Source organism: Polyodon spathula, chromosome 15, assembly GCF_017654505.1.
Source record: "Polyodon spathula isolate WHYD16114869_AA chromosome 15, ASM1765450v1, whole genome shotgun sequence".
NCBI classification, from domain to species: domain Eukaryota; kingdom Metazoa; phylum Chordata; class Actinopteri; order Acipenseriformes; family Polyodontidae; genus Polyodon; species Polyodon spathula.
In genome coordinates this window covers 19,139,154-19,211,242 of record NC_054548.1, presented here as the reverse complement: position 1 = coordinate 19,211,242, position 72,089 = coordinate 19,139,154, and the positions used below count along the sequence as shown (strand labels likewise).

General features: G+C 36.2%; 4 protein-coding genes, 1 long non-coding RNA gene and 1 pseudogene across 7 annotated transcripts in view; 1 reads left to right on the top strand and 5 right to left on the bottom strand.

Moving 5' to 3' along the window:
• Positions 1-418: 418 nt before the first annotated feature.
• Positions 419-6,760, bottom strand: LOC121327494 (annotated as a pseudogene).
• A 6,365-nt stretch (positions 6,761-13,125) lies between these two features.
• Positions 13,126-19,701, bottom strand: LOC121327493 (chromosome alignment-maintaining phosphoprotein 1-like). Its single transcript, XM_041271564.1, has 2 exons — positions 19,556-19,701; positions 13,126-14,872 (listed from the first exon to the last, which is right to left on the bottom strand). The coding sequence occupies exon 2, from the start codon at positions 14,801-14,803 to the stop codon at positions 13,739-13,741; it is 1,065 nt and encodes a 354-aa protein (XP_041127498.1). The 5' UTR covers positions 14,804-14,872; positions 19,556-19,701; the 3' UTR covers positions 13,126-13,738.
• Positions 19,702-29,055: 9,354 nt separating this feature from the next.
• Positions 29,056-32,961, top strand: LOC121327496 (F-box only protein 36-like). The gene is made up of 4 exons (XM_041271565.1): positions 29,056-29,307; positions 30,207-30,315; positions 31,051-31,223; positions 32,659-32,961. The coding sequence occupies exons 1-4, from the start codon at positions 29,209-29,211 to the stop codon at positions 32,836-32,838; spliced, it is 561 nt and encodes a 186-aa protein (XP_041127499.1). The 5' UTR covers positions 29,056-29,208; the 3' UTR covers positions 32,839-32,961.
• Positions 32,962-35,486: 2,525 nt separating this feature from the next.
• LOC121327708 (regulator of nonsense transcripts 3A-like) lies at positions 35,487-45,826 on the bottom strand. Of its 2 annotated transcripts, XM_041271856.1 has the most exons (11): positions 45,691-45,826; positions 44,872-44,978; positions 44,153-44,259; positions 43,618-43,716; positions 42,732-42,842; positions 42,076-42,131; positions 41,490-41,648; positions 41,199-41,344; positions 39,910-40,192; positions 39,044-39,121; positions 35,487-36,000 (listed from the first exon to the last, which is right to left on the bottom strand). In XM_041271856.1, the coding sequence occupies exons 1-11, from the start codon at positions 45,817-45,819 to the stop codon at positions 35,836-35,838; spliced, it is 1,440 nt and encodes a 479-aa protein (XP_041127790.1). In that variant the 5' UTR covers positions 45,820-45,826; the 3' UTR covers positions 35,487-35,835. The 2 variants fall into 2 exon arrangements, with proteins under 2 accessions (XP_041127790.1, XP_041127791.1); XM_041271857.1 differs by lacking the exon at positions 39,044-39,121.
• A 1,462-nt stretch (positions 45,827-47,288) lies between these two features.
• On the bottom strand, positions 47,289-51,226 carry LOC121328076. The gene is made up of 3 exons (XR_005951639.1): positions 50,012-51,226; positions 49,667-49,731; positions 47,289-48,150 (listed from the first exon to the last, which is right to left on the bottom strand). It is a non-coding gene; the product is annotated as an uncharacterized LOC121328076 (long non-coding RNA).
• A 19,942-nt stretch (positions 51,227-71,168) lies between these two features.
• Positions 71,169-72,089, bottom strand: part of LOC121327963 (cell division cycle protein 16 homolog) — a 29,252-nt gene continuing 28,331 nt past the window's right edge. For both annotated transcript variants that reach the window (XM_041272352.1, XM_041272350.1), the window contains exons 17-18: positions 71,984-72,074; positions 71,169-71,680 (exon numbers count right to left, since the gene is read on the bottom strand). In XM_041272352.1, the coding sequence (XP_041128286.1) occupies positions 71,430-71,680; positions 71,984-72,074 (342 nt within the window). In that variant the 3' untranslated portion in view covers positions 71,169-71,429. The remainder of the gene's footprint in view (positions 71,681-71,983; positions 72,075-72,089) is intronic.

The following is a 72,089-nucleotide window of genomic DNA, read 5'->3' as shown; positions in this document are numbered from 1 at the left end:
AAATTTATTTATTTATTTATTTTAATTCACTGTATAGATGCAAATCATATTGTTTAGCTTGATAACTTAAATACTGCCTCCTTAACCTCAAAAATGAAAAAAATTAAACATATAAACATCTCAATTGATCAGATTTTTTGTTTTTTATGCAATAATAGTTAATGTTACTTAATATGAGCCATGTTGCTGTTGAATGTTAGTTTATGAAAGCATATATTTATGTGGAATATTATTTCTCCAATATGTGCATAATTTGAAAATAAGAGTCAAAATAGTTCAAATGTGAATGACACAGATAAATACAATGAGTGAGTCATGTGTAGATCTGTAAGAGTGAGTGATTATATACAGCAAATGTGTGATTAAAAGCAGATTTATTAAAACCATAATGACAAAATATAAGGTTCTTAGTAGAACATGTATATTGAACATTCTACAATAACAGTTCTCATTCTGTATAGGAAAAAAGAGCACTGAACCATACTGCATTGATTTCAGTGCTACAGCTGACAGTACAAATTACAATCTTAATACCAGCAATAAATACAAGATAAAAATAAATGAGTTGCAACAGCACAATAACCCCAAAGGGGCCAGGGTGAGGTGTGAGAAGCTTCAAGGAAGACTATGTAGCTTGCATGTTCTCATTGGTTTGCAATGAGACGTTAAGGCCTCTTGTTTGCTAAAAATCTTGGTATCTCTGAATATATAATCTTGCACTCTTCAAAAATAGGCAAAAGACTTTAATAAACAATGCTCAACAGAAGCTGAGGCCCCCCATATGTTATCCATTTACTACCAATGCAGAATGACTGATTGGGATATTTGTTCTTCATTTTCCGTCCAAAATTGGTTTCTGCGATAACTGACACCAACAGGTATACATGTTAATATACACTGTGAATTTGTATTTTTATAAAATACGTTTCCTAGTTTACTTCATACTACAATGACTGGGAGTATTACAGCTGTCAATTGAAACCCTTCTCCAGCACAGGGAATGTGCAGGTTAACTGCTTAATGGGAAAGTGCAGGATATCCAGGTAAAGGGAAATGCTTCTCCACAATAGGGGATATGCAGATTACTTGAGTAATGCGAAACAGCATGTTAATCGGGTCATGGTAAAGTTCTATCCAGGTAAAAGAAAACATTTCTTCACCGCAAGTAAAGTGCAGGCTCCCCAGATAATGACAAAATGTAAGTTAGACAGGAAATGGGTAACATCTAACATAGGAACAGTTAACCTTAAAGAATTGTTAAGCTTTCTCAGGACGGGAGAAACAATATTTCTTTTATACAGTGCTAATTTTAAACATTTGTAAATATTTGATGAGTGGAAAGTTATCTCTTTATTGATACCAATATAATTAGAAAGCAGGTGTTCTGAGTAGGGAAGACTGAACAACAATAGTCCCACCAATCAAAACCAGTAGAAGTGGTCTAACACTTTTTTTTTCCAGGGAACTTTACGTTTTCCATTCATAAACTGATTAAATTTTGTAGCTATTGTGTTCTTGCTACAGTTCATAATGATAGCATCCTCGTATGTCCATTGCCATTGTAAGGTCATTTTTTTGTTCATATATTGTATTACTGTCCGGCATCTGTTACAAATAATCTGCTAACAAGTATCTCTGCTGAGAAGTTCAGGACCTGTTATGGGTACCGTGGCTAGTTCTGACCGATTGGATGTAGTTCGTTCTTCATGAGGCAGCAGTGCAGTTTTTTCCGAAGTTTGCGTCTAAAATCCTTGGAAGCAAAGTAATACACAAACGGATCAAAGCGGCAACGCAGGCTGTTGATGCCCAGACATAACTTGTAATAAACATACAAACTTTTGCCTCTGGACTGATAAATCATGTGAAGAGTTTGAAGCAAGATGTTGGGTAGGTAACAGACTATGAAACAAAGCACCATAACCACTATCAGGCACATTGTTTGCTTCTTGTGTCTCTGTGTTTGGGGAATCTTTCAGAGTTTTAATGATGGAAGTGTAACAGACAATAATGACAATTAGGGGAATAATTAAAAAGAAAATAAGTGGTACAGCAAAATACAGATATCCTGTTACTTTTGGCTGGAATACATTTTTAGGAAAGATGTCAAAGCATGTGGTGATGTTGAGATCTTTTATGTTAAATGTGAAATCTTTGTACAACACTAGCACATGGGTGATGAGCACGACCAGCCAAATGGAAATGCAGGCAATAACAGCAACTTTCGAAGTTCTCCAGTGCTTCGTTTGCAGCGGTCGTACAATCCCCCAGTAGCGCTCCAAACTGATGTGGTCAAAACTGAACAATACATGTTTCCATAGAATGCGACTATGGATATCCTGCACATGATGTCTCCAAAGGGCCAGTCATTGCCATTCAAGTGGTAGATAATTTGAAAGGGAAGAAATGTGCTGTACAGGAGGTCGGTCAGAGATAGGTTGATTGCATATATTGTTGGATTTTTGCATTTCGTGTGGCAAAACAGCCAAAGGGAAATGGTGTTCAAGGGTATGCTGATGATGATGACAAGCAAATATATAATAGGGAGGGCAACTGTGACAGTCTTGCTCGTTATCATCTCCAGCATGTCGGGTGATAATGTAGACGTCATATTGGCAGTGGTGTAGTTAGGGAGCTCATACCCTCTTGGGGTCATTGTGAATAGAAGTAAAGCTGCTGGAAGAGAAAAAAAAAATCAGAATCAGCAGTACATTTTAACAAATATAAGGACATGAAAGTGTCTTTCGCTAGACTCTCCAGTGTTACACACCAAGCTGCTGTAGTTTTGCTCACTCCATTTTTATCATTGTTGGTCCATTGTAGGATATTTCTTACAGTATCCTGAAAAAGTATTTGCCCCCTGTCTGATTTTCTGCATTTTTGCATATTTTTGACACTGAATTTTATCAGATCTTCAACCAAAATCTAATATTAGATAAAAGGGGCCATGAATGAACAAATAACACACAATTGATAGTTATTTAGTTTAATTATTAAAGAAAGTTATGCAACACTGTGACAAAGTGCCCACCCCTGTGTATATTTTCCGTTATATGTTGCGTGTTGTTAAATGTTGGTGTATAGTCATTGGTACATGGGATATAAATGGGTCTGTGTAACATGAGTGTTTAAAATGTATATTTGTATTTAGACACAGAATTGTACATCACTTCACGTACATTTAAAGTAGTTAATATGCAAGCACAGGGAATTGCACTTTATTAATTCACGTGCAGTTGTACCGAGACTCCAAAATTGAATGATTGATTAGCAGTCGAGTCTTGGTACAGCTGCATAAAAGCAGCATGTTTTCACCCACTCGGGGTTGGGTGTTCGGTGAGTAGAGAACGGGAGAGAGGAGAGGAGTACTAGAGCATATTATCAATTGCTATTGCGTGCTGGTGGGACCAGCACGATACTTGTTAGTCTGTCTATCTGCTCACCGTGTTTGTCTAGTATTGTCCATTTTGTGTGTCTATTTATTTTGGCGTAAAGTGCCGTGTCCTGTTTTCTGTTTGTTTAAACCTTTTATTTTGCAATAAACTGGCGCAAGCAAGCGTCTTCATCATTTCAATTCATCCGTCCTGTGTTTTGTGTATTCATTTCCTGGTTCTGACGCCGCCCACTTCGATCGTCTCTGTGACAAACACTCAATGCCCCCGTCTGAAAAAGTAATCACCCCCTTAGACTCAATAAGTGGTTACGCCACCTTTAGCCTGCAACCAAATGCTTCCTGTAATTATTGATCAGTCTCAAACAGCGGCGTGGAGGAATTTTGGCCCACTCCTTCATGCAATCCTTCACTGCTTCAACTCTGTGACATTTGTGGGTCACAACATCTCAATGGGGTTTAGGTCTGGACTTTGACTAGGCCATTCCAAAACTTTAAATTTCTTGTTCTTCAACCATTCTGATATAGACTTGCTTGTGTGTTTGGGATCATTGTCTTGCTGCATGACCCAGCTGCGCTTCAGCTCATGGACGGATGGCCTGACATTCTCCTCTAGAATTCTCTGATGCAGAGCAGAATTCATGGTTCCTTCAATGATGGCAAGTCGTCCAGGTCTTGATGCAGCAAGGCAACCTCAAATCATGACACTACCACCACCATGCTTGACTGTTGGTATGAGGTTCTTGCTGTGGAATGCAGTGTTTGGTTTTCGACAGACATAACTGGGTCCATATTGGCCAAAAAGTTCCACTTTTGACTCATCTGTCCACAGAATATTGTTCCAGTACTCTTGAGGATCATCCAGGTGCTTTCTGGCAAACTTGAGAAGCGCATTCATGTTCTTCTTAGTGAGCAGTGGTTTCCATCTTGCTACTCTGCCATGAATCCCATTTTTGCTCAGTGTCTTTCTGATGGTGGAGTCATGAACACTGACCTTAGCCGAGGCGAGTGAGGCCTGCAGATCACTGGATGTTGTTCTAGGGTTCTTTGTGACTTCCTGGACGATTTTACGCCTTGCTCTTAGAGATTTTGGCAGGACGGCCATTCCTGGGAAGACTCACTACTGTCCCAAACTTTCTCCATTTGGACAATATGTCTCTGACTGTGGTTTGGTCGAGCCCCAGAGCCTTAGAAATGACTTTGTAACCCTTTCCAGACAGCTAGGCATCAACAACTTTTTCTGGAGGTTTTCAGGAATTTCTTTTGATCGTGGCAGAACCTGTGTGCTGACAACTTCACTCTGATGGTAAGAGCTAAAGTTAGTAAGATTTATATTGGGCAGGGCTGACCCAAATCAGGCCTGATTTGTTAACCAAAGTATTCAAACAGCTGATCCTAATTATCCCTTTGATTAGGTTGAGTTAACTGGGGGGGGGGGGCAATAACTTTTTCACACCTGAAGATTGCATGTTTGATTACCTTTGCACACCTAACAAATAAAAGAAACACCAAACTTTGGTGTCATTTTTTCTCTGACTCCCTCTATATGCTACTAGAACCCACAAAAAGATCTGACCAAATTCAATGTGAAAAATGTGCAAAAATGCAGAAAATCAGACAGGGGGCAAATACTTTTTCATTCAGGAATTGGCTAATATGAACCGCTACAGCCAGAGGGCGACAATCACCAGCCACTTCCCAGTAATTGAAATTGGGCAGTACTGTGTGCTGATATTGGTATTAGTGATATTACCAACCAATTTGGGGACATTGTTTACACTTTTATATTTGGATAAATATACTAATATAATGTAAAGTGTACACTTTTGTAAAATAAAATACATAAGTGTATGCACATGTTAAAGTTATTTATCATGTTGTCCTCTTTCTGAGTTTGTACCTTTATGCACCACTAGGCTGTGCTTTCTTCAAACCAGAAAACAATTATCAACTGAAACATAGACTTTATTTTTTAAGGGACTTATATATATATATATATTATATATAATAATATATATATATATATATATTATCTGAAATAGAAAAATATATATATTATATATATATAGTGTATATACACACCAAACACCTAAAGAAACTGTGTGTTATATATATATATATGTGTGTGTGTGTGTTTTGCACCAAAACCTAAAGAAAACGGTAAGTAATCTATTTGTTTGTAGAACTGTTTTTATGACATTTTTCTATATGGCGTAGATAGGTCATACAAAAAAAAATGTATGAGCTTTACAATAAACGTGTATTTTAAATACAGGATGAAAACACACTAATAAGTCGGACTGAACGATCACAAGCATTTCTATGATTTCATATACAGTACACGACTTAATCAGTTAGGAAATTCTACTAGTACCAGTGAGATTCCTGTGGACAGAACTCACAAAATCACCATGATTTGAACATGATTGCAGATTCCCATGAACTGAGAGGGCTACGTTTTAAAGCAACACCATACATATGTTGCCAGGATAGCTGTATTTGATATAAAAAGCAACAAATTAATTGCATTAACGGTTGCAAAAAAACGTTTAGTAACTACAGTAGCGTTGCAGAAATGACAAAATGCCATGCATCCTGTTGTCTGTGAAAACCACACCAGTCAACGACATGCTTGGGTTGCAGAGCGCTGTTGACAGGGTTATAGCGGAGATTGCCACACATACACCCTAGTGAGGTGCATTGTTTTGTTTGCTACACTTTTTCGTTTATTTCTGTTTTATCAGGTCGGTTTCTTATCTGTTGAAAAACGTGTCACAACGCAATCTTTTATTGTCTCGTTATAGAATACAATATATTGCTGAGGTGCGGTCAGGTCCCAGCGGCATAGGAGACCAGGAATTCAGATCAGCTATTTTAAATACACACTTTCAATTACAGCTCCCTAGTAATGCAATGTTAAAACACAAAACCTTCCATTATAGTGTAGTTATCATGCAGCTGCTTTGTGAAAGGTAACCTGTACCTGGTTACCCATTCGGGTATATTAAAAAAGAAATATATTAAAGCCTTGTTAAATTAATCACAAATATGAATATTTTACAAAGAAACTGTATTGCCCAACTCTTTGTTTCTGATATATAAAAAATAAAAGCTACTTACAATAAGTGAACAGCAGCTCCACATAATGATTGAAAACCAGATATTATAACTTGACGGTACGCTGATATTCAGGCACATGTGCTGACCAGGAAATATATATGGAAGTCCAGATGTTGATAGTTGATGCCTATCATATATATAAAGCAGAAAAAACAGTAGCGTGACTATCACATAAACCACAAATCTAAGTGTCAGATTTTTTTTAGCACGCAGCACCAAAATGACAAAATAGTGTAGCGATTGTTGGAAGTACTGAATCTGTCTTCTGTTGTAACTACGCAATAGAACCCAAAGAAGAGTGTTTTACCGTTTGGTAAATAAATCCTGCCTCGTGTCTTTAAATTTAACATAACGGGAAGGAGCTTACCACATGCTAAAGCCCGGTGTTGCTACTAGAAAATAAAAATATATATTTTTTTTGCTTTAAATAATGGTGAGGCCAGGTATACATTTTTAATACAGATACACATTGTGTTACAAAAGCAAGGTGTATGTAAAAAAACATTTTTGTTTTGCATTGTTTATTGAATTCAGATACAGGATAGCTGTTTTTGACTGCAGTCACTAAAAGGGTCAAGATACTTATCTGTTTTTATATTAAATGCCTGTGGTTTCCATTTTTCTGTTGGAATTTATGATACCAGTAAGATAAGGAATTGCGTCTTAAATTTACTAAGCTTTTGTTCCAGCCCATAGTTTTCTCCACCTTTTTTCTGGATGCTATCAGTGACAACAAAACAAAAAGAGGTAGCATGATATCTGCTGTTCTAAAGTTGTGTCAATAGGCTATTGCTACTAATGCCAAGTTTCTCTTTTGAACTGGGTTATATTAATGTGTTGTGGTTACCCTTCATCTCTGAGCACTGAATCTTCTCAGTCTAACAAAAGACTGACAGCTTGCTCTTTATCATACTAGTAACTTATTTCCCCAGTTTCTTGTATTATATAATGTATTGTATGTTTTAATACTGATGTAATAAGAAAAGAATATTGACAAACATTTTGAAAGAAAATCTCCACTTAACTGTGGTCAAAATAGAATATTTAATACCCCTGACATGCATCATCTTGTTTACAAGGGAATCCCGGAGAACAGCTTCCACACTATCCAGTTACATCTCAATAACGTACAAAACAATTCACAGACAGTACAACAACAGATACAATATCATCAGTTACATTATAAGTCCATGGTAGATTACATCTTTTGTTAGATAGGCAATGAATTAAGAAAATAGTCGCTTTATATCTGCCTCTTGATTCATCATTCTGAGAAAGCTGCTTTCAGGAGCTTTTATCTGTATATGAACGATATATGAACATATTTACATGTGAGTCACAAGGAGAAAATATTTTACTAGTCGTACATTTGCTTCAAACTCAACATAAAAGTGTACAAACAATGAAAGAAATAAGAAGTTAGCCATTCAAATGTATTACTTACAGTACACCCACCCAGCGTCTAGACAGTCAACAGATTCTATGAATAACTGTTGTAATGGTTGGTTTTAGGGAGAAAAAAAGAACATTGTGTGTGAAACTCACTGTAACCACTAGGTACCACATCAACAAGTATCTGCTTTGAATTTTTAGAAACAGTGCAAAAATGCTATATTATAGTTAAAATGTTAACTATGTGGACACAAAGTTAGAAAACTCCAAATGATTTAATGATTTTATTATTATTATTATTATTATTATTATTAATAATAATAATAATAATAATAATAATAATAATAAACTGCCTCATGTTTTGATCCATTTGAAATAAACACACTTTACATGAAAGGGAATAGAAATGTCACAAATCAAATGAGAAATAATTTTGATGCATTTTATAGGAAAATATTCTGTTTTATTGCCTGCCATAGACAAGGACCAGGGGTCACAAATGGAGATTAGACAAAGGGGCATTCAGAACAGAAAATAGGAGGCACTTTTTTACACAGAGAATTGTGAGGGTCTGGAATAAACTCCCCAGTAATGTTGTTGAAGCAGACACCCTGGGATCCTTCAAGAAGCTGCTTGATGAGATTCTGGGATCAATAAGCTACTAACAACCAAACGAGCAAGATGGGCCGAATGGCCTCCTCTCGTTTGTAAACTTTCTTATGTTCTTATGTAACATAATCAGGGAAAGATTGGAGCAAACAGTTTGCGTGTCCAGGATCTGTTGCTGCTGAGCGGTGTTTGATGAGCAGTTTTGTAAAATATATTTCTGTCTTACACTGCAAAGAAGTGCCTTAACCACTATGCAAAAGAAATGGACTCATCTGTATTCTTGGTTATAGAGCTTTTATCACACAACACTGCCCGTTACATAAGCCTACACTTAAAAAATTACAAAGTTTCACTTGTCATAATTATGACATTGTATATATACTTTTGAATATGACATGTACTGTCATTTGTGACAAAAAAAAAAAAAGAACTGTCTTTAAAAGCCTGAACATAATCATCAGGAAAAACAGACAAAATCACAAAATGATTCAGTGCTAGACACAGTGGTAAGAAAATACACATTTCTTTCTGCCCGAAAGTACAGTATATAAATACAAAAAACCCCACTTACACTTGCTCATCCTTTAACCTTTAAAGTGGAAGCAATCTCAGAAGTGATTACATTTTAAACAGCAGCACACTGTAAAATGGCCACTGTCCAAAAAACTACAAGTTCCTGGAAGGCTGAATTTTTTTTTGAAACCAAATAAATACTTTTTATGAAGCATCTAATATCCGCTACCGAGAACCCTGCAGCATTAATAAGGAAACTGCAAGTATTTAAAATGACTATTAATGCAATCAGCTGTCAATTCTAGGCTGTCAATTCAAACATAACATGATAAGATATATATATATATATATATATATATATATATATATATATATATATATATAATACTTTACATCTTTACATTTGTGTATAATTTTTATATCGGCTGCTTTACTTTGAACAAAATACTCATGTATAGTCTGATATATGGTATTGAAAGTGAGCCTTTTAATATAACATGATTCCATGAAAAAATCAGAAAACTAAAAATGTAAAACTTTAAACATAATGTACTGCAACTGGAAAGTTTTTCTCCTGAAATGAAATATACCTCTTTCAAACATTCTTAAGTTTTACAATGCATTATCTTTCTCATATTGATTTCAATGTCTTTAAGTGTAGGCCGCAAACATGTTAGGGTCCGTAAGAAAAAAAAGAAAGATAACTTTAATCCTGCTTTATTTCTGTCTAAAACATTTTCCTAAATGTAGGAAATACATCCCCAGCTCATTGAAATGAGAGTAACGCTGCTTCAACGGGTCACATAAAACACAGGAATTAAAACTATCTATGTAGTTCAGAAAATGAATAACTTCATTGTATTTTCAAGTAGCCTACTAGCTATTGTTTTCTTGTTTTGTATACGATTTCATTCTATTTTCTTAAATACCCCACAATTACAGAAAACCAAGACTTCAGGATCATGACCACCTCCTTTTGTTTTGAATATGCATTGTGTATTTTCTGTAAAAAAAAAAAAAAAAAAATACCCACCGTGCCATACCGTGCCTCAGTAGCATTTCATATTGTGTGTGCGTTTAGACCAGCCTGGGTTCGTAACCATACACAAGTGTTCTCTAAATTTGATTTTATTGTGGTTTTCATTACAGCTTTAAATAAAAAAAGTGAAACTGACATTTGTTTAAACATTTACTTTTTAGATTTATATTCAATGCACTTGTTTTTAAGTATTGCATCTCCTGCCAAACGACCCTGCGGGTGTGGATTTTGTATCCATGTTATTTGCAATAGTGGTGAAGGCGTTTACTCTTCTTGTAATGCTTTTTGAACTGGGGAAAAAAAGGGGGTGTGATCCGCGCAAATGATAACTTCCGTTCCCTCTAAAAAAGTAAAATATACCTGTTACACCCGCCCTTCCATATTCCATCATATATTTCATGAATTGTTTGATTTGATGCTATTTAAAAGAATACACAAACCAGAAAGCCGCACTCTGCTCAGTTTCTAAGAACGCACATGCTGACTTCGTTTTAGATTTTATCTACTCACTTGTTCCAGGAAGAACCCGCTAACTCTCCTTACAATCAGAGCTCGTATGTCATCGTGCTTTCAGGCTTCAAAATACTGCAGCAGATATCTGAGTGAGTCAAAACGCCTATTATTTGTATGACCAGAAATCATCTGGCTGTTAAAATTAATTAAAAAAAAGAAAAAAAGTTGGTTATATCAGTGTGATTGTTAAAAAAAAAGTTTCTCATGTTTAAAGCTTATATTTCTTTATTCTAGTCAAGGCATCAGAACACTGTTTTGTACAGCATTGGAACATGTGCTGTAATTGCTCGATAAAACATGGGCAATGGGGTTGTATGTCATTTTGTTAGTTTTACTTGACAGTTTGATTCTACTCTTAGGTCCTGCTTGGGAAATAGCTGCTTGTCCGGTACTGTTAAAATAAACAACAACAAAATAGGACTGATAAGCAGTATACTGCAGTTCAAGTTTCTACAAAACCTTGGGTGATGGTACAGAAAAAGGAATACTAATATACTGGCAAAAACGTACATAATTACAGGTAAACTTTAATTACACAAAGTGACAACTATAATTAAGAAAATGTTCTACTGTATTTAAAAACAGTGACACCTACTGGAATGAATAATACCATATCTTCCCATTTTAAATTTTTGCTGGAGAGCCTACTGCCCAAAGTAATATTCTTCGCTTCCAACTGTTGTCCTTACAGATGTTCAGATTTACCATTGTAAGCAGCAGAGTGTATCACACTTCATCTCTTCCATGGGAATGTTGCAATGGCCTGTGGTATGCCATCAGGGTATTATTATCATTATGGTTTCTTACTTGGCCAGTTAAGTATTGCAATGTGTATTTTAAGTATGCCCTGTAACAAAAAACAAACAAAAAAAAGAGATCTGGGCTGCAGTTATACCTGTCATCGATCAATGGTGCGCCGTGTTTGAAAGGTCTGGAGCCACAATAACCCCTTACACCCATTGCTGTTTTCAGACTACAGGTGCTTTTATTTTTCAAGACTGTTTGATCCGTTTCATAAATATGAATCTTTATTAATCCACCTTTAAATAAAGTTTTGTGATATGGGCTCCCTGTTTCTATGTTTTACATGCTTATTACACACGCCATTCAATGAATTTCTAATATAATGGAGGGATGAAAGTTGGAAGAAGCCTTTTTAAGTCAAGGTATATGAACAAGGGCTGAATGGAAGAGGTTCAGAACCAAAGGAAAATGAAAAGTTAATTTCAGATGTAATTCGTTTGGATTGAAATGACACATTTGTTAGAATGATGTTCAGATGCCAGATGGGAATTATTTTGAACCTTCTGATGGATTTTATAAAATTAATTATGACTGTTTTATTATTTGTTTAGCAATATTGTCTTTCTCCAAGGCGACTTAGAGACTGTTGTGTGTGAACTATGCAGCAGCTGCAAAGTCACTCACAATGTGTCACCCGAATGACGGAGCACAAGGAGGTTAAGTGACTTGCTCAGGGTCACACAATGAGTCAGTAGCTGAGCTGAGATTTGAACCCCGGGGACCTCCTGCTTACAAGCCTGTTTATTTAACCACTGGATCACACAGCCCTTGTTCGAACTGCTGAATGCAAAGGATATTGGGAAATGTATTAACTTGCATCGACAGCACCTCTACTGTATTTTAGTGCGGTTTGCGGACTACAGATCCTATGATGCATTTTGAGTTAACCATCGTGCTCACACATCAACACAATTTCCATGAAGCAGCGCAAAAACGTGCACAAAAGTGGAGGTGTTAAAAGCAGTGGACAGTGTACCACTGTACAAGAAAAAGAAAGATGTTGTTGTAGATTTCAACATTCCAGCAAACATGGGGTACAATACAGTCCTATGAACAGCAAACTGTGGATGCAAGTCGTCAGCATTTCCCATTTGCTCAGTACCTGATGTTAAGCATGCCTTGCTTTAATCGTTTAAAAACACCTGTGATTAGTATGGGACATGCAGGTTTCAAGTGTAGTTTATTTGCAATGCATACTTTTTAAAACTTCACTTACAACCGAATTTAATAAAAATGCACCGTACTTTTACATTTATAACACTTTTCATTGTTCTATAATTGAAATTTCAGTCTTACTGTACTGATAATGCATCATTCATTAGAGTATAATACAATCAGAATCATAGCACCTACCTGGAATAACAGCATTGCCCAGAACTGTACAAACTGATTATTCTATTATTCTGATAAACACTCCACAGCTGAGGGTCATTGGGGTTGGACAGCTGCTGGAGTGACGATTGCTGTTCTCCAGTGTCTAAGAAAAGCAGCAGCGATCAAAAATCGTAACAGCTGTTTCTTCACCTTTCATTTTAATCAACAATGACCCTCACCTGATTATCAGCACCTAATTTCAGTGGAGCTCAATCTGAATAATCAAAGCATTATTTCTGTTGTCCAGATATAAATTTTATTGAACACATGCAGTGTGAAAGATGAATTTAAATGTGAAAAAAAACATTGTGTAAAACAGTGATTTTTTTTAACAATTTAATTTTTATTTATTTTTTTTGTATTCTCCCATTCATTAATTTTTTCATCCATTTTATACTTAAGGAGCACTGGATATTTAAAAAAAATAAAAATTCATGGCATCAAATGGTAGATGATTATTTGGATAAAAATGTTCAAACATTACAAAAAAATAACCAAAAGAGAAGAGATGATATTAAACAGATTAAAAAGTTAACAAAAATAAATAAGTAAGGGAAGCAGGGCATACTGGTGTAGTATCTCTCTATCTCTATGTCACACATACACTGGATAAATATGAATTAAACACATCAGAAAACATCCTAACCATTACTAACAAAATGTATTCACCAGATAGCCTACATCGTACAAAAAAAGTCCCATCTGTGATGTATTCAATAGCTTGGTTTGCTGGTTGCTGGTTTCATATTTGTAGACCTTGAGGCTTTTGTCAAAAGCTGTGGACTTTTTGAGTTGTTATGACAGGACTACGAAACACTTTGAGTCGTATATACTATGTACCGGAGTCTTGATCAGTTTGAGATGGTTTCCCTGTGAATACAACACAACACAACACAGGCAAAAACACAAACAAGCACCGGACCTGTGGCTCAGTAATCAAAATAAACAGAGACTACAGGAAACCCTCTGGAGGTAACCGTGGTAACCTAACTGACTTCATCCTTATCATCCATTTGCTCATCACTGTCCCAGAGTTCATTGTCAGCACTCTCCCCATGCTGGGAGCTGCAGCGTTTTAAATGCTTCCTAATGCCTCGAAGAAAGTTCGATTCGAAAGGACAGTACGGGCATTTGTACAACCCCTGTTTGTGGTGAAGATGTACGTGATTATTAAGAAGGCTCTCCAGAAAAAAGGACTTGTCACATTCTTTGCAGGCGTAAGGTTTGGGAATATTATGTTTTCGGCTCACATGATACAGAACAAAGCCTTTCATTTTTCCTCGCCAGTTGCAGATTTTGCAGTAGTACCTTCCTACTTTGCGTTTTACATACTTTGAAAGAAACACAGCTTCCTCATCCTGCGCAGCACCCTTTGATCCCTCTTTTTCGAGGTGTTTATGGGAGCTGGATGAACTGCCATTCGGAGAACAACCACGGTCGTCACAGTCTTCGAAGTCCACTGGCTGATCTTCAGAACCCACGCAGAGCTTTTTTCTTTTAGCAGATTTCTCCTCTTTAGGTGCATCAGGACTGTTGGAATCGTTGTCACCCGATTCCTGATCATCACTCTTTATGTTATTAAGTGGTGTAAACTTGGCCGGAGTTGTGTATAGACTATCCAGGTCTACATCGCTCACTTTCTCACTGGAATTTTCAGCCACGTCTTCTCTTGTTTCTGGCTTGTCCTTCTCTTCTTTAACAAATTCTTCCTGGATGCCACTAAGCGGTACCTTCGACTCCTCATTTTCGTTGAGCTTATTTTTTGATAGCAGAGTGTTCGGATTCCCTGAGAGGGAGTGGCTGGTGATCACATGATCATACACGCTGGTGTAGGTCTTGCCAGTGAAAAAGCACACCTGGCAGTGAAACAGTTTTGCACTTCTCTGATAAATTACAACCTTACCCAGCCTGCCTATATCAAGTTCTTCACAGTGTTCTGGATGACAGGTACCGGTATGGATTTGAAAGTTTTCATTGCTAATACATTGGTAACTACAATAGGCACAATGTAAATGCCCAGTTATATTAAGAATGTGCTTATTAGCTTCCATTTTATTTGATGTACTTTATACAGACCACACAGTAGAATGTTACAGCTCCATAGAGAAAGATGAATTTACCTGTAATGGGGGCAGGGGGTGGGGGTGGGGGAACAAAGAAAGTATTAATAAAAACAAACAAACTGACTGACTACATTATTCACTCATACAGTCCCTGTTCCTTATAGTTCAGTTAATCAGGACCTCAGTTTGATCTGTGCCCATGTCTAGACAGCCGCTATTTTCACCAGCAGGGAGTCTGCTCTCTGAAGTCTACAGCTTCACCCCATGATAAAATTATTTTGTCAGACTATAACATAATGTCAGTTTAGGTTAAATAAAACCAGATACTGTACAGTGACCTTGCAGCTTATTCAGTTCTTGTTTTGGACCCTGCCGAGTCTCACCGAATGTCACTGTGTGTCATTTGCATGCATCTTTTTTTTCTCATCAGGAAAGCGCCCATTCAAATTACACTTCATTGGCTGTCGAATACTGTCGATTCAGATCACATGCATCTCATTTTTCTCTGAGCTTTACCATAGAAAAGACAGAGTTTTTAATCCTATCCCTAAATATGTTTGAGTTTAAATATTGTTTAGTTATCTACAAAGCAAATAATACATGTGAATACTCAGAAATGAATGACATTTTACAAGACCACTAATTCTAACTGGCTGTAGATGTAAATAAATACAGCCTTCGCACACCTGTCAACTCTCTTATTTTCTGGGTTTTTTGGACACTCATCCTGGTACAGGTTTTCTCCTGCATTTTGCTCAAAACTCTACTGTTAAACCCTTTTAGGTCAGCAAACCTTAATTTATACAAAAGTCAATTTCTCACTAACATTTCAGGTACTAAAATCATGGCCACCATGTCATCACGGTGTGTGGTTATTACAATCCCCGTCTGGGTTTAGGACCCAGGGGAGTGCTGTGGCAGGCTTGCATTCGATGCATGAAGCAAGATCACATAACTCAACCAGCTACGATGGCTTTCGTGCAATAGCCCTCCCAGTAAAAAACAAAAAAATACTGATGCAAATTTCGATATTTCTTCGACCACAACATATTCTGACATAATCCTAAGCAACGTTAGAAAAAGGCATACTTTCTTTTTAATGGTGGGACATGGTGACAAGAATGATGTTTGTGGTAAGCACGAGAGATCACAAAAACACCAAAAAGCCAGCAATGGTCAGAAAACCAGCACTTCAATAACATCTTTCACTGCCAAAGGAAAAACGGAGATCAAGAAAGTTACACATGCAGATACCTTTACATGTTGTGACTAGTTCAGCAAATCTGTAGACATGTACCCAGACTCACACACTGCAAAGTATTCTGCAGGAAAGTGTAAGTCACACAAATAGTGAAAGGTGTTTCTATTTCAATTTCAGTATTAACATTGCTTTAGAAATTCAGATTGGTTGATAATGTGTTTATATATAGAATAGTGTATTCATTTAAAATAGGAGATGCAGTCAGCACTCGGCTATCTGTTACCCAGATACACGTCAGTCACATGTTTCCATCCTTGTATTAAGAATAAAATCAATCCCCATTATATAGTACCAAATTAATGCACTTGCCCGTTGCATGCAATTTCCAACTCTGTCACCAGTTTTCTGATACAAAGCCCATCTCTTCAATGTTACCATTTATGTGAATATCTGTCACAGGCTGCGTTTTTTAAATTTTATTTATTTATTCATATATTTTTCAATTCTCTCTAACGCCAAATCAGTCTGTCTTACATTGTGCAGCTACACAGCGCTTTCTCCAGTTTCACCTGATGAAAATGCAGCCAATATAAAGTGAACGAGGCATGTTAGGGTTATGTAACAGTTGATCGTTAAACAGTTTTAGATACTGTGATGTTTTTTTTTTTTTTTTTTTTTAATTATCTGTAATCTTTTGTTGCTTTTGTGTATTTTCATTTGCAAGTGAACTGTGACATTAGGGCCTTATCGAGCACTATATTCTGCAATTGCAATACATAATGCAATTTTGAATACTGTACTGACTTCGGATACTGTTAATTCTGGAAACTCTTTTTTAATTTACTTTTCATTTTGCTAAATTGGATTTTTTTTTACATTTTATGCAGTTCTGTGTATGGGTAGCATTTAGATTTCACTTTGCTGTTAGGTTGTTAATGGGAAAGTTTCCATACCGCTACAATATGTATGGATTTAAAAGTATGTACTGTGTTCCAGTTAACGTGTCGTCTCTTTAATTTTGGCAAGGGATATTTTCAGAATCATATCGTTCTGAATTAAAATACTACTTCTGTTAAATATAGTACTGTGCCAACAAAACCAACATAGTACATCTAAATGGAAGCCAACTGATTTTAAAACAGTCCTTTCAGATATGTATTTTAAATATTGTCAGTTTTTCAGGGAACACAAAAAAGGTACAAGGGTTGCAACGGGCCCAAGTGAAATAATCAGATATGCGTCACACGTGTTTAGCTGTCACTGACGTCAAAATCTTATAGGGTCGTCTGACTGTAGTTGACAATTAAATGTTACTGACAGTGGTATTATTGATCCACCATATATGTGCTCTGTATAAAGTAGGTGCCATAGCTCATCCTTTGATGACAAGGTCAATGTGAATTACCAAACTCAACCTTTAGGTTTGTTTTGTGATGAAAGTAACAAGGCCAACTGTGTATATTTTGCTGTTGTTCAGAATCAACTACAGTAGAGCTGTTAACAAAGTACTGGCTGCTGCCAAATCAGCCATCTACGACTGCAGTACAATAAGAACCACAGGGGCCACAAGAGAATTGGATTGTGAAGCACCTCATGGTTGTCCAGCATTCTACCAAGTAATAAAGTGGAATAGTTGTATGCCTTTGTCTTATGTAGGTATTCACTTCAATTCAGGCCACTAAGATTTCAGATTACAAAAGCTCCCTTATTTTGAAAACTCAATGCTGACAGGAATGCCTTCATTGAGGTTGAACTGAGACATTATTGTTCAGAACTATCTCCCATATCAAAGCCCAGACATGTACAATGTGAACAAGGTTGTGTACCAAACTTTAGGACATTAACTAAACGTGTACTGCCTCTATACAGAAGGCATGAAAAAGTCAATATGGCAGCCATGTTAGGTCAACATTAACAATGAATTTACTGTTGTATATACTGTAACCCTGCAATCACGAAGTCACTACCTAAAATGGTTTCTAAAAAAATAAAGCACACAAACTGCCGTGAACAGGTTCATTTCTCTTGTATGACACTCACACATCAAACTGAAAAAATGCATACAGCGGTACCACATTGAGAACTAAATCAGGGTCTGTTTTAATGATCTAAACAGTGGCAAATCAAAACACTTTCAACTATAATAATCCCCTGGTGATTTAGAGCCACTCATTAACATTACTCCATACCATAAAAAAAAAAAAAGTAATCACAAAAAACATGGTTATCCATTTTAGGGAGGCTGTAATAATAGAAAATAAAAATTGAACCCCTTTGAACTTGAATTGTGCTACTAATGTACTGTTGAGAAACTGGAGAAAACCAGGGAGACTTGTAATTCTAATGTAAAATATTTTGTTCTTGGGTGATTTTTCCCCCAGAAATGATTTTTTAAATAGAGTAGTGGCATTTGGGATTTCCTTTTGAGGACTCAATAATAATAATAATAATAATAATAATAATAATAAACAGTGGTCTATCATGTACTGAATGGGGGTGCTAATTTATAATAAAACCATTTTCAAGCACTCAAGCATGGCACATTTGCACTACCTCAGTAAGTAACCAATGTCATGCAGAGTCAGACTTGTAGGTTCACTGCTGCAGCCAGTGGGGGGGGGGGGGGGGGGGGGGGGTTACTGCCATTCTGAACTCGCTTGCCCCCACCCAAAGAAAATGCTCCCAAATAATCAATACATTTAAGATCGAGAGTTTCTAGTGTCTCCATATCACCCCCTACCACTGAACTCTACTCCTAGTTCATGTTTGTACTAATGTGCAATGTGGTATTTTGGCTGGGTTTGTCATATGTAATGGTTTCACGGATTATCTTTGACTACAGTAAAACGTGTCTTGTTGAATCAAAAATCCAGTTTGAGTGGCGCCAAATCAAAACCGCACAGGGAAATCCTAAAACAATCAAACGTGTTGTGTGGGCTTGCTCGAGTGGGAAATTGCACACGGCTTTCTAGTTTTAGAAGAGGCTCACGGTGAGACGCTTGGTTCTCGTTCAATGCAAAAAAAAAAAAAAACATGGGCACGAGTGTCTGACGTTATTTAAACTTGCCCGCTATATCCAACAACAGTAATCCATTTTTTCCTCTTCAGACAGCTAACACGGTCCTGTTGTGTTGAAACGGCGCTGCCTCTTGTGAAACAAAGAGACATGAGCAACACACAGCAAAGGTGGCAGAGTAGACTTATCAGTCATGCAGGCTAGCGGATTCTGGTAGCCTAATCTTAACGAAAAGACCTCGAACAGTGTAAGAAATAATGCCGGATATGATAACAGTGTATTTTTCTGTGGCGATTAAGTGGTCAGGCATGTCAGAACAGCATATCGTCTCAAAACCAAGAGTTTTAGATACGGTAACCATCCAGATGATCCAGTTTGTTCTCTATATAGACGACTGCATATTACATATCTCGATGTTATGCACATGCAATTAGATTATCTGAATATACAAATATGACAAACCGTCATAAGCATATTAAATAAAACAATAATCCGATGCACTAAAAAAAAAATGCAAGTTTACCTTCCCTTACAGTGCTTCCCCGACATCCAAAGAGGTATGGTAAAACACTGTTTTTTATTTTTATGTATTTTATTATTACTATGATTATTATATAATTAAACGCAGCGTAAAAATTAGTAGAGCACAGTGCAGATCAGCTTGCAGTGTCCTCTATCCGCCGCGGTTATTTCCCAACCAATCAGAGCTTATGATGTGGTACGCATAACCGGAAGACAAGATTGTGGCGCAAAAGATTATTATTATTTTTTTTAAACCAACATTTTGATGCTATGCAGTAAATCCGATTTATGCGAGGACATAGGTAGGTTTTCAGATCTCACAGTTCTAATTTACTGATTACATTAGGGGACATTATGTTACACACACACACAGTCTATCTATATCTATCTCTATGTGTTGTGTGTGTGTATGTATATATATATATATATATATATATATATATATATCTCTATATATCTATATATATATATATATATATACGCACGTGCGCCGTCCGTCCATTGCAGACAGACAGTTGTAATCAGAAGTTTAGTTTACATGGAAATTTATAATTTCTAGAAATTTCTCGAAAACAAATAATTATAGGAAAAAATCTTTTGTAGCAGAAGGTTTGGTTTTGTGGATGAGGAAAAAAATACAAGAATTAGATTTCTACAATTATTTATTTAAGCATTATTTTTATTTTTGTATTTTTTGCAAAACTCAAAAAAATGCTAAATCAAAAGTATTCATACCCTGACAAGGAACACTAAATTAATATCTAGTTGTTGCACTTTAGCAATAATAACCTCTTTTAAATGATTTGCATATTTGTCAATGCACTTTTGGCATGATTCTTTAGTGATTCCGAGGATTTCTCTTATGCACAGCGTTCAACTCATACCAAAGATTCTCAATCGGATTTAGATCAGGACTTTGACTAGGCCATTCCAGAACCTTTATTTTATTCTGCTTTAACCATTCTGAAGTAGATTTTGATGTGTGCTTTGGATCCTTGTCATTGGAACGTCCAGTTGCGCTTTAAACCAAGTTTTGTAACAGAGGGTTTCAGGTGATTGGCCAATATCTTTTGGTATGCTATGGAATCCATTTTACCACGTATTTCCTGTGTCATTACAGGAAAAACAGCCCAATAGAAAACCAAGTCCCAGTTGCAACTAATTCACTTTGAATGTCTTTGGCAGTCAATCTGGGATTGTTATTAACCTTCCTCACAATTCTTCTACATGTTTTTGGTGAAATAACTTTTCTTCCAGACTGAGCGAGTGTTGTGACAGTACCATGAGTCTTGCACTTCTTGATAATAGAAACAGTAGTTGAAATCGGGAAACTCGAATGCTTGGAAATATTCCTTTATCTTTTTCCAGTTTTATGATAATAAAGAGCTTTACTTTTTCCCCATTTTGACTTATTGGTAATGACAGCAATCATCCTATGCCTAACCCTTTTATACTCTAAGCATGTTCATCTACAATCTGCATTATCATATTGAAATTTCTAGCACCTTGTAGACAATATTGTCATAGCATCAAAGGGTATAAATACTTTTGAATTACCTTTTGGAGTTTTGCAAAATAAATTGCTGAAATAAATATTTGTAGACATCTATTTCTTGTAATATTTTTCTTCATCCACAAAAGCAAAACTTTTGCTACAAAATATGTAAACTTTTGACTACAACTGTCTACACACACAGCAAGACTAGGGGTGGAGTTTGTATTGTCCATTTTTTCTCACAGACCCGTTATTTACTAAATATCTTGGTATCCGTGAATAGGTAATTGTCTCCTCTAAAAATATTCTGAGAATTTTAATGAGCAGTCTGTCACAGAGTTGATCAAAACCCTTAAGCCTGGCAAGGTGTGGAGAATACATAAAATAAATACTAGTGTTCAGGTAGGCTCCTTGTCTAATCTATTGTTGCAGATACCCACTGACTGAAAACAGCACAGAGGTGTGGAAAGTGGCAGACATGGATGCAAGTCCATATTATATTAGAGACATTAAAATGGCCCATGGTGTGCTCAGACTAGTGTATTTATGTAAGCAGACTGAGATGGACAAGTACAGGACTTTCCATAACAGGGATTCCAAAAGATTTGGTTTGAGAGTAATAATTTCCAGGAATAAACGAGTATCTCCGAGACACCCAGATTGTCGTTGTGATGAGTGCCAGCAAAGACTGGGCCATTTAAAAAGACAGTTTGTACAGTTTGCTCCACTAGAAGATGTGTTTATACTGAGGTTAGTTCAGGAGAGCCAGTGGTTAATTTAAATGGAAAGGAAATAATAAGAGCAATCTGCCTCAAGTGTAAACAGCCAGTAAACTGGAGAGCCATGGGAAGCATGGTATACCTGTACTTTCTGGTCACTACACCAGTTTCTCTGAATGATGAACTATTTTCTCTTAACACTTTTTTGTGGAAGCAGCAACACCTTGAATTTTTATAAACAAGATAAGAGCTTAGGACTTTTTCTAACTAACCACTTTTTTCTGAGAAATGAACTTATACCCTGTACTGGCCATCTAGTTAGTGTATTTTTATCAGTCAAAAGATCATTGTGCGGTTTGGGCTTGCAATATCCCTCGCTAGAAGCAGGTTTCTGAGGAAATAGGCTGAAGGTGTTAAGTCAAGATGCATAACTAAATGTGATAAGCTTATGAACACAGATGCACTGCAGTCAAATGGTATATGTACATTTAAGATGGAAATCATGTTAATATTTAAATCACAGATGCCAACTTTGTTTTTAAATCAATTGCCTAATTCCATTCCAGTTTTAACACACACATATGTATAGTGTCGTGAAAAAGTATTTGCCCCTGTCTGATTTTCTGCATATTTATTTCTGACACTGAGTGTTATCAGATCTTCAACCAAAATCTAATATTAGATAAAAGGGACCCTGAGTGAACAAATAATACAAAATTATTATACTTATTTCATTTATTTATTAAAGAAAGTTATGCCACACCCAATACCCCAGTGTGAAAAAGTAATCGCCCCCTTAGACTCAATAACTAGTTACGCCACCTTTAGCAGCAATAACTGCAACCAAATGCTTCCTGTAGTTATTGATCAGTCTCTCATAGCGCTGTGGAGGAATTTTGGCCCACCCCTTCATGCAGAACTGCTTCAACTCAGTGGGTTTTGTGGGTTTTCGAGCATAAACTGCTTGTTTCAGGTCCTGGCACAACATCTCAATGGGGTTTAAGTATGGACTTTGACAAGGCCATTCCAAAATGTTAAATTTATAGTTCTTCAACCATTCTGATGTAAACTTGCTTGTGTGTTTCGGATCATTGTCTTGCTGCATGACCCAGCTGCGCTTCAGCTTCAGCTCACGGACGGATGGTCTGACATTCTCCTCTAGATTTCTCTAATACAGAGCAAAATTCATGGTTCCTTCAATGATGGCAAGTCGTCCAGGTCCTGATGCAGCAAAGCATCCACAAATAATGACGCTACCATTGGTATGACTGTTGGTATGAGGTTCTTACTGTGGAATGCAGTTTTTGGTTTTCGACAGACATAACGTGGCCATGTTGGTCAAAAAGTTCCACTTTTGACTCATCTGTCCATAGGACATTGTTCCTTTCATCCAGGTGCTTTTTGGCAAACTTGAGACAAGCATTCATGTTCTTAGTGAGCAGTGGTTTCCGCCTTACTACTTTTCCATGAATCCCATTTTTGCCCAGTGTCTTTCTGATGGTGGAGTCATGAACACCGACCTTAGCCGAGGCGAGAGAGGCCTGCAGATCCCTGGATGTAGTTCTAGGGTTCTTTGTGACTTACTGGATGATTTTACGCCTTGCTCTTTGAGAGATTTTTGGCAGGTCGGACACTCCTGGGAAGATTCACTGCTGTTCCAAACTTTCTCCATTTGGTTAATATGGCTCTGACTGGTCGAGCCCCAGAGCCTTAGAAATGGCTTTGTAATCCAGACTGATAGGCATCAACAACTTTTAATCCGGAGGTCTTTGGAAATTCTTTTGATCATGGCATGATGTGCCTCTAGAACCTGTGTGCTAACAACTTCACTCTGATGGTAAGGGCCAAAGTTAGTCAGATTTATATCGGGCAGGGCTGGCCCAAATCAGGCCTGATTGTTAACCAAAGTATTCAAACAACTGACCCTAACTATCCCTTTAATTGGGTTGAGCTAACTAGGGGGAAAAAACTTTTTCACCCCTGAATATTGCATGTTTGATTACTTTGCACACCAAACAAATGAAAGAAGCACCAAACTTTGTGTAATTTTTTTCTCTCCGACTCCCTCCATATACTACTATAACCCACAAAAAGATCTGACCAAATTCAATGTGAAAAATGTGCAAAAATGCAGAAAATCAGACAGGGGGCAAATACTTTTTCACGGCACTGTATATATATCCTCAAACTAATGCATTATAGTTATATTTACTTAGCGTAGTAAGTGCGTTTTTGCTTGAACCTGCTAAATATTTTGTCATATGAATTTAAACATGTAAGTAAGCTTGATAGCTAGCAGATACATTATGGCCATATGCTGCATAAGCAGGGGGGTTGTGGTGACGTCATGGGAGGTGGGTAGGCAGCTGAAAAACTGGACATAAAAACTTTAATCAAACGACTAAAGTTCGTTTTCCGACCTTCGATCCTCAACTGAGCTTGTGAGAATTTGAACCCAGCCTCTGCAGGTGAATCCTGATTTGAGACTGCTTGAAAAGCCTTTACCTACTGGTTGACATCACTGATCCGCCATGAATCAATTACACCTCAAAGAAGAAGGTAAGCATATATTCATTGCCTGAAATATAGATGTCGTGGAAATGAGTGGAATTAATACATGCATTGTATAGAGTGGTTTAGTTAGATTAGTATGCTTGACTGAAAGCAATAACCGGTTTTGTTGATTCTCATTTAGTTGTTCTTTAATACGTGTATGATATTTTTCAAATGTGATAAAACACTGTTAGAGTAATGTTGCAGTAATATTCCTAATTAGGAATGGTTTCGGATAAAACATTGTTTAAAACATTGTAATATTATCATTGTTGTTCTGGGTTAAACATAGACTCTCTGAATAAGACTGCTATCCTAATACAAGTATCATGTCTGGTTTTGTTTCTCATAAAGTTTAGTGGATTCAATGTGTTCATTTCAATCAGACCCAGTGCATGAAAATGAACCACTAAAAGTACTGCTTCTTGCTGAGTTTTACCTTTATGAGACTCAAACGTGACAAATCCATCTCACAAGTTCAGTGGTGCTCTAAATAGTTCAGTGGTACCCTAACAATGCTGACTGACTGGGTGGAGCATTTGTTTTCTACTTTACCCAGAAAATGATTTTCCTGAGCAGTGACTGCCAAGACTGGTACAGTAATCAGTGTAGTGCTGTCCTGGTCATTCCTGAGCCAGAAACCTATTTTTTGGGGTAGAATTAAGAGAGAATTCATACCCAGTCATTCTGCATTGGTGGTAAGTTGATCATATTTGGTGTACCACAGCACCTGTGGGAGAAACTGTTCGTTACAATCTCTCTATTTTCAATTCAGGGATACCAGGATATTTAGTGATAAAGTAGTCTGATTTAAAGTATTTGGCAGCAAACCCCCACTCTGAATTGTACTGCTTTCCTAGGACATTGCTTGTGAGATGTCTTGCTCTGTGGAAGATTAGGAATTAACTAGCTATTATTTATCTTGTTAACCCCTCGGTCACATTCTACACAGGTTTACTAAAGATGCGAGATAATGTCAGACAGTTCAATAATTACTAGCCGACAGTCACGCAATCTCACAAGGTATTTCTGAAATTGTAATAAAACAATAACAAATAATGGCAGTGACTTTTCATCCACACTGCAAACAATAATAATACTATAAATCATAAAAATATACAAAGGGGCGGGACAATCCGCCACACATGCCCCCCGTTGTGCGCAGCACACATGGCCTCAAAGGCCACCTCCCCCCCCTTAAAAACCCAACAGTCTCGCACAAAGTCTCGGGCCAAGAATAGAGTTTTCAAGGGGCTTACTGGTGGTAATTTGGGCAGTGGCAAACTGGCAACTCCGGGCTAGCAAGGCTATCCCGGACCTTGACAAGCAGGCGACCCCAGGAGACGGCAAGCAGGCGAACCCAGGCAAAGCAAACTCAGTAGCCCTGGACGGTGCAGGACAGGGCAGGAGCATTTCCACAGGAGGCATCGGCTGAAGCTAGCCCAGCGGGAGGTGATGGCTCTAGACCCCCTGTCAGCAGTGGTTCCAGACCCCCAAGGCAGAGAAACCTCCAGGCCCTCCTGTGATCTAAAAGGGGAAGACAGAGGCAGCTCTGGACCCTCGGGAGGGAACTCGGGAGGAGAGCCTCTGGCCAAGAAGGTGGCAGTGGGAGCTCCCTTTCTCTTTCGTTTTCTGTAGCTGGCTTCTCCCTTTTCTGGGGCTCTGGCCCAAGACTTTCCAGCAGTGCAAAGGTTGCTGCTGGATTAAACACCACCTCGGGTCAGGGACATCCCCGGGGGGCAGCGAGCAGACGGCATCCTCAGGCGATGCAGAGCAGGCGGCAACCCCGGGCGTGACAGCCCTAGGCGTTCGGGCTCCTCCCTCTCCTCAGCAACGGCGAAGCACCATTTCTCACCTTTCAGGCAGATGAGGCAGACATCCAGTGACAGAGACGCAGCGGTACTTCCGACCAGCCTCGCACTGGTGTTTGTACGCCTGCTGCTGCTGTTGTTGCTGCTGCTGTTTCCTCTGGCTGTTTCTTCACATTTTTATTTTATTTATTTTATTTTTTTATTAAAAAAAAAAACACTCTTCTTTCATCCAAAAAGCACTTATTTCTCCCTTCACAACACAATTCCTCTCTTTTTATATTTGTATTTTATTTTAATTTTTTTCCACAAATACTAAAATAATAAAAATAATAAAAAAATGCCCGCAGTAGTCTCTTTGGTCTGACTCCTGGACTTCTGAACACATGTGAAAGAGATAACCTCAAGGGTGACCAGGAAATGAATCCAAAACAAGGCATTACTAGGGGGTGAATCTGAGACTCAATGGCGCTCAGCTTTTTATTAAATAGTAGAAACAAACAGTTTAAACACAAAAACAAAAGGGAATAAGGATGTAAACAAGTAGGTATATATAATACTAATAGCAACTGTTTAGTTGCCAAGGTAGCTCACTTTACTCCTGTATTGTTCAGCCTCTGACACTCTCCACCGTGCAGCCAACGCTGCAGGTTCTTAAGTTATAGTGGTTAGTGAGGGATTAACTACATATTAATTATCTTGTTAACCCCTCGGTCACATTCTGCACGGGTTTACTAAAGGTGCGTGACTGTCAGACAATTCAATAACTTCTATAGCCAACAGTCACGCAATCTTAAAAGGCATTTCTAAAATCACAATAAAACAATAACAAAAAATGGCGGCGGCTTTCATAAAAATACACAAAGGGGCGGGACACCGAGCCTCACTCGTTAAAATATATAGCATATTTTAGAGATGATGATCTATTCAGAAATACCAAGGGATTTAGTAAGTATGGGGTCTGAGGGAGGAAATATGGACAATAAAATCCCTACCCCTAGCCTTGCTGTAAAGAGTAGCAGAGTGCGTAAATGGTATGAGTTTCAGGCTTAAGATTAATTCAATATGAATATAAAATATGTAAATAAGTCATATAACTAATGCACATATTTACTAATTATTTTCATCAATACTAAACCAGTGTGGCAAATATGAACAAGAAGATGCCTATTAGGCTTGTTATTTCACCTTGTTGAGAATTGAGCTATATTAGATAGATTACTAAGCATTGCTGCATTTTACGTGCCAATTCTGATAGTGGGTATAATTTCAATGCAGTTGAATTATTCAGCAAAATTGTAATAATAGAACAGATTGTGGGTGATTTCTTCAGCACTACTTGTACTGTACCTGGAGGTCTCTAGAGTGACAGGTGTACAGTTCAGTGCACAAACGCTATTTAATCTCATTCAAGATCATATGTGAAGAATCAATTCCCAAATCCAGGGTTGGGGTTTTAATTGGATTCAAGTGTACAGAGAAGCATTGATTTCTCCGAGCCTGATTGAGTTTACCATGCCTACTCTGTATGCTTGTTTTCAGATTCAAAACAATAAATTACAAAACCAAAGTCAATATTAAAACTGCTGGAAAGTTACCAAGTCTTAAGGAGCTGTACACATGTCATTATGTATATTATGTATGGCACATAACCGATTCATTGCTTTAGGCTTTATTGCAGTCAATATGTTAACTGCCAAGTTGAAAAACTGGCAGATATTCCTAACAGAATAGTACAATTGCTATTACTATGACAGCAAAGTGAACATGCTACACAATGTCAACATTCTGTATTTAGAAATGTCTCCATGTGGGCTACTTACGTTGAAGCGGGTATGTTAACTGTTTATCTTTTAAGGCTATGTTAGTAATCATTAAGCAAGTGTCAACATCAACACATGCTTAATGATTACTACCATGCAAATATCTATACCTAACACGAACAATGAAAGCACTGGAAAATAGAAAACAGAAAATAGATTTCGGAGCAAAATAATAATTATGTTTGTGTATGTACTGGGCATACAGAGTCCCTCATACATGCTTCAACCTGCCCCAGAGAGACCACCCTGACCTGGTTAACTGTCTGGAAATGTGCCTAATGCCTGTTGTGTGATAATTTGACATAACAGCTTAACTGTGGCCAGCTGACCCAGTGACCTAAACCTGCTTATTTTGTTTGAAAAAGGTTAACATTTTAATTCTTGTCATTATCAGAACAATTTCCACGCAAGTCCCTTATCATACTTATTCTATAGCTTTCCTTGTTTAATTGAACTGTTTCTGGTGAAGCCTGCTTAATCTGCCACCACACTATAGATTCACATGAAATAAGAGGTGAGACTTTAAGGGGTCTCAAGTGAGACCCTAGTACAGTACCTTCTTCACAGGAACAGAAAATATTAAATATCAAAGTTGTTTTGCAAATGAGAGGTACTGTACGTGTTTTAAAGCATTAATCACTAACTTTTTTAAATTGTTGTGGCGTAAACATGGCCATTCCTCCATGCTGCATGCCTCCTATTAAAAAATAAATAACTAAAATCAATGAAAAAATAATGGTTTCATTGATGTTTACATTGTGGTCAGGTGAACATCTACAATTCTATCCAGATCTGTGTGTTCAGTTATGGCCAAAGATTTTGCATCACCCTATAGAAATAACTCATTTTGCTTCATAAAGCCGAATGAAATCTGCTGAATAATGTTACTTTAACATATTTGAATTACATACCAGTTTGTACGAAAAACTGGCAAAAAATGAAAAATGTGACATTTTGAAATCTGACATGAAATACTGTAATACTAGGATGGCTGCTGGTAGACTTTTTGCATATCATTTTGTAGTTTCATAATGTTAAATGAAAGATCTAAATTATGATATTATATATATATATATAGTTTTAATTATGTCTCAAGCCTAAAATTCAAGGTAATGCAAAACTTTTGGCTATAGCTATAGGTGGGTTGGTATGTGCATGCATGGGTGTGTACTGTGCCTCCCCTTCTGATAACGTACGGTACACCACAACACAACTCTGAAGATTATTCTGCCTTGTGTGGGAATATTAGGTACAACATGGCATCGTTATTGCAGGAAGATAAACTTTACGAAATCAGTCGACAGGCTGCCTCCCCCTGCAAGGATTTCTATCAGCTTTTAGTTACCAAAAAAGAGGTATGTGGGCTCTTTATTTATGTTGTATCTTCAGCCTTAAGTTTTTGCTGCTGAAGATAGATTAGTTTAGATTTTTGTTTTTAATTTAAGGTAAAAAAAACATGTATTCTATTGTCTTTTTTTGTAACTAGTGACTATTCTGAAAAAAATAATTAAACTAGCGCTCGTGAAAGTTTGTGGGCTGATGGAGAGTGCAATGCAAGCTTCCTCATACAGCTTTACCAGTGCAAAACAATCCTGCCTTTCACCCAGGAGGACCTCAGGAATCAGGGGCCCAGTTTGAGCCCTTACGTTGGTATACCATTGTAAAAGCATACAAGTATTTAGTAAAGCATAGTAAATGTGTGGTGAAAGTATATTACAGCACAGAAAAGAATCGCATGCTGCTCTTGCACTGATGACTTTAGTTTTCCAGTGCAAGATTGCAAAAAATTTAACTTCTGTATGTAACTTTTACAAAAAAAAAAAAAAAAAACATAGGTTCAGTGTCTTAAATAGAAAATAATTATATACAGGCATATCCAAGACCGGTCTGGTTAGTTATGCTGAGTGGAGTTTTCCTTCAAATAACGTATGCTGTAGATTTATTTTTCTCCTTGTGTTGAAAGAGGTAATGTCATAAAACTAGCAAGCAACCCAATGTAACAATTGAACTATTCCGACAGGAAACTTGGTTCTTTCTTGTTAGTTTTCTTTCAGAGGAATAATAAAAGAAAATGTAACTGTTGCTTCAAAATCTGCCCTAGGTTTTACATTTACAGTGTGAACCCAGTTGATAAACATCAAACGCAAATAAATATAGTCAAACCTTGTTTTGTGACTGACTGAAAGTGAGCTTTATAAGCAGGTGGTCTTTGTATGAAGGTAATTGAACGAGATTTCTGCGGTCTTGACCACAGGTGATCTGGAGAGTTTGGAAGGTGTCTAATCCATACAAGCGTGAAAGGGCTCAGCCAGGGGAAGAAAGGAAATCTCACAATGACTTTTTAGCTGATGACTATTTTAAAGGCAAGTGAAGTATGTTGTACAGGATCATGAGTGATATTCATTACCCTACTTCTACTCTGCTTAGCATAGATCTGGTTAACTGATCTGTTGCTTTAAGTCTAATTTCCGCTAGACCTGAGGTCTGCAGTGTTAAGAGTTAAACACCAGGACTGACACTGATGCTTCATCACTGTACATGTGTAATGAGCACACCTAGTCAGTTGCTTGCTTTTAAATCAAGCCTTACAAATGTCACAATGTTGCAACTTAATACACATTGTTAGCAATGGCATACTACAGAGTCTAAGGAAACACAGATATTGTAAAAAAAAAAAAAAATATATCATACTATTTGTTACAGTGCAGCACAAATGTCTGTTTTCTTGTTGAGGCATAAATATCACAATCACCGTTTTTGAAATTCAATAGCATCTTATTTATCTTGTTAAATCAGTTATCAATGTATGTTTGACAGTAACTTTAATATTCTGTTGATGCAACATCATCAAACAGTGTGTGAGACTAAAGTAAACAATTTAAAGAAGATTCAGTGTAATCTGTCTTTAGCTCTGTATGTACAGTAGGCAGTATAAAACAAATTAATACATTCAATAAATAAATAACAACATACTTTTTCAGGCATGCCTAGACACATCTTAAATTCCCCTCCACTTATTATCAGGAAATAAAACTAAACCAGGATGTTGACACACAAACTGAAGTATTGTCCACCTGTGTTTGTCTTTCTCTACCCAGGACACATAAAGAGAGTGTTTGGTTCAGAGATGTTGGAATACATAATGAACCTCTGCCAACAGCATATTGACTACCTTGTTCGACTGCCCAAAAGCTTGACTACACACATCCTCTCATTTTTGGAGTGGGAAGATATTAAGAATATGTCTAAAACCTGCAAAAGGTTTCAGCAGGTAACTATTTTTTGTTTACAGTTGGGTCACGATTATCTCGAAGGAGTCAACCAAAGTTTTAAAATGATGTTTCTGAATCTGTGTATCTGAGAATGATCCACAGCCACTGCACTTTACACAGTACTATAAGGGTTGCTGACATAGCTTTCCACCAGTTTCTTGCTAATGCTTTAGGAACACAGTTGCTGTTTTTCCAATGGACCCCTTGTGACAGAGTGGTGCTATACGCCACACACAGAACATAGTAGGCTGTGTGGCAAAATGCATACACCCACACACTGGCATATTGGAGCTACAATTAATGATGTGAAACCAGGTGTATGTAGAGCTTCAAGGTACCAGACTAGATTTGCAAGTTGACAGTGTTATTTAAAAACACAGATAAATAGGTTTATTATTGCCAAGGTATTTTAAGATGAAATAGTCTGTGATTAAATCTTCTTTTAATTAAAGGCTAAGGATGTCAGCTGCACAGAAGAATAGACATGGTTTCTAGAGTACTGAATATATTTTCCAATGGTTACCTATAGGTTCTCCTGAACAAATGTATGCTGTACATGAAATTAGGGTAGTCGTGGGGTTGTTATGTATGATGACATAAAAAATAAATAATAATACATGGCACCTATTACATTGCAGTGCAAGCCGTAGTGGTAATTTTGGTCTTTCTTTTTCTTTTACTTTCTCATTTGTAAGATAGGGGAGACTGGGGACAGTTGTAACATTTTTGTCTCCACTACACACAGATGATTTGAGCTAGTTTGACCAGACTGATACAAACAACTTACACCTGTCTTCTACCCATCCCCATAAGAGCTGATATACATACAGCAAGAGGGCTTGATGTGTAAGGTGTCCAGTGTTACAACTGACCCCATGGCCAGGGTCAGTTGTAACGGGGTGGGGTCAGATGTAACATTCTGTGAAGAATAAGTAAATAAATAACAACACATTTCATTTAATCCAAGAATGTAATGTTTTATTGAATAAGATCCATTTTCACACAAAGCAAATATGAAAGAAATCAGGGATGAGAATGCTAAAAGCCAAGATCCATAAACTGGATAACACAGGTATATAGCACAAAAAGAAAATTGTGGAAAAATGTACTCTACTAGGTCAAAAATTAATTTTGTAGATAAAATCTCAGGTCTTTGGCACAGACAGCTCATCTATCTCAGACTTGAACTGAGCATGTGCCCAGTGAGTTATGGCACTCTAGCTTGCTTCTGATTGGAGAAATTCAAGGTGTTATAACCATCCTGTGTCACATTTGTCCCCACTCACCTACTGCCACCTTGCTTCTTAACATAGTATTACTAGCCAAAAAGTCTTTATTTATTTATGTATTTGAACATTTTGTCTATGGATACTTTGTTCTCATTTGCTTGCTTAGGTATGAACTATGTTTTTTTTCATCTTCATTTTGTACCAGCTGTGTGCTAGCGATGAGTTGTGGGAGCATGCTGAAAGGTTGAGTTATAGCTCAGGAAGCCGGATGATTGAAGGGGTGAGTTCAGCGATACAAAAGAAGCTGCTCATTTTCCACAGACGACATGCTCTTCTGAACCAAACAAGGCAGCAGAGGAGGATGAGCACCAAGGCATTGATTTAGAAAAAGTCTGAATATGTAATATGTGAAGATAGGCTTTTAAATTGCATGGTAAACGTGAAAAAACTGTACCATGTTTGCTATTACACAACCATTAATAATTGTAGTGCACTATAAATAAAGATGTTTAGACCTTGTATGTCTGTTTGTGTTCTCATTTCCAGCTCTGTCCTGGTAGGAACTGTCCAAACAATGGGCTCTCATTAAAAAATGTCGACTTTTATACGCTGACCGTGTCAGTCTGTCTGTCATGGTGAGCATAACTGCCTTGGTTTTGCACCAGTGTTTACCAAACTGTCATGCTTAGGCTTCTGTAAATGTTTCGTGTTGCCTGCAATCTTATAAACTCTTGGTTTTATACACATATTTTGTATATGTTCTTACCTTAATCAGTAGCATTACGTCATCAGTTTAGGTGCATGTGCATAATGCTTGTGCGCTAAACTTAGATGGTAGACCCAGAGCAGTTAGAAGTTAGTGAAGTTCTGTCTATAATAAACAGTATTGTTTATGATACAGTCACAGACTACTTCCCAAAGTAAAAAATATATGTTTGTCAAACTTGCCAAAACACCTTGCATTTATATCCGAGATACTGTCATCAACCTATCTTTTCGTTGTTGAGAATACCCAACAGGACATTATAATACTCACTGTACCCAGAACTTTATGACAAAGGTCATCGCAATTATAAAGATAGAGATGAAAGATGATATGCAAGTCCATTTAGAAGGAACTGGATAAGCCGGGTATATATGATGTATTGCCATATATGTTGAAATACTGTTAGAGAAGACTTTTCACTTCATTTGACGAATATTTAACTGTCTTGTCAATAACAATTTTGTAAGTTTTTTTTAATTTTTTATATTGGTTTTGGAGTGAAATTGAGCTCATATGAAGGATCTGGCAGTTTTCCAGTCTGTCACATTGCGTCTGTGTTGCTTCAGATGTGTACAGTCATGTCGCTGCAAAAGTATCTTGTCGCCCAATGAAAAATTACATCACGTCTGGTATGCAGCGGCCTTCAGACTTTATGGAACACAGCTGATCAAGTTTCTAAAACCGGAGTTGCGTGTAGTTGTGTTGGACCTTAACTAGAGGGGAGTGTTTATGAGAAAAAAAATAACTAGGTTCAGATTTTAGTTGTCCATTTAAGAAGTATTCAGGTAAACAATAGTACAGTAATTGCAGACATCAGTATATATTAAAATGCAGTTTTGATTGTGTTTAATATGGCTCCCAGCAAGCAGGCAAGCAAGCAAGCCACACTGTCACTCTGAAAGTTTTTGCTTTTAAAATGTAAAGGTGTACAGTGTAGTTAGTGTAGCGGAACAGCAATTTCAAATTAACATTCCAATGTGTTTAAAACATACAAGTCAGCAGTTTTATTTTCATTTTTTTATTTTCCTTTTCAGAAAAACAATACATTCAAGCTGCAGCATATTATGAAATAAATATGTAAGCACATTTGTATATGTACAAAGTAAATGAACAATAAATTCAGCAGTAATACATTTTCTAGTCAATTAGCAGCTCTCTACAGCAAAAGTATAGGGACTATTTTGCATTGTAGGAAGGATACATCCAATGAACCATCATTAAAATTTTAAATCTAGCGTTTTGGTTTTTTTTGTTTTGTTTTGTTTGTAAAATAATGTTAAGCCATTTCATAAGTGCACACTTGAAGACATGGGTTGTACTGATACTCCACTACGCCTCGTGCCTCACAACACACTACAATATAGAAAAAGAACGCTATATTGAAAAACAAATATCCTTGTAATCTTCATGTATATACATAGGTATGTACAAAAAATATAAATAGAATAATGTATGGGCCAGAATATTTTATGACATAATAATATATGTCTCGAGTTGGTTTTGGGCTGTAATGCATGAGTGGCACAGCCAAAAGTACGTTACCAGCCCAAAATACATAATATTGTGTGACCCATATATTATTTTATATATTTTTTGTTTCTTAAAGCAGACAAAAGTGAATAAAACAGAAAACATGTCTATATGTATTGTCTGTTTTTCATCTGTTGCAAGAAATGTATAATTTTTATATTGTCATTATTCATAAACTGATTAAAAAAAAAAAAATTAATTTTTTAAATTTTGTTATAAATATAAAATTATGTAGCGAAAAAAAAGAAGGTTTCTTCTGCCATAGCTTAGCTTTGTCCTTAGGTAGGTTTAGGACTGCTGTCTGTGAGAGTCCTGGAACACACCCACATCTCCTGCATAATAACCTTCAAAATCCATTTAAAGGTTGTAATAGTGTTCTCATACTTTGTATCTGGCAGTGACTAGTAAGGAACAACGAATGAGAACTAGATCATTTTAAAGAAAAGGAAAAAAAAAAGACTTCCACTTACAATAAAAACAAATAGTAAAAGTAAAACATCGTTTCAATGTACATGTAGTACAACACATTAAAGCACTACAGCCAACAAGGCAATAACTTTAAATATAGATTTTTCTTTTTTAAGAACTAATTTGAACTATATATCATTTTTCATAAATATGAATAATTTAGATTTACAAACGTATCTATTATGTAAAAGTATAATTTAACTAGTATAAACATATACCAGAAAATACATTTAATAATAACATCTTATACCAAATGATGAGGTATTTTACTTTAGGAGACAGATGGAATAAATGTGTGGACAAGTAAAGTGCATCACAAGTAAACATTTCAAATTAAACCAAACACTATTATTTCCTAGCATTGCATAAAGTAGTTGATGCACAAAAAACTTCTATCAGGTAGTAAAGTCTGGCACTAATTTCATAAATAACACTGAAGACTCATCAAAACAACTTTTCAATAGGTAGCTTAATTGAGTATTGCAAAGTGTGTGTTGTCTTTTTTAACATTTTTTCTCTATATAAAACAAATGTAATTTGAATGTGATACTCTTTGCAGATGTTACCCTAAATGACGTTGAATGAATTGTGCCTTAATACTCTGAAACTATTGAGATGCTACTCTTCTCCACTCTTCTCTGATCCAGTTCCTGTAGCTGCTTCAAACTTCCTGTCGACAATGCGAACTGGAGACTTGCTGGAGCAGTCGTAAGATTTTCCACCAGATCCCAGGCGTGTTCTGCTGCGAGCTCCAGGTTGGTAGAGCTGCATTGCCGGACGGTCCTATTAGAATCAAAGTGCAAACAAAAAACAACAAGCATCTTGAATGTCTTTAATCCAAATGCCTTTTTGTTTTAATGGTTACTCTGTCAAGGACTGTTTATTCATCTTGCTTACTGTTTAATAAGTTAAATAAATTAATTAATGTTCAAATATAACCTTATATATGCACAACATGCAATCAATATAAAAAAAATGGTTTGGAATGGTAAAATAAATACTGACAATGTAGAAATAAACTTAAATACAATGAAGGCCTGTAACAAAAACTAACTAACTAACCAGCTAACTAACTATCTATCATCTCTGAATAATATGTGATACTTTATGTGTGTGTGTGTTTGGGTGTACATATGTGTGTATGCATGTACTGTATGTGTAGATCTACAGTATGAATGCATTTTACTTACTTTAGAATCCTATACATTTTTGTGATGATAAAAGACTGTTTAGTAAATATATATTTTGTATAATTATAATAAAATATTATATTTTAAATAATTGTTAGAAGTTAATACATTTGCTCCCATAGATAGTACCATCAGCTGCCAAGATTTATATTGGATGCCACTTTCCACAGGTGTTTTTCACTTATTTCATAGAATGTGCTGTAATGTGTTCAACTGCACATCAAAGATATTGACAGCAAAAGCCTGCATAATGTGTTTCAGTTTTCAGTTTATAGTATTTTTAAAACTGTTCCAAAGAAATGTCCCGTCCCCATTTGAAAATTGTTTCTGTCAATCAAATTACCTTAACATAAATATTAAAACCAGAACAAAACACAATCAACTTTTTATGAAGAGCTTAGGACTCTGCTGAAAACACTACTGACAATGGAATACAATACATAGGAGTTTAAGGAAGAAATACTGGAATCAAGTAACAGCAGAGCAACAGAGCTTAAAACTACCTCCGAAACATAATATTTTATTTTTTGCTTTGCCAGTCTTTTGCAAGATTAAAAATACATATAGTGTATTTCAGTAGGGACAATCCCCCTCACCAAACTAAACTGAGGTTTCAGCTGTTTCTAAGATCCACACTGTAAGGATTTTACATACCACTGCAGTACTTGTCTGTAAAACGTTCTTGAACTTCTACTTAAATTCACGAGTGGTCTAGGATAGTCCATGGAGGTTACTCTGAAACACGGGGGGACACTACGCTACAAACATAATTGTGCATACTGTACATGCAATGACAGCTTTACAAATAACTGAATCTTCAGTAATGCTGCACTTAAAAAGAGAGAGACTTTAAATTCTTTAAGAAAATAAGAAAGATTACAAACAAGAGAAAGCTATACAGCCCTTTTAAAGTAATCTGGTTTCTAGTAGCTGACTACTAAATTAGACTAAATTTACTTTATTGATACATTTCACCCTCAAAGTAATACTTTATACAATCATTTTAAGAATGTTTATTTCCTGACTGTTTAAAATGTGTGTTCTCTTATCATTTCATGTTGTTGTCACAGCTTAGACAATTATGTATCTTGCTTATTATCTATTCCGTGGTTTTCCAGCCATTTCTAAAATATTTGTTGAAGTGAAATGACCATTAGGGCGTTTGCGGTTTGGTTAAACTTTTGGGGCTATTGATAATGTCTTCATAATGTGTTGTTGAGTGAACATATGAAATCATTGTTGGGTAGTATAGTGGTGTGATAGATACATGTAGTAAACACCTATGCAGACGAACACTTGTATTTTTTGGCATTGATGACAATGATGGACTTTCAACACCTCCCCCAGCTGGCATTGATTAATTTATTAATTAAGAATAAATGAAATGAAAAGTCAACCCCTTTACAGCCAAACGTTTTTGTTATAGATGTCACACCACACTGTCTTTAAAGTGCTATAATTTGAGACAGTAGAATTGTATTTTTTATTTCCAGACCCTTGCCAGAACACACTACTACTTATATAGTAGTATAGTAAAATATAGAGATTACTGTACATGGGATGTTACAGTTTATACATCAATATACTTCTAAATAAACATTTCTAAAAATGCTTAAATGTATTAGATGTCTTCATTGTCCTTTGAAATAGAAAATACAAACAGAAAGTATTTGTTGGGCAAATCTGTTAAAGTGGGTGTGTGAGAGAGTGACAGCTTCAAAGCAAACAGCATATTAATCAAGCTGTGTAAGTAAACAGAGGCAAGTCTGGCAGGTTCACTAAGGGCTTAAGTGGCTATAAACAAAGTTTGCTACAGTTTAATGATGAAATTCCGTAGTTACACAGCTAAGACAGGATGCATACCTCAAAACCAAACTGGGCCAATGACGGCTACCCAAAGACCACTAGGGGAATTGAACATAGCCAATAGAGGCTGCAAAGGGGTTAAGCTGTACAAGTGGCAGACGATCACGAGAATCAAATCTAATCTTACCAATACCAGTACGAAAAAATGGTCTTTCATACTGCAAACCGTCTTACCTTGTGGATTCTTCATAGCCCAGTGGGCCCAACATATTACAGAGGAGCGTCCCTAAATCAGTGTACAGTATTTGCAAATACATATTTTAATTTTGTGTTTAAGTTAATGCACAAATTATTTCACCTTCTGTAAAAACCAAAACTAGCTCACTGAAGATATGTTTATCCTGTTAGAATAAAAAAAAAGAAATAATTTTAATGCATTTCACACAGGCAACCTCCATTACAGATTGAGATAAACTAAAGTTATGAGGGTTAAAATAACCCCCCAAAAAACATTTATTTATATAATTTTGTACTGTATATAATAAATAGTAAGTAATGTGTTTAACACCTGTTGATCATGCATTTTTAGGAAGTATAATAGTGGATTATATAAAAGAAATCTGTCCATCATTGTCATACTTCCTTTTAGTGAATCAAATGAAACACTTCCTTCAGACAAGGAGGGGATGGAACAAACTTTGCTTTCAATGTTTTTGTAAATGTTCTTACTTTTGCTGTCAAAATCAGGCACTACCCCTGGATTGAGCCTTCTCCCAGACGTAACAACATCATCCCACCCTTGATTAGAAATTCTCGAAAGCTAGCTGTACCTTCGTTGGCAGAGCCCCTCCTATCACGTCACGACCCTCTGAATGGGAGGTCCTTTTCTCTTGATGCACTAACACAGACTGAGAAACATGTTCCTTAAATCAATTTCAGCCCAACGAAGCCCTAGCCCATTTCAAGCTAACTGAATAATCATAAAGTCACAGACACCCAAGTGTACAAAAAAATAACAAATATACAGTGCTGTGCAAAAGTCTTAGACATGTTGTATTTTTCTACCCTTGTAAATTGTAATCTTAATAGCAATCCATGTGATTTTTAAAAAACTACATATCAACATTGTGTTATATAGTACTTTACATATAAACTGTAAGTTGATGGATGCCTATTCAGCAGTTTTCCAACTCTAGAACAAATTATGAGGTGGTGGTTATGTTGTACCGTAATTTGTTTTGGAGTCTACGTTATGTCCTACATACATATTAAATAATGGACAAAAAATGGATTTGAATATGGAAGATTTTTCCCTTGTGAGATACAGTAGAGAATGATCTGCAGCACTATGGCACTGTGGAAATGCAGACCTTTCTATGTTATAAGATGCTTCTATAACATGTATCCTATACAAATGTGGCAGAAAGTTGGATTTGGCTTTCCTTTTAAAAGAAGCAGTGACACTTTATTTATCAATTGCAAAATCCATTCATCAATTTTTTGCACCCTTCCAACATCCTTTTTTGTATCCTTCTTGTATGAAAAATGTAAATGGGTGAGATGATGAGAAAGAACTTACATGTACTTCTGCATATTTGTAATAATATTAATAATAATAATTCCAAGATTTTAGTACTGCAATAAAAATGTTGACATCACATATTTTTTTGAAAGATGCACAACCCCACTCACTCACCTTGTTGCGGATGCGGTCTTTTAGATCATCTCCCCTGTCTTCTTTTCCCAGTTTGTCACCATCCAGACAATATGAATAACTGTTATGGATGTCTTTCTTAGCCCTGTCGTGGCAGTATCCCTTTCCCCACTTGGTCTCTTCCTTTCGTCTCATGAACTTGTCAAACTCGTAGTGGTGTCTCTGTCTCTTACGCTCATCTTCACGGCACCTCAGCCTGTCGGGGTCCTTCTCTCTTAACCGCCTCCCATGCTCTCGCTGCTCTTTGTCACTCTCTGTCTGCACTCTGGAAAGAAATGTCAATTAAGCAAACAAAATATTATCACACACCAACATTTTGCTGGTACAGTCTGCGCCACTTAAATCAGGACACTATCAGTATTTCCTCTTAAATGGGACAGAACTCTGGGAGAAGGTTCTTCCCAATGCTATTTATGTTGTTTAATTGGGACGCCACTTCGTTTAATTGGGATACAGCATTTTCAATGATGAACGGAGACGGTTTTTCAGAGCAAGACAGGTTTGTTTAGTGCAGTGATTAAGTGACTACACTGTGACTTCTGTAAATTGCATAAACCAGTGTTTTTTACCTCACCTGCCATTTGCAAGTTGTCATCACCATTGCTGTTTCAATTCGATCTGCTGTTAAATCCAACACAGAACTCTCATGACTCATGTTTTATAACTCCAATTAGAAATAACAATTATTACATTTTAGGAAAATGCAATTAGAAATTACATTTTTTCAAGACTTTTTTTTATAGGCAACTCTTTCCTATTATACAGTACCTTGTTCAACAGGCATGGCTGCTGAGTAAGTAATAAGTGATTTATTTTGTTTAGAAAAAAAAACAAAAAAACAATTGACTTATATTTCAAATGATGCATTTAGCATTTATTCATAATGTGATGTGATTTCATTATTTTTCTTTCATCTGTGGGGGTCGAACCACCGCTTTGGAATTACTCTAAATGTTGTCAATGACATACCAACAAGTTCCCTTGTGCACATTGTAAATGCCTCTCGTTTAATTGCGTCTGCCGCTATGTAGGATATTTTTTACATGTCCCGAGGCATCCCTATAAATCAGTGCCGACTGTACTTCAGATATGGAGCTTGGCATTTACAATATTACATTGCTTTATAAGTCTGTTTTTGATAATTAACAAAACACAATTGCATTTTTATGATTTACAAAGAAAGACTAATTGTACAGCATGTGAGAACGCACTAGCGAGTTAGCTAATGGGAAATTACACTGGGTGACTAATACAAGTACACTTTTACTTACTTCTCCTTTTGGTCTTTGGTTACAGTGTCTAACTGTTTTGATTTCATGTTTTTATCCCACTTCCCCTTTTCGATGTCTCCACAGTCTCCCTTTTCCTTCAGCTTGTCCAGGTCTTGCTCATCATCCTTATCAGGCTTTTTAAGGAGCTAAAATATAAAACAGATATCAGGAAAAAATATTAAATTACTGTACATATGAATATAAACCAAACAAACCAATATTTACCTTCATTTTTGTTATCTTAAAATATCATACAATGTTTGAATAAAAGATGTTAAAAAGAAAGGAGACCTTAATCTTGATGTCTTTCTCTGCTAGCTTCTTCTGCTTTTCAGTTTCCTTCCTTTTGCGCCGTTCCTCTTCCCTGCGTTTCCGTTTCTCCTCCTCTCTCATGCGTTTTTTCTCCAGCTCCCTTCGTCTTCTTTCTTCTCGCTTCTCCTCCCTGATTCTCTAGAAAAGGATGACTCAGTCATACAATGTGTCTAAAATCAGGAGCTACATTAAAAAAGACTATTTTTGTTTGTTTGCTTTTACCCCCAGAAGAAATTACTGTCCTTGTGTCCCTTAACAAGAAGCACATGCACATAGATTTGCTGTATTCATATTTTATTTACATACGAAAAACACTAAACACAGCAATTATTAAAAGGTCATGTATTTTGGTTCTAAGAGAATAGCTTTGAGAACTGCACTTTAAAGATGATTGCTACATTTAAAAGGTAGAGGTAAAATAAATAATTGCACGGAATATTACAAGTTTATCTATTGATACTGTTAATGTTCTGATAACAATACATTTTACATTACTTATACCTGGTGATCATGTGGAATTTGGTTGTTTTTACTTGAAAATAAATTCAAACAAACTTACTCCTACCTGCTTTTCTATTTTCTTATGTTTTATGTATTCCAGAAGTGGTGTAGTTCTTTTAGCTGTACAAAAATAAATAAAAATACAGACAAGCACTATTATTTTAAACACATCACAATATAAGTACTTTTTTGTATCTCTCTTCCTATTGATTACTTTACTTTATACAAGCATGTCACCATATAGAGTATAAGCATATTTAAAATACAGGTTGTTGACTCATCCAGTACTAAATGTTCCAGGGACCATCAACACTTTGAATAGCATCTGTTGTACAGGTAATACTATTTTAATTGTCCCTCTGGAGGACTGATTTGGAATGTTGCAATCTGATACTGACTTTAAGATTAGGGTTAGGTTTGGGGTCAAAATGTTTTAGGGTTAGGATTAGGCTTATATGTAGATGCTCCTGGAAGAATGGATGTTCCGGGAACATTTTTCGGTTCGAGACAAATCAACAATAGATCACTCTAAAAAAATGCATGATTGTAGTGTCATTGAGAAACAGTGATATCAAGTATTTTCAGAAGCAGAGCCAGTGGTTCTACCTAGACACAAAAACTCAAAATTAAACGGTAAGCAAAAAAAGAAAAGAAAACCACTACAACGCTAGTGGAACCACCACTTTGGAATGACTCTTCTACATTTTAGCAATAACATACCAATAAGTTCCCTGGTCTTTGCCTCTATCTCTCCAAGAAGTGTCTCAGGATTGGCAGTGGCCTTCTCTTCATCCCCACAATAACACTCCAAAAACTTTTTGTATTCAGGATCTGCAGTGAGGAAAAAAACAAGTCTCCTGTTTCCACGGAAAGTGGGCACAAAACCATAAGATGTCATTTATCTGTAACCTGTGGCAAAAGTCAGCATGCTTTGATCTAGAAATTAAGGACAATAATGACTGCTGATCCAAAAGAGCTGTGCTAAAAAACTCCACAGGGAACGTATTACTGATGTACCAACCTGTAACAGGTATGATATTTCATTAAAATTTTAAAAAGATCCTTGATACCAAAAATGCCACATGTGCCTAGAATGTAAAAAATCCAGCATAATAGATCATTTAGAACCATAGTATATACTAAAAGAAACCAACTTTACAAAATCAACTCTTGTGAAGGAAATGTAAAATCAGTGATGTGGTTTTCTCTGCCAAAAATACAATTAAAGCAGGGCTTCTCAAACTCGGCCCTGGGGACCCCCTGTGGCAGCTGGTTTTCATTCCAACCCTGCTCTCAATTACTTAAAAAGACCCTTAATTGAACTAATAATTTGCTTAATTAGACATTTTTACTTAAACAGCTCTTAAACAGTTGCAGTTCTAGTTACTTATCAAATGTTATAGCTAACTTGAAATATGCAAGGGTTCAAGAGCTGAAAACAAATAAAAAGGTCTAATTAAGCAAATTATCAGTTCAATTAAGGGTCTAGTTAAGTAACTGAGAGCTCGGTTGGAATGAAAACCAGCAGACACAGGGGGTCCCCAGGAATGAGTTTGAGAAGCCCCAAATTAAAGCCTTTTAACTTTGGGCATGACATCTTATTTACCTTCTTCAATACTGCCAGATTTGGTATCTTTCTTTTTTAGCTTCTTTTTGGATACCTTTTGGAATGGCGCAAATTCCACAACAGCAGGATATTCTTGGCCTAAATGAAATTAAATATTTATTAAAATGTGTTCAACAACAGTCATTCTAATTTTGTTAAACACAATATACATTTTTGAAGAAGCTTACTACCATCTTTTTCCCTGGAGATCCTGGGAATCCTTTTATTTTATTTTTTTGCCACTCATAAAACAACGCCAAGGAGTTTGATATTTGGCTCTTTTTACAAAGAGTTGAAACTGTTCTTTACTGCTGAAAATAGTGTGCTTTGTGAGTAGAGCCCATCATAAGACCTCTACCTCTTGAGATATTAGACTTCACCTTCAGCCTCACCAAGCCCCTTCAAGCTTTTAACTGTGATACCTAACAACAGGTGATTTTTCGTATTATTTTTTGTGAAAAATAATGCTATATTTTAATTACTTTTAAGTTAATATTCAATTGCAAAAAATGTATTACAAATTTAAAGACCTTACCCTTGTGATCTATAAATACATATCCATCAAAGCGGTCTCTGAAGAGAACTATGTCTTCAGGGTTTTTAAAATTGATGTATGCTCTTGAGAAAAGGTGTGGATAAAGGCTGTAAATAAATGAATAAAAATAAAACACATATTTTACAGGTGTATGTTAAAGTAACAGTCCCTCTTAAAGTGAAACTAAATGACCTTAAATCAATTCAAAATAAAATGTATTTATTTTGAAACCTCAAGTTCAGATTTTGTTCAAATGTTTTTAAAAATACACATATTTTTATACACATATAAAAAATACAATATTGTGACAGAGTGTGGCAGACCGGGAAAAGGCATGAATGTCTAAGTGGGAAACTTACAACGCCGGTTCAGTTTTTTTTGTTTTGTTTATTTTGTTCTGTAACCAAAAAAAAGTAGCAAATACCTGTTACTTTTTCTCCAGGTCTGACCACATAGGCCTCTAACCCAGAGGCAGATAGACAACTCGGTTTATGCTAAAACTTTATTTTTTAAATAAAATCGTAATGGAAAGCTTAGTTTACAAATAATATTCATATAATATGAAATATATGGTAAGACATACATTACAAAATATCATGCACTTGTCCTCAACATAAACACCATTTGATTGAATTTATTTATGTAGTAGGGCCTTTGTTTTCTTGTATGTATGTATGTACCTACTTGTGTGTTTATTTATTTGGTCTATTTGCACCCACCTTTGATCAGCTGAGAAGAACTCAAAGTAGTCATAAGCAGGCAAAGGGTTAAGTTGTTCCTCAAGCTGTTCCTTTGAGAGGTTGGGAGGCAGGCGTCGAATAACCACCTGTAATATAAAACAACATATTTTTCTGGATAAATAATGTAACTAATATATTGCAGCTAATGTACTAAGACCTGGGACAAAAATATATACAATCAATACCCCTACTTTCTAGGCCAAAATGTGTATGTTATATGTATATAGCTACACTTTTTTGTATCATTTTTTTGTATTGTTTTTGTTCTGCTTTCTGTTGGTGTCATGAAAGCTAATGTTAATTTCTATCTGTTTGACTTTTGGGGGGAATTTAAGTTATTCAAAGCTTGGACACCCTCCCTATATTGGCATTATTAGTAATGGCCCTCAGCTAAGCGGTTTCTTTCAATGGCACTGCACATCTCATGTCTGAGTAACTAAAATATCAATTCCCATAATAAAACTGTTTTAAATAGCTAATACCAGAATATCCTCCATGCTAGATACCAATTAACATACTACGGTTTTAACTCAATAATGTATACATGGACACCTACCACCGGTAACGTGGCTGTCAACCACAATGTGGTCTACTGTTTTAGTTTGTTTTATTTTTTTTACGAGATATATTTATTAAAATGATTTTTTTTTTCTTATTATATTTTGTAACGTCACATAGCCCGTATGCTATACACTGTATCGCTGTCTGTGGTGCTGATATCAGTGCCAGAACCGCGTCATTCGGTCACCTATGATTCTGGCACCCCCGAACCAAACGGTGATGACTATGTAGTTATACCTTGGTAAAGACTTCTCTTTTCTCTTCTTTGTGCTTGATGTTGGCTGGGTTAGAATCTTGTTCCCTAAAATGTATTTCGACTATCTTTCTTTCCCTACCCACGGTCATCACCTCCCTCTCAGACCTCATTGCTCTCTCTCTCTCTCGCTGTCAAGGAAACAACACACAGGCTAAGCTCGCGAGAACTGTGCCAACTACCGCGAGCATTAACCTCTGCGGTTTAATTGACATATTGAACTGCAATCGGCATTATCGATACACAGAAAGTAGCAGTGCTGGTTTAGTTTGAAGTTGTCACATTTGGCAGCCACCGGTTACCCTGAATAACACTAAAATTAGACTACCCAAGGTAGTGGTCCAATATTAATGTCTGTGACAGTAGCCGACTGTGTTGTTTGCACTCGTTTTAACCCATTCCACACAGGGAGGGAGTGCTATTTTTATATTTTTCTAATTACATACTGTTTTTGGTCTGAAGACTAAGATGTACAAAACAGTAATACATCTTACAATGTTGTGTGCGTGTGTTTTAAATAAATAAAAAAAACAAAAATATTTATATTAATGAAACTAAAAAACAAAAAAAAAACTAACAACAGTTGTAAGCACTGGTGACCACCTTTTACAAAATGCAATAACGGAAACGCGGGGGCGCGGGCGGGTGGGGGGGTAGTATTGTATTTTTACATAGTTTATACCACTGTATATTTAATAACAGTATTTCAAGATTAAATATCAATTTATTAACTTTGAATGGTTCTTAATATCATTTTCACATCAGTATCCAATTCTAAAATTTATGAAACATATGAAAAAAAGCTTGAAGAGAAACTTGCACTTTTCCTAATCCATTCCTCTCTGAATTTATACTGTGCGTTAAAAGTCACATGATAGTAGGAATATATAGTTGGATGTCTTAGATTGGCTAGCCAGAGTGCCAATCAGTTGGGGCTGCGTAGGCACTGCAAAATGATGCGGGAAGGGCGGGGCTTTGCCCCAAACAGGTTACGTGGCGCTAAACTATGTAAGGCCATCTGGGTGTTCTTCCCAGTGATCAGGGAATCTGAGCCATCTCAAAACATACTTTCTTAAACGTTTTTTATATGCCTTTACTTTTCTCACACACACACACACACACACACACATATATATATATTATATATATATATATATATATATATATATATATATATATATATATATATATATATTTATATTTTCTGTCACTGTAAAACTGTCAATAACGCCGGGTCTTTCGTAAACGGCGAGTTATGAATATCCAATGCGCGTTACACTGGATGTAGTCGTTAGTGGATTCTATTGTTTTTGTTATTGTTAACAGTACCAGTAGATGCATTTCAATTTTTCAATTAAGATTCGTTCTTCTGCTTGTTAATTTTCTAACGTTTTGCATATCCTTGTTTACTTTCGCCTGATCTGTTATAGATGTTTGTTGCCTAAGTACAGAAAGGTCATATTTGAATGATCTAAACTACCGTGGTATTTAGAATAAGAACTCTGTACATATAAATGTCACATCTATATAAAAAAAAGAAAACACCAAATCTCTTATTTGACAAATTTAATAAGCACAGTACATTACCAGTAGTTACAGGTTGCAAACATCAGTAGTGTTAACAGCACGACTTCAAATACAGTCTCTATGCAGTATATGGCATTTATAGGTTTTGTTTCTCAATAAAAATAAAACAATTTTGTAAAAAGTAACACAAATGAGTGTATTTCAAAGGAAATGTGTACCAATTCCTGAGAAATATTGATTTTCAGGTGGCTGTAGAAAAAGGCTGGGACATAATATTTAATTCTGAAAAGCTGCTGTATCCCCCAATCATGTTCAATTACATACCACCGTTCTAGGGGTTTACTCCATTATACCCTAGTTACTATTCTGGGCACTCTTCTTAATCAGGAAGCAGACATTACTGGCTTTTCTGTTTGTTTACATGCCTGGCTTGAAGGTATAGCAGTTTCAATGGCAGGCCCACAAATGTATTTGGTCTTTGAGCCTTTCAAATAAGTGAAATTAAGAGTCATACTTCTGCTATTACATACAGCAGCAGGATGTTTCAAACACAAATATATAGTACCAACAAAGCGAGTACTTCAGATATATGTAGGAATGCATTTGTGTGTATATATCTATATATGAGAGAGAGAGAGAGAGAGAGAGAGAGAGAGAGAGAGAGAGAGAGAGAGAGAGAGAGAGAGAGAGAGAGAGAGAGAGATACACCTATGCCTTATAATTTACTGTGTCTTTAAATTATATATATAAAAAAGAAAAATTAAAATGTTTGGAATATGTCTCAGGTTTTCTACACATGCACACACGTTATAAACATCATGTGTTGGATGGGGAGCATCAGATGGAACGGATTAGTGACGCAGTCAACAAAGAGAATAAAACACAAGCATTGTATTTCAGTCCAGAAGTGGCCCCATCTGAAAAACAGTAAAAAGGATTCAAACATGACACGCCTTTTTAATACATACATTTGTATAGTATTATATACTCTGTTACATGCAGCACTACATTATTGCATGAAAAACACACATTATACTCTGTTTACAAGATATATCTTCACATTTATATAAATAGTGTATTTCAGGGTTAATATTTCTGGTCTAAAGTTTCAATGATGTAATAAAAATATAATTACAGGGTGCATAGTGTGTAGGAGGGGAAAACATCCGTAAGCATTGACAAATTCAGGAGACCAAGGGCCTCATTCACAAAACTTGTGTTAACACCAGCCCTTACCGTGAGACTTATTTCTACAAGTAAGGTGGTATTCACTAAGGTGAGTGCCCCTTATTAAGGTGTGTGCTGTGAAATTCATTAGCATACCACAGCGAGAGCCTTAAACAAAGGACGCCCTACAGAGGACCCACAGCCTATAAGAAAGGAGCCAAGATAGAGGAACTGCGGAGGAGACAGTCTCTACCCTGCATAGAACAAGTGGAGGGACTACTAGGGCTGATAGAGGCTGGATATTCTCTTTAATTTCCTCATTAAAAAGACAGTATTGTGTTTGTGCTCAATCTGTATCTTGTCAGAATTTCTTCCTTGTCCTAAATATTCTGAGTCTCCCTCTCCTTCAGGCAATGATCCTTCTTTTCTCTCCTTTGAAAATGCCGCCTTTCTCTGTTAGCAAGGAGTGCCTCCATAATGAGATGAAATAAAAAACACATCCTGAAAGGTAGCTTTTCTTAAGGATCTCGGCTCATAACACCTGCTTCCCATCAGTGTTACCAAGCAGTTGATTTAAGTGCACCTTCTGCTTAGCATGGTTTAGTAAATACCATGTGCATACCATTCCCCTCATTGGTGCTATCTTTGCACATCATTGTAATACATTACACTGCATTAGGCATATTCAGCAGATGCTAAATCAACCCAACACCTTATTTTTGAAGTGTGTTACTTGGAGATATCAGTCTTCCTCGCTCTCTAGGGGGCCTCATTAACTAAAGGCTGTTCTGCTTTAAGGTGCACCTTATCTAGGTGGATGAATAAGGCGCTCAGTGGCACACACACCTTATCCCAGCAGAACGTGCCTGAAAGCAAAAGAGCCTTTAGTGAATGTGGCCCCAAGACATTGAGGGAGACGGACATCTCCAAGTAACACATGATGCGCCCTCTAGCTGTTTTTATTATATAACAAGGGCTATGACCTTTTTACAAGTCATTTAAAGGCTGCTGCTTGAGCCACATTTCTGCCGATCTGGTCTGGTGGACTCTTTATGACATTTATTTATCCAAAAATAATATTGCATAAGAACATTATTTGGAATCTCAATCAAAGTGAATGATAGATAGATTTCACTTGTTATACAGTATAATACATACAATTATAATCATGTAAAATAATTAAATAGAAACATTTAGTGGAGTATCAAACCGCCATTCATTTCCATTCAGCTGCTCCAACAGTGACAATTTAAGAGGATCACTTACTTAATTGAAATTCAGAAGAACGAATGTTCATCCAGAATTCGGTTTTAATCTTGACCACTGTAGCCCTGAATAGAATACAAAATGATAATGGTATTGCACAGATACCACTGTTTTTACTATTGATGATCGCATAGCATATACAGTGTGTATTTAAGCATTGGGAAAACCAGTAGCGTCATCTTAAATACACATGCACCAAATGCTATATAACACCCCAGAAGTCCAACATAATACATGTTAATAGCAGTGTTCTATTTATCATGAATTCTTAAACAGTAAACTTGGAGTTGTAGTCTTATAACGGTATATCATCACTCAGATTTTTATGAACTGTATTATACTTACTGAAATATTCCTTTTTTAGGAGCATCGGATTTTGGTCCCATCCAAGTATAAACCAACCCAGTCTTTAGCAGGTTATTGGCATGAGTAACTGCATTGGACCCGGCACACTTTATATATAAATATTTAAAAAAAAAACAAACAAAAGAAAAACACATAGTAACTATAACATAGGGATAGGATATTTTATATTTTCCAATGTACTGACCTATATTTTATTTCATAAAAAAAAAAAAAACATTAGTCAGGATTCGGTCAATGACTGAAAAACATAACAATTTCATGATTTGTACATTTACAAAATTATCAAAGAATGAAATGAAAGGTTATTTCGGTCTTCGAGCAAATTATTTTGATCAAATTGCAAAATGTAAAATATCAAACAAGAAAATTGCGAAACGCAAAAGAGACATCATCTTCGGTTTTTGAGTAAAGTGATACAATCAAATTGTGAAATGTAAAATACCAAAGAAGCACAGAACAAACCACAAAAGACGAGACAGCTTCTTCGTTTGGTCTGCTGGAGGATCTCTGGAGCACCTTTACAGACAAATAGCCGATTCTGGGGCTATGCAAGGCTTCATCTTTGTCAAACAAAGAAGCGTTTCTGTGTGCGTAAGGGTGTTTAGTGGAATTGTAAATGCCACAGCAGCAAGCCTTGCAAAAACAAATAGTGATTTGTATGTTTCTAAATATAAATTGTGACTTTTTTGTAAACAAGCTCTCATAATGTTGTCATCTCATAAAGAGTGTACAAGTGATACCCGATAGCAAAAAAGAATGATAGCTGATAGCAAAAATGAGTGATACCGGAGTGGTGATTGAGGAAGTTATTAATGCCTGATACTTGACAGGTGATACCTGAGGATGTCTTAAAATGGACACCGTACATATAATATGAATAGAATACTACATTTTTAACTGTGCTCCTTTTTTATCTAAAACTGTATTTGCTAAATAACAAGATGAGAACATTATTAATTTAATACAAAAATAGCGTATTAAAATGTTTGTATTTCACTTGATGCCCATTTCTAACACCCTGCAATTAATTGCTATTTGCAGATTGAGCAGCATCTTTAAAATCTGTTCGGGAACTATTTGCTCAAAGCACATTTCACAATTTGAGCAGGCCTATACTGCTTAACTCAAAGGTCGAAGAAGTGGTCTCTTCTTTGTGCTTCGATCTTCGCTTGTTTGATATTTTACATTTCAGAATTTGATTATATCGCTTTACTCAAAGACAGAAGCTATTTTCCATTTCGCAATTAGATCAAAAATAATTTACTCAAATAGCGAAATAACTTTTCATTTCATTCCCGAACAGATTTTAAAGATCATTTGTAAATGTTTAAATAGCAAAATGTTTTTTTTTTTTTCTGTCATTGACCGAATCCTGACTATGAATGTACAAACACACACACACACACACACACATATTGTAACATGTTTAATATATATAATTATTATTATATATATAATATATATATATATATATATATATATTACTATGATGAAAAGACCACAATAAACCTTTGGAGGTCGGTCCACGGTTGCCACGATCTACATAGATGTATCAGAGCCGAACGGCTTGCAGTAAAAAATTTTTGTACCCCGGGGCCAGTTATTGTCACTGAAAAGAGTAAACTTTTCTTTTATTATATTGTTAATCGGATTTAAAGCCTAAATTTGGGTTTTGGTCAACCCAAAGGTACCAATAAAATCCATGGTCAAATAAATTATTATTATTATTATTATTATTATATAATAATAATAATAATAATAATAATAATAATAATAATAATAATAATAACTAGAAATTTCAAGCAATTTTATGGTTTCCAAGGAGTTATTGAGAAATGTAAGCATTTTGATTGGTTGCCATTCACTCAGTTGTAGACACTACTCTGAAGTTTCAAGAATTTTTGTCCAACGGTTTTCATTTTATGCACAATACATGCAACTAGAGCAATGCTGAAATTTGATTGGCCCACAGCAGCCATTTTTTTTTTTTTTTTTTTTTTTTTTTTTTTTTACTGTAGCAACTTCATTTGGGCAAACTTTAAAGAAAACCATACTTGCATCATGTATGCCAAGTTTTGCTTTGATCAGAGTTTTGGAAAAGACATTTGTTTGTTAATTAGGTTATCCAGCATGGCCGTCATACCACTGAACCAATCATCTTCATTTCAAGCACCGTGCATCTTGGACAATCCCTAACCATGTATACCAAGCTTCAGAACTCTGATGGTTTCTTACAAGATTTTTGTAAATTGTCCAAAATGTGTTGCAAAATCCATTATGGCTGCCAAACGATGTGATCAATCATGTTCATTTCAGCTAAGTTCCTGTTGGTGTCTACAACTCTGAAGAGTTTTTGTGCAACGGTTTTCATTTTATGCAACTTACGGTTTTGTTGGTGGAAAGAAAGATAATAATAATAATAATAATAATAATAATAATAATAATAATAATAATAATAATCATCTTAACAACAACAGGCTTCTCAGTCATGGGCCTGGAAGCCTAATAATGCATTTAAAAAGAAAATGTGTGCTGGAATGCTTATTTTGTTTTACATACTTGTATTAGTAGATTTGAAGGATTGATACTGTTTATTAGATTCACTATGTTATAGAATCACTAGCTTTCAATACCTCAAAAGTTTCTTCAAATGGAAATTTAAAGAAACAGATGCAAATGTTTTTCATAGTTACCGGTAATCTAATAAATAACTTTTATTATTGATTACCAATACAGTAATCATACCTTTCAAAATTGAGAATTGATACCATAATGTCTAAACTGGAAAAAGTAACAGAATGGTAGTAAATTGGCATATTGCTCATCTCAAATGCATCAGAATTTAAAGTAAAAAAAAAAGAAGTTATTTTAACAAATCATCCTAGCACACAGGCACAACTGTCAAAGCAGTGTGGGTCAAGGTTACTTCAGTTGTTTCTACCAACCTGGCTTGCGTTTCGTGATGCAAGTTCGATCTGCTTTTATTGTGCCTAAAAAACATAAGCCAAGTTAGTACAAACAACTGGGGCAACCTTGGCCCCCATCGGTTTTACAGTTGTGCCTCTTTGCTTTGTGCTGGGCAAGGTTGCCCCAATGGTTTCTTGAAACTTGGCTTGTGTTTTTGATATCTCCACTTTAAATGGCTGGGCACTTTTAACAACTTGCCATTTTTTCACACTGCCAATGTGTTTTTGTTTCAAATATCACCTTTTTACTTAATGCATAATAACACACATTACAGGAATAGAAAAATTGTTCAACCTATATTGAGTGTATGTATTGCTGTTGGATAAGGTAATTGTAAATAGTAGCCTAGTCAGTTAAAAGGGTTAACATATGAATCTGTGTAGAGTAGCAGTTATGTAGTTGGAGTGAAAGTATGACTAGTTAGGGTTCAAAACCTGCCATATATACAGTGCCTATAGAGAGTCTACACCCCCACTCAATTTTCACCTTTTGTTGCCTTATAGCCTGGAATTAAAATGCATTAAAATAGTTATTTTTTTCATTTATCTATACATCCTACCCCAACTTCCAAGTGAAAAAAATATTCTAGAAATTTATAGAAAATTAATTAAAAGTAAAAACTGAAATAGTGGTCTGACAAAACTTGGAAGATTGCTGTCCATCAACGCTCCCCAAGAAACTTGACAGAGCTTGAACAGTTTTGTAAAGAAGAATGGTTCAATATTGCCAAATCTAGGTGTGCAAAGTTGGTAGAGACCTATCCCAACAGACTCACAGCTGTAATTGCTGCCAAAGGTGCTTCCACCAAGTATTAACTCAAGGGTTTTTTTTATATAAAAACTTTTTACCCCTTAATAGTGTGGAGTATGGTGTGCAGATAAGTGGGAAAAAAATCCTCATTTAAATGCAGGAAACTGAGGCACTGACACAACAAAATGTGGCAAAAGTTCAAGGGGGTGTATATATATATATATATATATATATATATATATATATATATATATATATATATATATATATATATATACACACACACACACACACACACACACACACACATACATACAGTGCCTTGCAAAAGTATTCAGACCCTTCCTATGGTGTCCCATTTTGTGAAATTACAAAATGATGCATACTCATTTTTTTAAAACTTAATATTTTATTAAAAACTTGAATGCTCAAACTGAAGACTTCTAAGGGTAAGATAAGTTATAGTAAAAACTAAAGAGAAAAAACTGAAATATGTTGATTGCATAAGTAATCAGACCCGTCAACTCAATATTTGATGGAAGCACCTTTGGCAACAATTACAGCAGCAAGTCTTTTTGAGTAAGTCTCTACCAACTTTGCACACTGGCTTGGTGCAATTTATGCCCATTCTTCTTGTCAGATTTGCTCAAGCTTTCTCAAGTTGCTTGGTGATCGCTTACGGACAACAGTTTTCAAGTCTTTCCACAGATTCTCAATAGGATTCAAGTCATGACTTTGACTAGGCCACTCAAGGACATTCACTTTCTTATTCTTAAGCCACTCCAGTGTAGCTTTGGCCTTGTGCTTTGGATTATTGTCCTGCTGAAAGGTGAATTTTCGTCACCAGTTTTAAGTCTTTAGCAGACTAAAACAAGTTTTCCTCTAGTATTTGCCTGTACTTTGCTCCATCCATTTTTCCTTCAATCCTAATAAGCTTTCCAGTCCCTGCTGAGGAGAAGCATCCCCATAGCACAATGCTGCCACCACCATGCTTGACTGTAAGGATGGTGTTGACTGGGAGATGTGCGGTGTTGGGTCTGCACCAAACATAATGCTTGGCATTTAGACCAACAAGTTCCAATTTGATCTTGTCTGACCACAACACCTTTTGCAACATTTTTGCAGGATCACTCAGGTGCTTTGTTGCAAACTCCATGTGGGCTTTTTTAGTTTTAGTAATGGCTTCCTTCTTGCCACCCTGCCATACAGGCTACTTTTGTGAAGTGTTCTGGATATTGTTGACTGATGCACATTTTCTCCCATCTCAGCCATTGAACTCTGTAGCTCTTTCAAAGTTGTTGTTGGCCTCACAGTGGCATCCCTCACCAGTTTCCTCCTTGCCCAGCTGCTCAGTTTGGAGGGACGGCCTGATTTAGGCAGTGTCTGGGTGGTACAATGCACCTTCCATTTCTTGATGATTGAGTAGACTGTGCTCACAGGGATATTCAGAGACTTTAATATTTTTTGTACCATTCTGCTGATCTGGGCTTTTCAATGACTTTATCCCTGACTTGCTTTGAAAGCTCCTTGGTCTTCATGGTTGAGTCTTTGCTTGAAATTCACTACCCGACCAAGGAAACTCACAGACAGGTGTTTTTATTCTGAAATCATGAGAACCACTTATATTGCACCCAGATACAGGCCATTCAACTAATTGTGTGGCTCGTTAAGGTCATTTTGTGCACCTGAATTAATTTAGGTTTGCCACAGCAAAGGGTTTGAATACTTATGCAATCATGACTTTTCCATTTTTATTAATTATCTATTTACTTCTTTCTTTTTGTTTTTGCTTTGAATGTGTGGAGTAGGTTGTGGAGTATATATGTATATATATATATATATATATATATATATATATATATATATATATATATATATATATATATATATATATATATATATATTGCTTGTTTCCAATCTGGGGTGCTTTATCCCAGGAATTAAACGCAGACAGAATACCTGACTGTAGAAAACCAGACAGAGGGGGAAAATCAACTCCCTTGGATTAATCCAGATCAGTAGTCAATTTGTAGATAAAAATATATTTATTCGTGCATATTCATGTTTCAAAAGTCAGCGAGCAACAATTTGTCTTCATCAGAACATTGTAATCCTCATCTTCAAACTTGGCTTTCAATAACCCTCCTGATGGCAATTACAAATGTGAACATTGTGTACATTGCTCTAACACCAAGAATACAAAACATTTCACCATCCAAGATCAGGTAAAAAAAAAAAAAAAAAATTTAAGGGTTGATAAATTGCAACACCACTGGTGTAATTTATATGTTAACTTGCCCGTGTGGCCTGGTCTATATTCGACAAACTAAGAGAAGCTTGAAAACACGGATTGCAGAACACAAAGCAGCTAATCGAAATCAGAATCATGACTATGCTATGCAAAGCACAACATAAAAGCAAGGGCGGCGCCACGCATGGGACTTAGGGGCCTGGGCCCACACAGTTATGGAGCGATTGACTAAAACATTTCATGCCAAACCGTATCAGACTGTAATCCGCTGCGGCGAGTCTAGCTCATCCTCGTGGTTCAAAAAATATATCCGTCCCACCCACCTCAGTACCGTTGTCATGGTTATGAAAAAAAAAAGATTGGTGATTGGAGGGCTGAGATATGAGAGCTTGCGTCTTCGACAGTATAGTATCGAAATTAAGCGCGTCGGCAGCAAATATACAGGAACTTTTCTTTCAGCAACCAGCTTCTGCAGCTGCGGTTTAGTTATTTATACTGTAGAAATGGGTAACTGTATGTAAAAAATAATGTGACATATTGTAACAATTGTAAGTCGCCATGGATAAGGGTGTCTGCTAAGAAATATAATACAGAACGTTTAGCCAATTTTGCAGTAAACCGGAGCTATGTGTCTTACGCATTAGCTATGACCCGACACATTTTGTAAAAAGAAAACAAACCGACGATCAACAAAATGCAGCAGTAATGCAACCTACATTTAATTTCATCAATTTGAATTCAGTTGACTGATGCAGCTGAGGTGTATGTTGTGCTCAACTCATGCCTCTGTTGCTGTTTTACTTTTGTTCCCATATAACTGACTTTTCTAAAGCTCAAAAGGGAAGTATTAACCTTCTTTTAGTCACTGTATGATTTATTTGTGTGGTAGTGACTTGCAGCTCGCTAACGTTACGGAATTTGTGCTGCTATGCCTGTTGGTGGTAAATCGGATGTCCGACTGTCAAATTGTTGGCAGTTTGAGACTATGGTGCTATTTCTGACAGTATAGACTGAGTGTCCTCAGTATGCATATTAGTAATTACGTCATTACCTTTACGTCATTAAGTTATCATGATGTTTGTATTATCACCTGTTGAAATAATTATCTGTTAATTAATTATTAACTAATTGACTCCTGATTGGGTGCTAATTGTTTTTAACTATTGATACAAGGTGTAGTCTCGGCTTTGAAATATTTAAATGTCTGAAACACATTCCTTTTACAATGTTTTGATGAAGACAAACTGTTGAAACGCGTAAACATTGTTGCTCGCTGACTTTTGAAACATGAACATGAAAGAATGAAGATACTTCTATCTACAAAATGACTACGGATCTGGATTAATCCAAGGGAGTTGATTTTCCCGCCTCTGGGTTTCTACAGTCGGAGAGAGAGAGAGAGAGAGAGAGAGAGAGATGCATTGGAAGCATGTCTTGGGTTAGATTCCCACATAAGGTTTATATTGCAAATTAAAAAATAAATAAACTGCATTTTATTTGAGTAACAAACACATTTGTGAAAAATGTAGTTGATATGAATGACACTTTAATTGAATATACACACTTTTGTGCGCATAACTTTAACGTGCATATGCAATCCTATTTATCTATCTATCTTTTTTGCTGTCTTTCAGTTCATTTAATTGTTCTTCATCCAAATCGGCATGCCTACTTCCTACTTTGGAATTTTTTTTCAGGTAATTGATCACAGTTTCATAGTTACAGCTGTACATAGGTAAAGCAAGATGCCTACCGCTCGATACTTTTAATTTATGTGAGGCAGCTACGTACAGTACAGCAGGTCACAGAAAAGCCAGTACAGACGCACTGATAGGCTGATTAAAACATCGTTGTCGTCAGAACAGTAAACAAGAAAGTTAACCACTTTGGAGTTTTTGGAGTAACCACGTTACCCGACTAGTTTTAAACACCTTGCCCCACCCTAGAATGAATTCTGTTGACGCACATGCACACAGGTGTGTGTAATAATATAGAACCCTAAAGGAACACTCTTCTCCATTCATGAAAGGAATGAATATGGATAATGACCCCATTGGCTGTAGAAAGTTAACATAATAGTAACAAACTTTCAACACACCTGTAATATACTGTCCTGGGTTATAGGTGCTTCCAGAGACTTGTAAATTGTAGGGGGCTGCGGTGGTTGAGGCTTCCACACCATGCCCGGGTTTCATTAAACTGCACGCAGCATCCGGGGCTCCAGCTCCATATGCGTACACTGTAGTGCTCAAACACGGTAGTACAAGACTAAACAAGGTCTGCCTCACAAACTCCATTCTTTTTTTATTAGCTCCCTTTTAAGTGCTTTTACAATGCAAAATGAACCACGTTTCTAGAATGCATGTTTTTATACTGTGACAGGTGACTTCAAAACGAGGCGGGGTGTGTCAGGCAAGGGCAGATGTGAGCATCACATTGACAACACCTAAAAAATAAAATTAAAAAAGGGCACTTATGTCATGGAAAGGGAGTGGATTGCAAAACTAAAACGACTTACTTCCTACTGAGAATCGCAGCTTCATTTGTGGAAAGTGTAAGCAAAATACGAAGATCACAGTTTACATAAAAATAAGACAGATGGAATTCTGCTACCTCTCATAGCTGGTCAGGGTTGCCAGCTTTTTACAGTGTTTATAGCCCAACGTCACTTTACGGTAAGTGACTCAAGTTGCTGGATATTGGGAGGCAATCTTTGTTTTATCTCTTTCAGAAACTCGAACATGTCATCTCTGCATCTGCGTTTGACATCCTCTGCTTTCTGAGGTTCGATCTTTGATTCTGACAGTTCTAACCGGAACTTGATCCCGAAGTCCACTGCTGAAAGTGGCAAGCTGTTTCTGTCAGACGTTATGTCAAAATCCATTACAGATGACCACGTTGGAAAATCGTGAGGTTTCATGATTCGTTGGATCAAACTGCAGTAAAATGTCATTAAATCAGCAAGAAGTTTTGCTGGATTGGCGCTGTCAAGCTGAAACAGCTTGTTTATTCTGTTGACCTCACTGACAACGGGCTGAAGAAAACAGATACATTCTGTTTACGCGATCTGAATACATCTGGTACAGTAGTTCAGCATTGTGGTTCCTTTCAGTGTCCTTTGTAAGCTGAAAGTGCAACTGTAGCTCTTCGTACTGAGAAAGCACTCGATCAACACATTGGCTAACTGCGAGCAATCTTGTGTCAAAAAGCTGCAAAATCTCCGGCGGGGCTTCTCCAACACTAATTGTGGCACTGAAATCGCGGTACTTATTTTTTTGTGGGAAAACCACGAGTACGTCTGCGATACAGTGTACTCAAAGTTTCGAGGAAGTACGTCCATTGCTTTAGATGCACAGAGCTGCAGTGAATGACAAACACACTTAATGTACACAATTTTTGGATTCACCTCCCTTAACTTTGTTAGTACCGTATTATTTTTCCCACACATTGTACTTCAACCGTCTGTTGCCAGACCAATGCATCTTTCCACTTCCAATTGGTTTTCCTTCAAGAATTTGAATAAGGCTGTGCAATGCTGTGAGAATCACCGGCTGGCAAGCTAACAATCCCGGCAAACGATGTCACGATACGTTCAAGTTTTCTGCTGAAGTATATTAACTACACACAGAGTCGCTTATTTGCACTGATGTCTGTCTGTGCTTTCGTCTACAGTTAGAGAGTATGGCTCTTTGCCAATGTCTTCAAGCATCTCCTGATGAACAACCGGCCCGATGACAGATTTTATAAATGCTGAGCATTTTGTTCTATGAAGACTAATATCCTTCTGTGAAACTTCCCTGACTCTGCATCCCAAAATATCTACTGTGAGGACGCTGGAATGGCAAACAATATGGGCTGCCAGCTTCAACTCATATTTTGACGGAATTGTCAACTTTTTTTCTTAAATCCCGTGTCAAATAAGCTTCTTGCATTGAAAGTGGAGCCGCGTTTCTAGTGTGTTTCTCTGTCTTACAGTGAGCTAACAGATCGCTGTGATGTGCTCGGACTTCACATTTACTTTCTCACAGTCTTTGCAGTATATTTTTCCGTATTTAGCCCACTTACCCAGTGGCATCTCTGGTTCTTTACTTTTCTTAAACTTCTTTACTTTTCCTGCTTTTTAGCGGTTTGTATATTTCTACCGTTTCTTAAAATGGCTGCTTTTTCAGTGTCATTTAATACAATCGTTCGTCTCTCATGTCTATTCGCATACAACTTCACAACAAATGACACTTGAAGACGCAGATCATCCTCATCACCAATGTAAGAAAAAACAAAGTTAATCTAAGATGGTAGTTGCGTGTTCTGTTTGTTTGTTTTGTTTCTTTGAGCTGGAAGTAGGATTAGACATTTTTTTCATTTTGCATCTATTTTAACTGTTTTCAAAATCACAAGTAACCGCTCATAAAATGTCCCCATATGCTTTATTTTTTGGTTCCTATTTAAAGCAGAAGACTGGTGGTAAAACAATACATTGGTTACATAATCACTACTAATGATTTGTATGTGAATTATATGTATTTTGAATGTAAGTGTAATAAGTTGTATAGTGAAATAAAATCTGACCAGTGTACACTGAACATTATATTTGTTAGAATGTTTGGCGAGCTATATTTGGGTCGCTACCCCCACATTGGGAAATGTTGCTCTAGATCCAAGTACGAGTGGATGTATGGCACAGTCTGTGCATTTGTTACACTTACATTTCAGCATAATGTGACACTGCTTCTCCAATTGTGGATATTCAGCACATAATCTTGAGGGTTTCATAAATGATATAGCTTCTGACTCACACAAAGATCATTTATTTCGAAAACTGCTGTTTCCAATTATGATTAAACTTGAAATGGACATTATTTAGGACAGTATATTATTTCACAATCTGGGGGGTATATGGAGACATCCTGTTTATCCGTTGCCTGTCTCTCATCCATAAGTCTCAGATGCAGTATCTAGAGATGCACTAATTCACTTGTGATGTAACTTGGCAAGAATATACTTCAGCACATCAGAATCTGAGGCTATATTAAGTCATACGTGAAACTACACTGCGTATAGGTCATGTCCTTCTACTTTCTCATGATTAGTGCACTTTTTTGTCTTTAAAACTAAGTGACATGCCAGGTTCGATCCTATTTTAAATATTCTGTCACAAATTAACCTAAAACCTGTCTTCCCTTCTACAAGGTGCAAGCACCTTTTTTGAGTGAAAGTTGTATGCTTCAGAAATAGATGGCTCTTTGATAGAAACAGTTTCATTTATTTGAAGTCTTCCCACTGATGATGGGAATGTAGAGCTGGAATCCTTGCTAACAAGAGTTAAGTTTTTGCAGGTATCAGGCTTTTAGACACACCTGTGGTGGCTTTGAGAGACTCGTCGAGAGCAGAAACTGACCCAAGATTGCCATTGCTACTGGAAGCAGGCTGATCTTTGGGATACAAAGTGAACATTTGTAAAACTGCATGTGTGTTATAATGTTGTAATAACTGTACTGTTAATATAAAGCCAGCAGAAATACTAAACCAATTGTTAACACACACTGTTCATACAAAAAAGTTATAATATGCTCTGTATTAATCTATGGTTATGTTAGAACATTCTACAGTCCTATTCTGTTATAACAGTAAAACTATTATCATATCTTTGTAAGTCTGAGTAAAAAGGGAGATATGTTGGGGTCACACTGTCCAAGAAACTCCTGTGAAAATAGCTAAACTTGTCTTTGTCTGAGCTACTGGTGTCAAGGCTTATAACCTTGAGCAGAAAGGCAGATGCGAGCATCAAGTTTCTTATCTATAAAAAAGAAGTAAGCCTGATCTGAAAGTATTCTTTAAGCTAAACACAGGTATACTGGAATAATTCAAACAGAATATAAGTGTAAATGTTTTACTATAAAGGAGAACTGTAAGAGTTTGAAACTAAGAGAATATAGTGCAGAAATTAACTTAAAGTAAAAACTTCAGTCAAAGCATAACGATACCAGTCTGCGTCAGGGATATAGTAGGATCTGCCAAAGAGAATGTAATTCATTTGTTAACCTTGTCTTTGCTTGAAACGGAACAGTACCAAGCAGGGGGTAACTGGAGGACATAATTTTTGGCAACTAATGCAAGTTTTAATGTTTGGAGGATTTGAAATCCAAGGTTTCTATAATGAGTGATCTATTACATATAAGAATACCTCCTGGTATAGGAAAGGGGAGTCAGTGGTGAGTTATATATGGCTTCATTAAACCACAGAAATTAATGATGACCTGGTAAAACCAGTGAGGGGAGCCATAGCATAGGACCATGTTATGCCATACATGTGAGAAAATGCTTACAGAAGAGTCTATTTTCTATTATTGATGGATGACCTCGACAGAGAAGCATGTGGTTCAGAACTTGCCTGAACAGGATTTTTGTAAAAAAAAAAAAACAGAGGTCAAGTTTAGTTTAAAGCATTGAAGAGTTGTAATGGGACCGTTATATTTTGACTATGTTCTTGATAAACTGGATTAAAGTGAAAATTATTAGATATATAACTGCAGACTTTAGAAGTTTGATATGAGCCTTCTACCAGCCTTTATCCAATATGTTTTAGTTAATTGTTAAACCACAGCTATACAAGTAATGAAGCCAACCTATTAAAGAGGATGTTTTTTGATGTTAAAAAAGGGAAATATATTTTTAACCCAGGATTGGAATAATTAAACCAAAAGTAGGTGTTATATATTAAACACATCTTTCTATGTATTCTTCACATACTTGCACTGTATTCACTTACATGCTGTGTTCAGGAACTCCCTGGTACCGAAAAAAGAATAACATCAGTTCAAAAGTTCACCTTACACACTTTGGAGATGTAGAAGAGGTGGACTAGGGGATGATAGCTAATTAAACTTATAGAAGGAGTTACCGGGTGTTTTGAAAATGTCATTAACTTGAAGGACAAGAGCTGTTAAGGCGGATTAACGTTTGAGATTTAATTAAGACTTCGGACGTAAAAAGTGAAGCAAAAACTATAAAAACCAAAGTAAAATCCTAGTCAAGTATCACTCAACTTGCTAACTACAAGCTGATGTGATCCATGCTCTGAAGATCTCTGATCCTGCTGATTGCTGTTAGTGTCATATTTAGAAGTCTTTGCCTTTGAAGACAGTTCCTGTCCTTACATTATATTTTACACTTCAATATACATTTTTGGGAGGTAAGAACTATTTTGAATTTATATCTCTTATATTGATGCATTGCTATAAAGGTATAGGTTTTATATTTTAGCTATGGAGAAGTGAAATATTGGATGCTATAGGATTTAGTGGTGTGTGTTTTTTTTAGCTTTATGCATGCATAGCTTAAGGCCAAAACATGTTACAACCATAAACATATTGAAGTATTAATGCTATTATACCTGTAAGGCACTGAACCTCCCAGATTGCCTGTCAATTGGGATTCAACGTCGTCTTTAACTACTCAATCCATTGTTAAGCATTTAATAAACTGAAGGAGTACTGATACTACTTTGATTCGTTAAAACTTAAAATCGAATGAGTCTGTGTGAGTTTCTTGATTAGTAAAAGTCACCTGGACACGTTGCAAGCCCAGTGCACAAACAATCCACTTATAGGAGTCCTAAACATCACTATGTCCTCCTGAATGTTTCCCCTGAGTTTAAGAGTGTGATTGTTTTATTAAAATAAAGAGAGTGTGTGAATCCGACAATTCAACGATGATGGTATTTAGATCCATCAGATTTTGAAGTTTCATTACATGTGTAACAAATTAACCTTGTAACTGCCACATTATTTTAACTGTTGACCATATCAGTGATTATGACAAAGACCACAATCTGAGACAGAGTCTTTACATTTGGTACGCAGCAGTCATCGCGACTCATTTTTGATTAGCACCGACCTATAATATTTTTTTGGGCTAAAACATTAGTGAAACATTTATACTTCAAGTTCCAAGATCACGATGAATTTGTTCACATATCTATTTTACTTCACGTTTACAAGCCATAGATATGCTATTCCCTTTACATTATATTCTTGCTGCTTTTGTTTTTTTCTCAAACATTTCTAGTTTGACTTCATGTTGACTTCATTGATATTTGAGTTGACCAAGGTGGCACAAAGCTCTTTGTTTGAATTTTTAAACCGCACCCTTAAGTACATTTTTTGGTCTCACTATGATTAAGTAATTATTTAAATTTTGTGCATGTCTTCCTTCCCGCATTTATTATGTTTGCTTTGTACACACTCCCTATCTACACAATCTAATAATGTCATTTATGGAACTGAAATGTATCTTTATACTACGTAAAAGTGTATTTTGAAATACACAGAACCACATAACCAATGGCAGGAGGCGTCATTCCCTTTTTTAAAATCTTTTTCAGGTCCCCTATTTTACGGTATTACGATATACAAACATTCTCTACACAATACTCCCAACATATTTATAATGAAAATAATACGTAATTCGGTTTACTTGAGGTGGTCATTAGTCTGGGGCTCAATGGTAAATGATCCCAAAACTAGGATATAACTTTAAACCAAATAAAAGCCTATACATCAATAATATAGGCTTCAAGACAGACAGTTCAGTTGGTGGCCCAGTTTACACAACGTATACTAAGGATCTGAATTCCAATGGCTCTTATTTCTCTTGTCTATAAACTGCAGGTAGGCACAGTCATTTTGTTGCCCATACAAGAGGTAATTAAACATTCATTAAATGAGCATTCATAATTTAAAAATAAATTCATTTTAAAATTAGGTGACAAGATTCAGACCTCCCCTTGTCTACAAAACAAAAGACTAACAAATGGAAATAAAAAGTAAAATCGGATAATATACAACCATACAAATTGGCATATTTTTATTTTACGTACACATTAACCAAATACATTTTAAAGCAAGCTATTTTTGTAAACAAATTTGTCATTTTCCATCTTTCTAATTAAAACTGACCAACTGAATTTTGCATATTTGCCCAGTTACAATACATAGACTAAAAAGAACAGTCTTTATCCACATGCATAACCTCCAATTTATTTGAATACTGTAAACATACATCACAGGGTCAGCTCTATAATATACATAGAACACACATCCACAGTAAGTGTTCAAAGCAGTGAACTGGGAGATAATTTTGCAACATTAATAATAATAATTGTAACATGTCAGAAAACAGTATTACTTGTCTGCAAAATATATGCAAAACATATGTTAAAAACAGAAATACACCAACTTACAATTCTGTGCACAAACATTTAATTAAATTAACAAATGTGACTAAAAGTGCAAAGAATTTTCATCAGTTTTTTATTTTTGTTTTTTTAAACTGTGTATTCCAGCCCCTCTACAGAATGGCATTCTGTATAATTCTGCATTTTTTTTAGGCCCTGTCCAAATACCCATCGAAACCAACAGGGTGATACCCTCTACAATCTGGAACCTGTCTGTTCTTGAATCCAGCAAAGTTTGTAATTGTTGTCTGTCTAAAATGAATTCTCTTTTCTGAAGTTTACACAGCAGCATTGATGGGTTTTACTGTATAAATATCTTCTGTATACAGTATTCATGCATTCTTTTTCTCCACATTGTAAAAAAATAGTTCTAACCAAACCCTGTTAAATACTGTTTTAATTACAGTGCAGATAGATTCTATATACATATTGTTAACAATAACAAAAAAGAGAGTACATGTGACATAGGAGTTAATTGCTCAGTGCTTCTCAAGATTCCACAAAACAGTGTCTTTTTAATGAGATGGCTCATAAGAGAGCTACATTGTCGATTCAGACACTACCACACTTTAATTGTACCTTTCATTAATATTAAAGAGGCCGAAATAGACGTATATATCTCCACAAGCATAAGACATGTTATATCACACTTCATTATACATGTATCAGACAATCAATTAAACCAGATAAACATTAAAACATCATTTTCCCCTGTATTTAGAGAGGCTGAGAGACTGCAATTTCCAAATGCAAATTCTGCACCATGAATGTAACAGTATTAAAAATAAAAGCTACTAACAAACAAAACTATAAAAACCGAGGTAAAATCCTAGTCAAGTATCACTCAACTTGCTAACTACAAGCTGATGTGATCCATGCTCTGAAGATCTCTGATCCTGCTGATTGCTGTTAGTGTCATATTTAGAAGTCTTTGCCTTTGAAGAGAGTTCCTGTTCTTACATTATATTGTACACTTCCATATATATTTTTGTGTGGTAAGAACTATTGTGAATTTATATTATATTGATGCATTGCTATAAAAGGTATAGGTTTTATATTTTAGCTGTGGAGAAGTTAAACATTGAATGCTTTAGGATTTAGTGGTGGGTGTTTTTTTTAGCTTTATGCATGCATAGCTTAAGAGCAAAACATGTCACAACCATAAACATATTGAAGTATTAATGCCATTATACCTGTAAGGCACTGGACCTCCCAGATTGCCTGTCAGTTGGGATTCAACGTAGTCTTTAACTACAAAATCCATTGTTAAGCATTTAATAAACTGAAGGAGTACTGATACTACTTTGATTCGTTAAAACTTCAAATCGAATGAGTCTTTGTGAGCTTCTTCTGGACAAGTTGCAAGCCCAATGCACAAACAATCCACTTATAGGAGTCCTAAACATCTCTATGTCCTGCTACAAAAAGCTACTAACAACCAAAACGAGCAAGATGGGCCGTATAGCCTCCTCTCGTTTATAAACTTTATGTTCTAATAATGATTCATATTATAATTTAAAAATTCAAGTGCCGGTGCTGTGAAGCATAAAAGACCCTAGCAATATAACACATTCGTTGATTTCCATGAGTAATAGTACTTCATTCTGTGGTGGTTTGAAAAACAGCCTTAAAAAAAAAAAAAGTAATTTGAATTAAAAATACAATTACAATTCGACCTAAATTTTTTAGATTTAGGTCGAAGTTATAAGCCAGGTCGCTGTCACCTTTTCTGCCTGCAAGGTGTCTCACTGTCGGATGAGTCGCTGTCACTGCTGCTGGGTTTGATACTTGGCCGGGGTTGGCAGAGTGGACTATTGGCGCTAGGGGTGCTGAAGGTGCTCCACATATCAGGGCTGCTGGGCTGGCTTAGACTCCTGCCATGGTAGTCCCGGCAAGGGACTGGAGGCACAAAAATAATATATATATATATATATATATATATATATATATATATATATATATATATATATATAATATATACATATATATATATCTATTAATATGGTATATGGGAGAAGACACTAATGTTATGGGGAGAAGACACTAATGTGTGAAAACAGTTTTCATCTTGAAGTTGAAAGAAAATGGATCCATTACATTCAATAAGAACACTCAAATAGAGGGATCAAATATTTAAAAGTTTTATTATTGGAACTAAAATTATGCACCTCAGAGACATCAGTTCTTTTTTTTTTAAATAGAAATACAAAAATAAACCACAAAATACACAATAAAGCAATTAACAAATTACTTGTACAACCAGAGATGCACAAGATCAAGTTTAGATGCTTAATCTTAATGTGTCTGCATGCCACCTTTGAGGAATCATGACAGCATTCAGCTGTCTGGGATATCGCCACGTGACTAAAATGTGATGGAGAAACATGCTTTGAATACTGTGAAGCAGAGTAAAAGTATATACAAAAGTAGAAAGTACTCACCATTTAAAAAGTTTTGTTTCATACTGGTGTCTTCAAAACAGGGTCTTGGAGACGGCCGTTCAGGAGTGGACACTGAGCTCTTGAGACCGGAGACCAAGGTGGAGCAGGTGTCCAAATCCCTCCAGATTTTGTCATGCGTGTAAGTGGCTTTGGAGTTAGACGGTGTGCATCCCATCCCTGGATTTCTCCAAATGCATTCTTACTTGAGCAATTCAGATGTTCAAATCTATTAATGTCTGAGATCAGCAGCAGCTTCAGCATCATCTGTAAACAGGGCAGCTGCTTCTGTCTTGGTTCCACAGGCGAGTGATCTTTGATTGTGCCTCTCGACCAAGCTTTGAAATAAACTGATGGAGCTGCTTTGACGTAAATGCTCTTGAAAGATGTTTCTGCAGAAACGACAGCCCACCTGAAGTGCATGTGTACAGTGTGTGGTACAGACTTCATTTACAATATTTATGACATTCTGCATAATTTGGCTTAGCAATACTAGGATGCCAACTCTAAATAAAAAGTGAACCTAAATTTACACACAGCATCCTAAAACCAAAATCCAGTGAGTAAACAGAAGAAAAATCTACATCAAATCAATATTTGGTGTGACCACCCTTTGCCTTCAAAACAGCATCAATTTTTCTAGGTACACTTGCACACAGTTTTTGAAGGAACTTGGCAGGTAGGTTGGCCCAAGCATCTTGGAGAACTAACCACAGTTCTTCTGTGGATTTAGGCAGCCTCAGTTGCTTCTCTCTCTTCATGTAATCCCAGACAGACTCAATGATGTTGAGATCAGGGCTCTGTGGGGGCCATACCATCACTTCCAGGACTCCTTGTTCTTCTTTACGCTGAAGATAGTTCTTAATGACTTTCACTGTATGTTTGGGGTCATTGTCATGCTGCAGAATAAATTTGGGGCCAATCAGATGCCTCCCTGATGGTATTTCAAGATGAATAAGTATCTGCCTGTACTTCTCAGCATTGCTGAGACCATTAATTCTGACCAAATCCCCAACTCCATTTGCAAAAATGCAGCCCCAAACTTGCAAGGAACCTCCACCATGCTTCACTGTTGCCTGCAGACACTCATTCGTGTACCTTTCTCCAGCCCTTCGGTGAACAAACTGCCTTCTGCTACAGCCAAATATTTCAAATTTTGATTCATCAGTCCAGAGCACATGCTGCCATTTTTCTGCCCCCCAGTTCCTGTGTTTTCGTGCATAGTTGAGTTGCTTGGCCTTGTTTCCACGTCGGAGGTATGGCTTTTTGGCCGCAAGTCTTCCATGAAGGCCACTTCTGACCAGACTTCTCCGGACAGTAGATGGGCGTACCAGGGTCCCACTGTTTTCTGCCAATTCTGAGCTGATGGCATTGCTGGACATCTTCCGATTGCAAAGGAAAATAAGCATGATGTGTCTTTCATTTGCTGCAATAAGTTTCCTTGGCCGACCACTGCGTGTACGGTCCTCAGTGTTGCCTGTTTCTTTGTGCTTCTTCAAGAGCTAGGACAGCACATCTTGAAACCCATCTGCCTTGAAATTTCTGCCTGTGAGACCTTGCTGATGCAGTACAACTACCTTGTGTCTTGTTGCTGTGCTCAGTCTTGCCATGGTGTATGACTTTTGACAGTAAACTGTCTTCAGCAACCTCACCTTGTTAGCTGAGTTTGGCTGTTCCTCACCCAGTTTTATTTCTCCTACACAGCTGTTTGTTTCACTTAATGATTGTGTTTCAACCTACACATTGAATTGATGATCAGTAGCACCTGTTTGGTATAATTGTTTAATCATACACCTGACTATATGCCTACAAAATCCCTTACTTTGTGCAAGTGTACCTAGAAGAATTGATGCTGTTTTGAAGGCAAAGGGTGGTCACACCAAATATTGACTTGATGTAGATTTTTCTTCTGTTCACTCACTTTGCATTTAGTTAATTGATAAATATAATCAATTAACATGTCTATTTTTGAAAGCATTCTTACTTTACAGCATTTTTTCACACCTGCCTAAAACTTTTGCACGTTTGTTGCATTATATACGTGTATGTATATATATATATATATATATATACACACACACACACACACATACTGAAGACACATTGTAGTCAAGATTGTGCCTATATGTGGCATACTAAAAAAATAATATCACCACTAAAACGTACATATCCATACATAAATACAAAATACTTAAATAGGTTTTAAGCAGGCAAATATACAGAGTATAGCAAGTGCTCCCCTTGCTATACTTGGCTCGCTTCCCTTTATCCAATTAATCAACTAAAAGAATTCCACAGGGCAGAAGTGAATTGTTTCAGTGATCTTGCCATTTTAGATATTGCTGGTTAATAACTAAACCATGCATTTACAACTCTGCATTTAAAAAAGTTATTATTTTTTTATAGCATTTGGAATGTAATGAATTTCAATTATATAGTGATATCATTCTTTTACCTGCCTGATAGCTCATGTTATTATATCCTGGGGATTAGGCTGGTTCTCTTTAACTGTATCAGAAAGTATAATATGGAAACTAAAGACGAGGTTTCAGGCAAATTCATGAAAAAACACCCCTACCATTCTTGTTACAAAAACTACTGTGAAGTGCAGTTAATAAAATGATCAAGTTCCAGTTCAGATCTCTGGCACTTAATCACGGAAGTAGTTATAATAAACGAGATACGTGACAAGTGAATCCCTTCCCCCCGCTTTGGCTGAAATTTACTTGATTCAGTTACTTCGCACTACAATCTAGCAGAAAGCAGAAACTTTGTAATTGACCTTAACCTTATTTCAGTAAAGTATAAATGGTCTACTTGATTCTAATTAGTTTATATAACCTATTTTTTTTTGGTTTCATGTTAAGCCATTGATGTTACCTAAAATAAGGGCTTAAACTGGAATATGGGTTCAAGCTTCCAGGAGGGTATTTTGAACAATTTGATAAATGGAGTATTAGGAACAGTCCTGTAGGTGTTTCTACAGGTATAATGACATTATTATGGGGGTGGTTTCACAGCCACAAATTGACACAAATCTTGGACTACTTTACTTAAGGTAACATTTGGTAGTCACTGCCACTACCTGTATATCCATGTCAGATAATTTCATCCCTGTGAGAGATAACAAGGAAATGAAGACCACGCATGTTCTGCTGGGAAATAGGAATACATTTTGTTTGCCGACAGTAATGAGAAAGTTTATGATTTACAATGCCACATTTCCAGCAACAGCCGCATTGTACATTAGCATTCAGGCACAACAAAACAAATGTTAAAAATTAATGGAACAGAAGACTATTACTTAATTAACTTTAGCTTTTAAGGGCCCTCAAAACTCAATTCTAATTAGATTACTGTTTTAAAATGAAGCCCCCTTGTAAAACAGAAGCAAGTACACACACACACACACAAAAAAAACATTTAAATGACTTAAGTAAACTATAAAAAGTCCAATGATTTTTAATAAATGTATTCACTTCATTCACTTGTTAGACATTTTTTAAAAAGTGGAATTAAGCAGGTTTTATTTATTGAATTATGCAAAAATGTTGGTTTGCTCATGAACAGATTTTTTTCCTGGCTGCTGTGCTATTCTTCCTTGTAGATTGTGTTTAACCACAAAATACACAATAAAGCAATTAACAAATTACTTGTACAACCAGAGATGCACAAGATCAAGTTTAGATGCTTAATCTTAATGTGTAGACAGTTCAACAATAATCCAGAAGTCAAGAAAGGCACTGTGAATTGGGCCCATCACGTGCTGGTGTCAGATATAGACGTCTCTAACATCATGTCACTTTCATACATCTCGAACTCTAAGGTTTCATTAAATCTGGGAGCAGCTTCTATCGGTTTCTCTGGATTTGGAGAAGTCTCCAAGGCCATGACGCCACTCTCCTCCAGTGGCTGTGTTCTGAGCTCACTGGCATCCACTGGGTTTGTCAGCATTTTCATTAGTGCTGGAGTACTCGAAGTGTTTCGTAACTTGTCCTTGATGTCTGTTCCTAAAACAAATTAATGCATTTTATAAAACAGTCAAAGTATATTGAAAATTAAAAGTGGCCCCAGAATATACTACTACAATGTCATAATAGAAAGCAGCTAATTACTTTCAGGCTTTTAAAATGATGCTTCAAGACAACCAAGTCAAATTAGCTTATATTGTCCAACAAAGCTTCATAGAAATGTATTGTTGACAACATAATTACACCACTTACATCAATTAAGAAAAAAAGTCAAAATCTAGCAAAATGTATAGTTACACATTACAAAAGAACTACAGTTCTGGCATAAAATGAGTAACATACCTATATATGCATCTGCATCTCCAATGTACATTTCAATACAGTGTCCTAGCATTGTTACAGAAAATGTATCATCTCTTCTGAGACCAAGGGCCTGCATTTAAAAAAA

What these genes read in the sequence shown, in the direction of transcription:
- LOC121327708 (XM_041271856.1), bottom strand. Translation starts at nt 45,819, where the DNA reads ATGAGGTCTGAGAGGGAGGTGATGACCGTGGGTAGGGAAAGAAAGATA. An exon ending in AAAGACCAGGGAACTTATTG is followed by an intron (nt 42,132 to 42,731) that starts GTATGTTATTGC and finishes ATTTTTGTACAG; the next exon opens with CTAAAAGAACTACACCACTT. An exon ending in ATAAGAAAATAGAAAAGCAG is followed by an intron (nt 41,649 to 42,075) that starts GTAGGAGTAAGT and finishes ATCCTTTTCTAG; the next exon opens with AGAATCAGGGAGGAGAAGCG.
- LOC121327493 (XM_041271564.1), bottom strand. Translation starts at nt 14,803, where the DNA reads ATGGAAGCTAATAAGCACATTCTTAATATAACTGGGCATTTACATTGT.
- LOC121327496 (XM_041271565.1), top strand. Translation starts at nt 29,209, where the DNA reads ATGGCATCGTTATTGCAGGAAGATAAACTTTACGAAATCAGTCGACAG. An exon ending in TTTTAGTTACCAAAAAAGAG is followed by an intron (nt 29,308 to 30,206) that starts GTATGTGGGCTC and finishes TCTTGACCACAG; the next exon opens with GTGATCTGGAGAGTTTGGAA. An exon ending in CCTGCAAAAGGTTTCAGCAG is followed by an intron (nt 31,224 to 32,658) that starts GTAACTATTTTT and finishes ATTTTGTACCAG; the next exon opens with CTGTGTGCTAGCGATGAGTT.